At 39.1% G+C, this 59,888-nt stretch overlaps 1 protein-coding gene across 4 annotated transcripts; it reads right to left on the bottom strand.

Annotated features, from left to right (window-relative positions):
• Nucleotides 1-8,620: 8,620 nt before the first annotated feature.
• Nucleotides 8,621-48,988, bottom strand: pnisr (PNN-interacting serine/arginine-rich protein). Of its 4 annotated transcripts, none has more exons than XM_087981591.1 (12): nt 48,863-48,987; nt 37,661-37,779; nt 36,151-36,336; nt 33,001-33,233; nt 30,214-30,355; nt 25,392-25,582; nt 22,268-22,402; nt 19,838-19,937; nt 17,030-17,083; nt 14,005-14,181; nt 9,151-10,279; nt 8,621-8,948 (listed from the first exon to the last, which is right to left on the bottom strand). In XM_087981591.1, exons 2-12 carry the CDS (start codon nt 37,749-37,751, stop codon nt 8,918-8,920), a joined length of 2,469 nt encoding a protein of 822 aa, XP_087837717.1. In that variant the 5' UTR covers nt 37,752-37,779; nt 48,863-48,987; the 3' UTR covers nt 8,621-8,917. The 4 variants fall into 4 exon arrangements, with proteins under 4 accessions (XP_087837717.1, XP_087837721.1, XP_087837726.1 ...); XM_087981595.1 differs by lacking the exon at nt 48,863-48,987 and adding an exon at nt 48,729-48,839; XM_087981600.1 differs by lacking the exon at nt 17,030-17,083 and having other exon boundaries at nt 48,863-48,988.
• Between the last annotated feature and the right edge of the window lie 10,900 nt (nt 48,989-59,888).

The raw sequence follows: 59,888 nt of genomic DNA on the forward strand, positions 1-59,888 counted from the left end.
ATCAAAATGTAAAAGTGATTAGAAGCGCTTGGCATCGAGGTAATGGAAGATTTGAGGGTTTAGCCATGGATGTGACAGGAGATAATCAGGTTAAAATTAATAAAATTTAGAAAAATAGATTATTTCATAAGTGTAGTTTGCTTCAAACTTGAGCTAAATGCCTTGGAAAGTGAATCTGATGTCGGTAGGTAATTGATCATTTATCCCTACATCTCTGCTTTTGAAACTTCAATGTGTTTCAATTAATAAATCCCAGCAATGTATGTTGTTTCTTTCATGCGCATCACTTTTATGTTACAATATTTTGGGATTTCAACATCTAAAAGTAGAAGTTCTAAATTGGGGAAGGCCAATTTTGACATTATTTGGCCAAACTTTCAAAAGCTGACTGGGGGCAGATGTTCGCAGGTAAAGCGATGGCTGGAAAACAGGAAGCCTTCAGAAATGGTGTAACAAGAGTACAGACAGTATATTCCTGTTGTGGTGAAAGGAAAGGCTGGTGGTGTAGGGAATGCTGGATGACTCGAGAAATTGAGGGGTGGTTAAGAAAAAGAAGGAAGCATATGTCAGGTATAGACAAAATAGATCAAGCGAATCGTTAGAAGGGTATAAAGGCAGTAGGAGTATACTTGAGGGAAATCAAGAGGGCAAAAATGGGACACGAGATAGCTTTGGCAAATAGAGTTAAGGAGAATCCAAAGGGTTTTTTACAAATACATTAAGGACAAAAGGGTAAGTAGGGAGAGAATAGGACCATCAAAGATCAGCAAGACAGCTTTTGTGCAGAGCCACAGGAGATTGGGGATATACTAAACGAGTATTTTGCATCAGTGTTTACTGTAGAAAAGGACATGGAAGATATAGAATGTGGGGAAATAGATGGTGACATCTTAAAATAAACATCCATATTACAGAGGAGGAAGTGCTGGATGTCTTGAAACAAAAGTGGATAAATCCCCAAGACCTGATCAGGTGTACCCTAGAACTGGGAAGCAAGGAAAGTGATTTCTGGGCCCCTTGCTGAGATATTTGTTATCATCGATAGTCACAGTTGAGGTGCCGGAAGACTGGAGGTTAGCTAACGTGGTGCCACTGTTTAAGAAGGTTGGTGGGGGATCCAAGATGGCGGCGACCCAGCAAGTCTGAGTCTATAGTGCTCCTCCCAAGACTTGGGCAAAGTGGGCCACCCACCCCCACCACACTCACCAAATCATTTAAAATAGCTGTTTAATTTAATTAGTTGTTTAGTATTAAATTTAAACAATCTAATCTTTAGTAAAAATGACTAAAGGGAAGCCATGGATCTATAAAGGATCCAAGATCATGTTATTCCAGGACTTTTCCCCAGCTCTGGTCCGAAAGAGGAAGGCATTCGATGAGGCGAAGAAGTGTTTAAGGGACTTAAATATTCAGTACTCCTTACGCTACCCAGCGACACTACACTTTAACCATGAAGGATCCATGTATAACTTCGGATCGCCAGAAAAGGCTAAGGAATTTTTGGACTCTTAGATAAATTGTAAGAGACAATGGATGTTGTTTTGCCTTTTCCCCACTCCGGTTTATATCCCCCCCACCCCCTTTTTCTTTTTTCTTACCTTACTGTTTAATATTATCTTGGGGGGTGGGGAGAGGGATTTATTTATTTGTTCTTTATTTAACGATTTTCTCCCCCCCTTGGAGTTGTTTTTTATTATTCTATGTATGTGTGTGTGTATGTATATATATGTGTATGTATATATATGTATATATATAAGCTGGGGGATTTAGTTAATGTTGGTGGGGGGAGGTGGTTACCTTATTCTATTTTACCTCTGTCTCTAGGAGCGGGGTTGTTTTCCCTTGCTATTTTGTATTACATTTAATTATTATTTGTTGAGGTTGTAATTTTATAGTTATATATGTTTATACATGGTATTAACATTACCAAATATATCCAGGTGTGTGGGGGGTGGGGTAGGGTGCTCACTGTTAACTCTAGCTTTCTATTATATCTGAATTCTCCTCATCCAATTGAGGAGCGCCTGGGTCAAGGGTGGGGCATTGGTTGGGAGAGGATACGATGGACCTTTGGAAAGGAAGTGACACCCCCGGGAACAAGGGGGAAAATCTCCATTTAAATAAGTTTTATTTTTTTTATTATTTAGAAATAGTTTTTTATTATATTGTTGAGAGTGTATTAGTCTTTATTTTTGTGAATTTTATATGCTCTATACTCGGAATGTTTTGGATAGGGTTTCCCCTCCCGAGGGATCTCGGATTTGCCCGGATGATTATGGTTGATCAGTCGGTTAAGTGGTGCACCTGGAATGTCAAGGGTGGTAATTCGCCAGTCAAAAGGAAGAAAATATTATCAAATCTTAAGAAAGAAAGAGTTGATATAGCTCTCCTACAGGAGACACACCTGTTGGATAAAGAACACTTGAAATTACGGCAGGGTGGATTTGATCAGGCCTTTTTTTCTTCTTTTAGCTCAAAAAGTAGGGGAGTTGTGATTCTTGTTCAGAAGAATTTCCCTTTCAAAATCCTAAAGCAGATAAATGACGAATCTGGACGATATATTCTGATTAAAGCCCTTATAAATGGAGAGGAATATGGGATTTTAAATTTGTACTGCCCCCCGGCACACCCCTTTAAATTTATAATGGAAGCCTTCTCAAAATTGATGGCTCTTGGTGCCCGTCATACAATTATAGGGGGAGACTTTAATTGTATTATGGATCCGGAAATAGATAGGATTCCCAAGAGTACTGCAGGAGTATCTCCCAGATCTAGACAATTGGTGGATCTGAACGAAGAATTAGGATTAGTAGATGTATGGAGATGTCTTCATCCACAGGGCAGAGATTTTTCTTTTTACTCTAATCCACATAAATGCCATACCAGAATTGATATGTTTTTTGCCCCTCGATTTTTTAAAATTCCATATCATCCTGTAAAATAGGTAGTATAGCAATTTCCGATCATGCTGCTGTATATATGGAAACCAAGGCGAGGAACAATGGGACATCCCCTCGGCATTGGCGTATGGACCCCTTCCTAATGAAAGACAGTAAATTTGTAAAGTACTTCTCTCAAGAATTTAAAACTTTTTTAGAAATTAATTTAGCAATCCATCAATGATGTGGGAGACCATCAAAGCTTACGCGCGAGGTTTGATCATCTCCTACTCAGCGACCCAGAAAAAATTAAAGGGAGAACAACAGCATCTGCTCGAAGCTCGCTTAAAAGCAGCTGAAACTGCATACGCTGATAGACCTTCTATTATTAAATTGCAAAGGATTACGGCCCTGAGGACAGCTCTAAACACTACGCTTACCCAAACGGCTAAGAGGGAAATATTATTTGCAAAACAAAGGTTATATGAATTTGGCGACAAACCGGGTAGATACTTAGCATTTCTTGCAAAGAAAAAAAGGCCCCTCAAACTATCATGTCTATCAAGGAAAGTACAAGTATTTTGACTCATGATCATAAAAAGATTAATGCAATCTTTGGAAAATTTTATTCTGATTTATATAAATTACAGGATTGTGAAGACAGGACTAGGAGGATGCAATCATTTTTAAAAAATTTGACCTTTCCGGGCCTAACTCCGGAACAGGTATCGGTCTTAAATGCTCCCCTAACAGTCCAAGAAATACTTGACGCAATCAGGCAACTTCAGAGCGGTAAGGCACCTGGCCCAGATGGTTTTCAAGCTGAATTCTATAAAGAATTTACAGAAATATTGGCTGGTCCACTTATGGACATGTATAACTATGCATATAGTCAGGGCTGTCACTCGCCTTCGCTGAAAGAGGCAAATATCTCTCTTATCCTTAAAAAAGGAAAGGATCCAGAAGATTGTACGTCATACAGACCAATATCCTTGCTAATTGTAGATTTTAAAATCCTTTCTAAAACGTTAGCATTGAGACCAGAAAGGGTACTGAAACATATCATAAAGGAGGATCAGGCGGGGTTTATTAAGGGCCGTAGATCATCCAATAATATAGAAGGGTTTTGAATATGATTCAAGCCTGTCATCAGGGAAAGATACCAGGAGTAGTAGTTTCATTAGACGCGGAAAAGGCATTTGATAGGGTTGAATGGTCATATTTGTTGGACACATTGGAAAGGTTTGGTATTGGAAAGGTGTTTACCAAATGGGTCTCAACATTGTATAGTGATCCCAAAGCAATTGTGGTTACCAATGGATTAGGTTCGGATAGCTTCAGTGTGGGTTGGGGCTGCCGTCAGGGATGTCCTCTCTCGCCATTGTTATTTACGCTAATGATTGAACCACTAGCAGAAGCTATACGGGCTGAACCTAATATAACAGCCCCGAGGATTGGTACAGGTAAACATAAAATTACCCTGTATGCAGATGATGTTCTTCTATTCCTCAGTAATCCTCTGATGTCCGTACCTCACCTAATCCAAGTTATTAATACATTTAGCGCATTCTCAGGCTATAAAATTAATTTTTCAAAATCGGAGGCTATGCCAATGGGTGGCCTTGCTATGACACCCCACTTAGTGGATGGATTCCATTTTCCCTTTCGTTGGTCCCTGGAGGGTTTCTTATATTTAGGCATTTTTATTACCCCAGTGTTTGGTCAGTTATACAAGGCTAACTTTGTGCATTTACTGGAAAGGATAAGGCAGGACCTCCAGCGATGGGGAGACCTTCCAATTTCCTGGCTGGGTAGAATAGCATTAATTAAAATGAATGTCCTGCCCCATCTCCTATACCCTATGAGAATGCTTCCGGTGATGCTGCCGAGGCTGGCACTACGTAAATTATATGGCTAGTTGGGTTCCTTTATCTGGAATCATATACGGTCCCTCATTAAGCTGAAGAAGTTACAGCTTCCACAGGCAAGGGGAGGATTGGACTTCCCAGATTTTAGGAAATATCAGTTAAGTTCCTTATTAAGTTACATAGCTGATTGGGTCTTGTTTGATCCACAATCAATCTGGTTGGACATCGAGACTTCTCAAGTGAAATGCCCACTTATTAACCTTTTATTCTCAGACAAGAGGAAAATCATTACAGATCACTGTAAAAACCCTATAATACTAAGTACAATTAAAGCTTGGAATATAATGCGGCAAAATGAGGGCAACTCACATAAAACATCCACCTATGCGCTGATAGTGGGAGCATGGGGATTCCAACCGGGGTTTACAGATGCCACTTTTAAACTTTGGAGATCCAGGGGTATCTCATGTCTAGTGGACCTATTTAAAGATGGGGTCCTGATGTCTTTTGAACAGCTGCGTCAGAAATTCGGATTACCTAGTGGAGACCTCTGTCGATACTTCCAAATTCAAGACTATATACAGAAGAAGACTACGTTATTAGATAGTCTTTATAAATCAGATAGAGAATGTAGAGCACTACGACCAATGGGGGTATCCTCCATCAGTACTATTTATCATTTACTACATGATGAAGTATAGGGAGATATGGACAATCTGCTTAAAACATGGGATCCGGAATTGGGACTAGAAATCTCTATAGAAACGTGGAATGATATTTGGGAAAACGCCAGAAGAATCACCATCTGTAACAGAACTCAGGCTATCCAGCTGAAGATACTTCATAGGGCCCATATAGCTCCGGATCGATTGGCAAAGTTTAAGGCAGGGGCATCTCCAATGTGTCCCAAATGTAAAATAGAAGTGGGCACTCTTGTACATTGTCTATGGACCTGTCATAAGATCCGTAGATACTGGACTAAAGTAGCAAGTGCCCTGACAGAAATTTTAGGAATGGAAATTAAAGTGGACCCCGTATCTCTCCTTTTGGGCTTTTCGAACTTATCCTCCCTGGACATGCATGGGAAGAGACTATTTTCTATTCTCTCTTTCTGTGCAACTGGGTGGCTGAGGGCCCCCCTGGACTTTCAAATTGGCACAGATTAATTATGGAATGTATTCCCCTTGACTTCCTTACAAATATGATGCACCAAAAGACAGAATTATTTTATAAAATATGGTAGCCCTTCTTGAATTATATGAATACAGATATTTCGGCTATCCTAACAAGGGCTTTTATTTAATTGAGATTACGAACCTGGCTGGTCGGGGGCCCCTTGGGAGAGGAATCCTGCACGAATACGGGTTTTGTTACATTTGATGTTAACACATTCCGAGCATGTATCTCACTATCCAATTTCTATGTTATCCGCTGTTTTTTTTTCTCTCTTATTTGAATAATGTAAGAGACTAAAATATACACTCTGGTTAGTTGTAGGTTAGATTAGTAGTTAGTTGAGTTTTGTTTTTTTTTCCTCGGTATTTTTCTTTTGTTAAATTTTGGTTATTATATATTTAAGATTTAATTGTATATCAATGTTTGTACTTGAGAGTTTTGTTTATTTTTGTAAACTTGTAAAAATGTTAAATTTCTAATAAAAATATCTATATAAAAAAAAAGGGTGGTAAGGACAAGCCAGGGAACGACAGACCAGTGAGCCTGACGTTGGTGGTGGGCAGGTTGTTGGTGGGAATCCTGAGGGACAGGATGTCCATATATTTGGAAAGGCAAGGACTGAGTAGGGATAGTCAACATGGATTTGTGCGTGGGAAAATCATGTCTCACAAACTTGATTGAGTTTTTTTTTTAAGTAACAAAGAGAATTGATGAAGGCAGGTCGGTGGATGTGATCTATGTGATTCAATAAGGTGTTCCAAACAGTTCCCCATGGGAGATTAGTTAGCAAGGTTAAAGCTCACGGAATACAGGGAGTACTAGCATTTGGATACAGAACTGGCTCAAAGGGAGAAGACAGAAGGTGGTGGTGGAGGGTTGTTTATCAGAATGGAGCCCTGTGGTCAGTGGAGTGCCACAAGGATTGGTGCTAAATCCACTACTTTTCTTCATTTATATAAATGATTTGGATACGAACATAGGAGGCACAGTTAGTATGCTTTGCAGATGACACCAAAGTTGGAGGTGTAGTGGACAGTGTAGGTGGTTACCTCAGATTATAACAGGATCTTGATCAGATTGGCCAATGGGCTGAGAAGTGGCAGATAGAGTTTAATTTAGATAAATGCGAGGCCTTGCACTTTGGGAAAGCAAATCTTAGCAGGACATATACACTTAATGGTAAGGTCCTCGGGAGTGTTGCTGAACAAAGAGACCTTGTAGTGCAGGTTCATGGCTCCTTGAAAGTAGAGTCATAGGTAGATAAGATAGTGAAGACGACGTTTGGTATGCTTTCCTTTATTGGTCAGAGTACTGAGTGCAGGCGTTGGTTAGTCATGTTGCGGCTGTCCAGGACATTGGTTAGGCCACGTTTGGAATATTGCATGCAATTGTGGTCTCCTTCCTATTGGAAAGATGTTGTGAAACCTGAAAGGGTTCAGAAAAGATTTACAAGGACGTTGCCAGGATTGGAGGTTTTGAGCTATAAGGAGAGGTTGAATAGGCTGGGGCTGTCTTCCCTGGAGCGTTAGAAGCTGAGGGTGACCGTATAGAGGTTTATAAAATCATGAGGGGCATAGATAGGATAAAAAGGCAAAGTCTTTTCCCTGGGGTGGGGCAGTTCAGAACTGGAGGGCATAGGTTTAGGGTGTGAGGGGAAAGATAGAAGAACGACCTATGGGACAACTTTTTCATGCAGAGGATGATACGTTTATGGAATGAGCTGCCAGAAGAAGTGGTGGTGGCTAATACAGTTGCAACATTTAAAAAGACATTTGGATGAGTATATGAAAAGGAAGGGTTTGGAGGGATATGGACTATGTGCTGGCAGGTGAGACTAGATTGGGTTGGGATATCTGGTCAGCATGGACGAGTTGGACCGAAGGGTCTGTTTCCGTGCTGTACATCTCTATGACTATGACTCTATAACTACTGATTTTAACCAGTCTACAGCCTGTTCCAATGGCGTGACTCCACCAGAGTCCTCTACATGTTTAAAATGTAAAGGATAGCAGGGCAGATGTCTGAACATTTAAATGACATACATGTAGGTAAGTCCTTCAGAAACCCAACAGACTATCTTTTCTGAATAAAATTTGACAGTATTTGGAAGTTGTACTCCATGCCATACAAGTCTAAAGTTCAAGACTTTGCCTTTGTGTGGTTTCACACTGCACTGTCCAGTTATAATGGAAATTGTTTGCCATAAAGCTGAACGTAGCGGTAGCAAGAATCTTAATTTCCTTCTGTTAAAAAGGACACCATTAATCAATCACCAAGTAAAATTGAGAAAAATCAGACTCCAAACATATACTTCATGTGACTACTGTATTATTGTGGTGCACAAACATCGGTGATGAAAACATGCACTTAAGATTTTGAATATTTCCTCAGCAAAATGTAGCCTCATAGTTATTCCCTCAAATTATCTTTCATTAAAAGGAGTTCCAAATTAAATTATACCAGGGAAAACTTGTAAAAACTAAATATACATAATTGCTTGCAAATAGCAGAGTACTAGAGGCAACCGTTCAAAAGTTTAGATGACTAATTTTAAAAATCTGTTTATGGTTTATGCAAACCAGATATTGTCACTTTTTAGTCAACTGCTCTTCATTCTCTGTTCTTCACTTTGATCTTTTCATAATGTCTGTGCCCATTTTTTAAAAAAGTCATAAATATCAGCAGTAAACAACGGGAAATGTTTAACAAAACCAATCTGAAAAGTTTATTGACAGCAAACTACAGTTAGTGTAAGTTTTATGTTAAAATGGTACAACTGAAAGCAAATTGTTTTTACAGTGTGAATAATCTCCGAAGAATGCAATACAAATAAAACCTGAAGTACTGAACTATAGACAGCACTTGGAAAAAATTTACACCTATATACATATATAAACACCTACACAGTTGTCACGTATGCCTCTATAATGAGACAAGCCTCCAAAACTCATGGAATTTCTGATCATGGCAAGGCTGCCACATTTTTTTTTCCCCTTAATGCTTACGATTATTGGGTGTCCTCGACCTGCAGTAGAAAGGAGAAAAAGAAGCAAATTAATAACGTGCAAGACTCCACAATAAACGCTAGCTGAATAATGTGAAATGCTGTTTTTCAAACAAAGAGCTTAATCATACAGATGAAACAAAATGTTGAAGAGACCGATATGTTGGCGCCATTTTAACAAAACTTTACATAATGAAGAAAAATTGTATAAAATGTATACTACCTTGATCGTGACTTAGACTTGTGTTTGCGGCTTGCCTTCTTACCAGACCTTTGAGATTTTTCCACTGATCTTGAGCGACTGCGTTTCGATTTCTTTGCCTTCTTCTCTCTGCTGCTAACTGGAGAATGTGAGCTGCTCCTTGCACTAGATTCGGTGTCAGAATACTTTTTACCATCCTTTGTAGATCCTTTCTTGCTGGACTTGCTATCCTGCCTGGAATATTGTTGTGGCAGTTTACTGGAGCTACTGTGTGCATAAGTCCGCTCTGACTCCCTCTTCCGCTTCAACTTACTCTCATCTTGACTGCTGGACTTACAGCTGTCTTTATCCTCCTTTTGCTTATCCTTTCTCTGTTTGTCTTTCTTTTTGTCCTGATCCTTCTCTTTTTCCCTTTTCTTCTCCTCTCTCTTTTTAACCCGCTCTGAACTTCCATTCCTATTCTTTTTCCTATCCCTGTCTTTACTACTTCCCCTTTGTCTTATCCTCCCTCTGCTATGACTCCTACGCCTTTCAGGACTCCTACGTCTTTCCTTGCTCCTACTGCGACTTACACGCTTGACATCACTCTTGCTTCTACTTCTATGCCTATCTCCACTTCTTCTGTTTCGGGACCCACTACGATGCCTGTGTCTTTCCCAACTCCCATTTCTACTGTTTCTTCTGAGTCGATCACGGCTTCTGCTCCTTTCCCTTCTGTGCCTGCGAGTGTAACTTTGGCTTCTGCTTGTCCGTCTAGTTTTACGGGAGGGGGATCTGCTACGGCTCCACTTTTTCTTTCTCTTGGGAGAAAAGGAATAGGAAGAGCTACTACTGCTTTCTGTACTGCTGCTGGAAGTCGAACTCCTGGATCTACTACTGCTGCTAGTGGTGCCACTGGTGCTGCTACTCCCACTACTGCTGCTGGAGGAGCTTCTGTTTCTTGAAGGTTTTTCCTTCAAATTTTTCTCACTCAAACTTTTACTCATTTCTAAGTTGGGGTCAGTTTCGCTCTGAGTTCTTTTCTTTTCAGTGACAGTTTCACACTCTTTTTCTTTCCCATCCTGCTTTACTGTACTGCCACTATGTTCTTTATTCTGTTCTTTAATATCCACCTCCCTGAAAAATTTGCCTTCTTGTTGATGTTTTGCATCTGGAAAACAAAAATAAAACTGAACTGAAAATGACCGTAAACAGGTACTCTTAAGATATGTGAAATCAAAATATTTGATTAAGAATAAACATGGAAATCCTTTTATTCGCATATTAAATAAAGCATTTAAAAATGCCATGAATCATGTCAGATTATCAAAGTATGAGGCAAACCTTGAAAGGGAGGTTCTAGGGTATACATTTCAAATTGACTTTGGATTGTTGAATCGTGGGAACTGTAAGATTTGTATATGAGTTTGACTTTATCAGTTTGTTATTTTAATATATTAATGAAACATCAATTAATACGTGAAATAGGTCAAAAACCCACAACATAATAAAGACTTGCTACATTACTGCAAATTGACTGGAGCTAGACCTGTTGAGAGAATGCACAGAATTTTTGTTAAAAATGAGGTTTAAAGTGCTTCCTAAATATACAAGTTAATGAGGTGCTTAGTTGCTGCAATAAACAGAAAATTCTGAAAATACTCCAGATGATAGCTTTGTAAAGAACTGAAGAAAGGTTAATATCTTGAAATTATTCATATGAGGGGCTATTTGATCTCAAGTAATCATCCAATGCAATTTTGTGTGTTTATTTACTTAAAGGATTTATCGGACAATCTCAAATATGTAGTTGGTCAAGCCGAGGTGTGAATTTGTTAGGCAGTGACTCACTGACAGCTGCTGTAGCTTCGTGGTGGATTGATTTCTTCATGGCAGATAGGTGTACTTATTATTTTGTATCTCTGACACCAGGAACATTACTTTTTTATTTTAAAATGCGCATATTGTTTCATAATTAAGGTCAGCATTATCAGGTTTGAGTTTTGCTTCACTGAACAGCTCAAGACAGATATTTTTATTAAACAATAGTGGTTTTAATTCATTAAGACCTTAGTTGGCAGAGCTAGTGGCAAATATATTTTTAAACTGTTGATGAATACACAGATACTTGTGGGAAAGCAAGCTTTTGTTTAAGAAGCATACGGTCACTTGCAACCAGAAGATGACTTGTAATCGGGAAGGTACAAAAAAAAAACAATTCTTTACACTTGTAGAACAAACACAGTGCTCGAGATGATTTTGCATTTATCAGTACAATGACGAAACTCCAGCATAAAGGAGGTTGGATTTAATGACTAAATAGTATTGTAAATCAAGCTGGTAATGAGATTCATCCAGAGGAAAACAAAGCATATTAAAGGGAAGATGAGGCAACCATGACCGACGAGGAAAATTGGGGAAAGCATAAAAACAATAGAGAAAACAAATATTGTGGTGAAGGGTAGTGGGAATCCAGAGGATTGGCAAGCTTACAAAGACCAGAGAACAAGAAAGAAAGAAATAAGGAGGGAGAAGATTAAATATGAGAGTAAGCAAGCCGATAATATTAAAGATTATATATCTAAAGAAACTCTTACAAAGGGCAAAAGAGAGGCAAATGTGGACAATGGGCCACTGGAAAATTATGCTGGAGAAGTAGTAATGGGGAACAAAGAAATGGCTGAGGAACTGAATAAGTACTTAATGTCAGTCTTCACGGTGAAAGACATGAGGAATATCCAAAAAATCCAACCGAGTCAGCGGGGACAGGCATGAGTACGATGGCCATCACGAAGAAGAAGGTGCTAGAAAAACAGAGGTCTGACAGTGGATAAATCACCTGAACCAAATAGGCTACACCCTGGAGTTCTGAAGGAGATAGTGGAGGCTTTGGTAGTGATCTTTCAGGTATCACTGGAGTCAGGGAGGGTCCCAGAGAATTGGAAAATTGCTAATGTAACCCCCTGTCTAAGACTGGATCAAGGCAAAAGGTAAAAATTTGGTAAAATAGGGCAAAATCAGCATTCTTTCATCAGGGGGAGGTCATGCCTGTCAAATCTGTTAGAACTGTTTGTAGTGGTAATGAGCAGGTTACACTAAGGAGAGCCAATAGATGTTATCTACCTGGACTTCCAGAAGGCCTTTGATAAGGTGTTGCATAGGAGGCGGCTGAGTAAGATAAGGGCCCATGGCGTTAGAGGCCAGGTATTAGCATGGATACTAAATTGGCCGCCTGGCAGAAGGCAGAGAAGGGATAAACAGGTCCTTCTCAGGATGGAAGCTGGTGACTAGTGGTGTCCCACAAGGATTGGTGTGGGGACCACAACGTTTCATTTATACATCTGGATGAAGTAACTGAGGGCATTCTGGCTAAGTTTGCACTTGATACAAAGCTAGGTGGAGGGGCACGTAGCATTGAGGAAGCTGCAGAAAGATTTAGACAGGTTAGTAGAGTGGGCAAAGAAGTGGCAGGTGAAATATATGGCCAAATGTGAGGTCATGCACCTTGGAAGGAAGAACAGAGACATGGACTATTTTCTAAATGGAGAGAAATTTCAGAAATCTGAAGTACAGAGGGACTTGGGAGACCTAGTCCAGGTTTCTCAAGGTAAACATGCAGATTAGTCAGTAGTTAGGAAGGCAAATACAATGTTGTCATTCATCTCGAGAAGACTAGAATATGAAAGCAGGAATGTATTTCTGAGGCTTTAAAAGGCTCTGGTCATACCACATTTAGAGTATTGTGAGCAATTTTGGGTTCCATACCTCAAAAGTAGTACTGCCCTGGAGCGGATCCAGAGGAGGTTCACGAGAATAATCCCAGGAATGAAAGGCATAACATATGAGGAATGTTTGAGGACTCTGGGACTATACTCAATGGAATTTAGAAGAATGAGGGGGAATCTCATGAAACTTACAAAATACTGAAAGGCCTAAATAGAGTGGATGCTGGGAAGATGTTTCCATTGGCAGGAGAGATGAGGAGCCGAGGGCATACCTTAGAGTAAAGGGAAGACCTTTTAGAAAGTAAGGAGAAGCTTCTTTCACTGGAGTGGTGAATCTGTGGAATTCATTGCGACAGAAGGCAGTGGAGGCCAGGTCATTGAATATCTCTGAAACAGAGGTTGGTAAGTTCTTGATTGCCAAGGAGATCAAAGGTTACGGGGAGAAAGCAGGAAAATAGGTTTTACAATCCTATCAGCCATGACTGAATGGAGGAGCAGACTTGATGGGCCAGATGACCTAATTTCTGTTCCAATGTCTTACGGTCTTATTATTCAATCTGACATCAATGACTTGAGATTTAATCAGCCCTAATTCAGAGTTCATAATATTCATAATAACAGGAACATGCCCTTTCTGGGAGAGGTTCTAAAACTATTGTGTTGAGATACTAGGCTTGCAAGGAATTCAGAGATTAGTAATCTACAAATTAATCTAATAATTTAAATAGCCAATAAAGGTAGAGGATAAAATATAAAGGGTATTGCTTCAGAGATTCCACTAAATCTGCTACTCAGACATATGGTAAATATATTCTAGAAGCTCTCCAATGGCTCGAGTAGAAGATCCATTAAAGTCTTTGGAGAGATAAGATGACAATTTTGGTTCTATGAATGGTTCAGTGAAGCACAAAGAACAGGAAAAGTCTGGAGTTGAATTCCTGAGCTAGCTGGAACTCAACCAAGCGAGCAGTGATAGACTGCCTTCAATGTCCAAAGTTAAAGGGTGGAGAACGACACAAGCAAGGTTGTGGTCAACGTTATCAAATGTGGACCAATACTGATAAACATCCTCAAAAGAAAATTAAAAGCTAGGGAATGGATAAGGGTAAATATTAGAAGACTCCACTGAAAATTGGTCTAGAAAATATAACCTATTCAACAACAATTATACCTTCCATTTGTTTCTCCTGTTGCTGTTGTAGAAGCTGTAATTCCCTTTCTTTACGTCGAAAGGCATCCTGCTTTTGTCTGATTCTACGATGTAGTTCTTCATCATCTGTGTCAGAGGATTCAGAGGCTCTCTCACTCCTTTCATCTTCACTGTCAGAGCCATACCCGCCCAGTCCACCTGCACATAAAAACCCCAGTTTCTTTCACAGTGGAAAGAACTTGCTTTCTAGCAGATTTTCAAAATAGTTCATTATGCATTTAATTTACTTTCAGAACAAATTCTTTGAAGTACTGAAACTATTTCCATTTTTGAAATATTCAATACCAATTTTATCAATATGATTCAAAATGATAAATTTTCAGTATTAAGCTACTGACAGCTGTTTAAACCTGAGCTAGCAAAGCTTAAATTGAAAACAAGTTCACACAAGATTTCTCACATCAACTCAAATGACTGATGGCAAAGTAAGCTGCATGACATTGGTGAGAATGCTACTAATTCGAAGGATGAGAAAATCTTTTAATGACTTAATTGATAACAATTAAAACATGCCAATGTGGAACACTGCCTATAGTTTGATTGGGAAGTTCACCAACATCTGCTAGTGTGTCTCACAGATCAAGATGATTATAACTTGAATCCTCAGGGGGCCTCCTGTGGTACAGTGGTAGTGTCCTTATCCCTGGAATAGGAGGCCCTGGCTCAAGTCCCAACTGCTTCAGAGGTGCATAATAACATCTCTGAACAGGCTGATTAAAAGACTAGGTTAAATAAAGAAATTATAAGTTGAAACCTTAGTCTACATACAGTGTGCTAACCTCAGCTGCATCAGTGGTGCCTGGGAAATAAAAATTGTGTGGTAGGAAGTGGGAAGGAATAAAAACACTCCTTAGATTTTGATTCTTCACTATTACCCGAAACTCTTCCGAAAGAATGCACATGGTCTTGGATTCAGTCTAATGGATCTATCTTAGATTGCTAAGAGGGGCATAATGCTTCGGCTTTTCATCTTGCACTCATCAGGACAAATGTAAAAATGACAAATTTCAGATGAGTGCAACAAGTTATACAAGAGAAATTGGTAGAGACTGATTGGCAATCAAGTCAACTTTGATTACTTTCTCCAAAGCAATGGGCATCACAGGGCTTCCCAAACAATTAAAAAAAAACTGAAAGGCTCAAGCATGTAAAAAGCACTTATGCTAATAACCATCTTAACTATTGATTTAGATAATCCATCAAGCATGTAATGTGGCTCATTTACACATGATAGAAGAAATGTAGGCTCATACGCAGAGGCCAATTCTCTACAAACAAAAATAATATGTTCAGGTTTCTGCCTTTCCTAATCACCCAGAAGTTTGGGGAGTTTATAAATCCTCAATTCCATGGCAGTGCCTTGGCAATCAGAGTGGACATCCAATCCACTGACACTGAAATATAAATTGTTTTGATCATCTAATATTTGGCATTCTTGTTTTCATCTTGAGGAGTGTAAGGTGAAAAGCTTCATAACATGCCTGTCCTTTCAGCAATTTTCAAATTACAAAGTGATTTTTAAAAATCTATTTTATTAACTCAGGCAATGTACAAAAGGGAGTTCCATTCCTTGCTGGAATTGTAAAGAAGTGCTAACCAATGGCCTGAAGGTGGGCAACTGAAAAAAAATTTGCATCACCAGCAAAGCAAAATTCTTATTTTTAAAAATCACATTTTACATCAACTTGTTTAAACTCATTGCAATGCTTTTTCCTCATTGCTGAGTTGAACCTCTGTGGATTCTTTAAGCTCAACATATGTGGTAATATTTTTGCAAGAAATAATTTCAGCAAGAAATGGCTTGTGAACTAAGTTATCTTTACATATAAAGTATGTAGATAAGGCTTTGGACTTCAATGTTGAGGAATAAGATCAAAAACTACTGTTATTCTAGTATTTATTAACTTTCTGAAATGAAACCTGATTTTTTATTGGAACTAATTTCTCTCATTTGAAGAGTTGACCACTAAGCTGCTAATTTTTGAGGGGTAAAATCAATATAATTCAATCATGCAATAAGACAAAAATTATTACATTTTGGAATACTGCACAATTACTGAATCTGTCTTGTCAACTATACTGAGGAGGATTACAAAATGCGGAAAAGAATCACAATGACCGTAGATTTTTTAAAAATTATATTTGTAGGTGGTGACAAATGGTTTACAAACAAAATGAAACATCAGAAAAATAACCAATATAAAGTAAACTGTGTATGCTGCTATTCATTATTTCCAGTTATGGAGCAGGCAACGCTTATTGCAGAAATAGATCCCACTAACTTTTTGGGGCCTAAAACAGTTTGGTTATTTAAAACAGGTTCTCAGTTTTAACAAATAATTAAAATAATATGCACAAACCAGAAACGGAGTACTCTCAAGAACTTTATTCTATGAAAGTAGTGAAAAGTGGTATTGATACCACTACATTTATGATTCAAGTGGCACTACTACTGAAAAAGAATAAATAAAATTTACCAATTAGTTTCTAACTAAGGTGAAGTTTATTAGCTCCTAACTACAATCAGTTTATTTCTTTAAATCTGATTTAGCAATGACAAGACCAAACTATTGGGTTCTCACAATGTAATTTTCTTCCACCAGTTTCCAGCTGGAAACAGAAGATTTCGACTCAATTGGGCAATATTATATCACTGTAACAAACACTGAGGATTGAAGAGAGGACAGGTTGCACTGTGCAGAGAGATAAAAGTTCAGGCTAGAATAGATGAAGCTCTGCAATATCAGCAAGATGGCTTGGCCACTAGTACTATACAAGGAATGCTTTCCATAAGTTTATGCAGTAATCTATAAGTGGATGAGAAAACAAAGTATGAGCTGAAAGTACATAATTATCACCTGTTGATGGTTGAAAAGTACATGGTGACAATTAAAAAGTACAAAGGTACAGCACATGTACAAGCTTAAATTCTGGACAAATCCCCTTTCTCCCATTACCCATTTTTTTCTTAAAGGATGCTACTTACCAAGTCCAGTTAGAGAAGCCAGTGCACTGGACTGTGCCAGCTGCTTTGCAGGAGCTTTGTATCACATCAACAACAGGAACAACATGTTAACACTTTTTCAAAGTCATGAGTTGCTATGGCATTGCAAAACTGTACTACTACAGCTGCTTTGCAAGGGAGAGAAGAAACATTATAAACAAAAAGATCCATTCAAGAGCACAGTGCTTCACATAACAGGCATATTTGTTTACAACTTTTATATCACCTAAAGCAAAACAGTTAGCATGTATAATAATGAACTATAAAAAAGGAACAAAGGTCTTTTTCTAAAATATAGGAGAGAGATGTGGTCAGATTTTAAAAAAAAAGAAATCTTAATTTCCCTATATTTATAGAAACAAAATTCGAAGATGGTGAAATGCTGATACATATATTTTTTAAAAATCGGTGATATATCTCAGTATGCATTCAACAAGAAATATGAATATGAGTTTGGCAGCAAATGCAAACTCTAAAGGTAAGCTAACTATATCATTGATTTTACAATTTGTGTTAAACCAAAATTTTCCCAATTTCTTAAATTTAACTTAAATTAACTTTAATGTACATAAAGTACACCATTCCTTGGATTATAAATACAGAGTTCAGAGTCTGCTGCAGATAGAAGGCTACAGATTGAATTCTTGTTTTAGATCACAATAAATGTATTACACTATTGAAGACGATTGCTAGCACATACCGACGTTAATGACAGTGACTGAAACCAACTAATTACTAATGGATATCAAAGCTGAATTCCCTAATGTGTGAATTTCAGTAGGATATGGAACTCTCAACTGCTGTTAAGATAATGAGAACAATGGTATAATTAAAGAAATTGCATTAATTCCTGAGCTAGCTGCCCAGCTACCTGCATTAATGTATTAGAATAAAACTCCTGCTGTCTTTATTGGTCATTCGCTAAAGGATTCTTTTTTTAAAACATACCCATGTTTATTTTTATAATGGCTAAACCTATTAACTGTCATAAATATCAAAGATGTAATTTTTTTCTCGTGTCTATATTTGCAAGAATATAAACCACCTTGTGAAATTCTGATGGAGGTCAGTAATGTTTTGATAAGGTATAGTGGATTTTTAGCAATTTCAAATATTATGGGGAGAAAATAATAAAACAAAACTTCTAAAACTGAAATATGCCTCATTTAGTTTTGCATACAGTAAAATCACATTCAACCAAATCCCTCACAAATTTCCAATTGAACAAAAGGGAAACAGAAGGTCATCAACAAGTGCTGGTTCAACTAATGCAGGTTCTGAAAGTTGGATTGTCTTTTATGCCAATTAAGAGCAGATCATTGGTTAATTTCAGGTAACTATACACCCAGATTTAAACAAAACATTATAGCAAATTGACATGTGTGTAACTGTCAAACTGCAATACTTGATTTTCTTGTCAACAAAGCACTTTCAATTTGAGACAACCAGGCTGAGAATAGAATAGTACAACCAGATGTAAGGTTCTCTACTTTGCCGTAATCTTATAGCAGCACACATTACTCCTGCACTGTTAACATTTTCACATTTCTCAGAGCAACCAACTCAGGGGGTCTGTGCTAAATTACCAATTAGCACTAAATTAGTAACATTTGGCTTTGTGGCCACATATGAACCAGGAACTCAAATGAAACCAATCACGTTTTACACAAGACTGTTAGTCAGAAAACCGATAACAGTTTTCACCAAACTAGTCTAAGCTACTATTTGAACCCACCACCCACCAGTTCCCATATGCAGTTCTTTGTTACAGAATTAATCATTTATCAGCCATATAGATCACCTCAAAAGATAACTGAAGAGCTACCATTAAACTGTTGCAAAAGTATTCTCCTAATGTTACTTGATGAATTTCACGTCATTTCAGTTATTAAGCTAGATGAATTATGTACCTTTGTCAACAACAAAATTATTTAAGACTAGCCATTAGTTCTAGGAGAGCTAGATAAATACACAATAATGAAAGGATATATGAAGAAATAATGTGTGAGGAGGGTTGTGTGAAGTTGTCATAGAACTGCTGGGATGAAAGCCTCATTTCTCTGTGGGTAGACAATTATCTCTTAAGATTGCACATTTTAGTAAAGAAACAAGAAGCCATGCACGTGGCTGCAAACTCTTTCTCCAGACTTCAGGAATTAAGCCGATTTACTGACTGATCCACTGGTTTACATCTCGACTGAACATCACACCTGACACATTCTGTAGTTCTCTTATTTTCATCCAGGAGAAGCTGTAATTATGTTGTTCTCTGTAAGTAATAGCTTGTCACTGTTACTACATAGTAAACTTGTTTCTGTACCCCAAAAAAATTTGATTTAATGAGGTTTTACTGTACTGTCTGCTCAAAATTATCTTTTTTCCAAGAGATGTGCAATTCTTTACCACAGAAGGCTGCGACGGCCAAGTCTCTGAATATATTCAGGAAAGAGATAAAAAAGAACTAAAAATTTATCTAAGGTATCAAGGGGCATGGGGAGAAAATGGGGGAGCAGGCTCGAAAGGCCTACTCCTGCTCCTAGTTTCTATGTGGAATCATTTCCCGTAATATGTACAAATACAGGGAAACTTTAAATGTAACAGTAGCTTACTTATCCATTTCCTCTTAGGAATAAATGCAATTTTCTTTATGGCATTTTAATTTACTGTTAAGTAATTAATTATCAGTAATTCCAAAGTATATTCCAAGTCTGAAGGATTTAAAAGGTTAGGGCACATTTATGCTTCTTCAATTTTAATTACATTCTATCAATTATTACAACGATTTTGTACCTTTAGTAGCTTTACGATGAACATCTCTGGCAACATAATAGATTTCTTCATTTGTTACTTCTAAAAGAACTTCTGTAAGCAAAGTCTTCATCATTATCATCTGTGATCAAGAATAAAACAGCAAGAATTTTAATATCTGCTTTAATTGGAAAAGGAGATTTTAATTGGAATTAAGTGCATAAATTAGATGTCAACATCCATTTTTACAGACCTGATAAGTCATTGCAATATAGTTTTTTTTAAACAAGCCTGAAATTGGTTTCTAGTCAACTGTTCTTCAGACCATATAAAGAGTCGTAAAAATTTGTATACTTAATGCTTTGTTCTTTAGACTTTCTTGCTTTGATTTGGTAAACAATTTAATTTTGCAAAACCTACAAAATCCTTCAAGCTCATACAATGTTTCTTGCCATTATTCTATTGTCTTGGGATAATTTTTTTTTGTTAATTAAATGAGTATTCAATGCAGAGAAATTGAACATCCTAGCATCCATATTTAGCTTTAGATATTTTCATTTTAAATATAACAAAACCATTAAAATTTTCTCCAATCTACCCAACAATTTCCATCAACTCTCTCTGCAGGTATGCTTTCCTTACTGCAGAGGATATCCTCATTCTTTGAGGTTTATACACAAATTAGAAAGGGTTGCAATCATAATTATACTGAAGTTTTATTTATGCAAGATCTATTAAGTTCAAGTCAGGACTGTGATGGAATAATTTCCATGTGACTGGATGAGTGGAGCTTCAAGAACACTCGAGGCGTTCAATGCCAGTAAAGACAAAGCAAACTCTTTAATTGCCACCCCATTCATGTTAAACATTTACTCCATCCAGAACTCCAGAGTGGTAGCAATGTGCATCTTCTCAGAAACGTGTATCGTCTTTACTGTAGCAACTCACCAAGGCTCCTCTGACAGCCCTGACACCCAGAAGGAAAACGGAACAGATGCATCACCATTTGCAAGCTCCCCTCCAAGCCACACAACATAATGACTTGCAACTATAATCGCTTTCCTCTTGTTCAAAATTATGGAAATCTTTTCCTAGTAGTACTGTGGAAATACCAACAGCACATACTCATCACCATCCTCTCAAAGCAATTAGGGATGAGAAATAAATGCTCACCTAGCCAGTGATGCTCCATCTTATGAATGAATTAAAAACAAAACAGTTCTATTCTTAATCAATATGTTGACTGAAATAATAAATCATGCATAAATTGACTTAGTTGTGTCCGCAGAAGTAGAGCAATCAGATGACATAAAAGCAAACATGTTGGGAGACAGTGACCAAACATAAAGAGATACTAACAAAAAAGGAAGAGGAGGGAAGAGCAGGATATGTCACTAAGAAGCAAAGCAAATTGGTGGGACATCATAATTAGTATACTGAGAAGTATATATGTAAGAGGTTGTAAAGGTACAAGTATGTTTACTTTGGGAAAATAAATTCAGAGTTCCTTGTGCAAAATATTTGTTAGATCAGTTGAGATTTAGGTATATAACTTTGGGCGTTCCACTCAAGAAACTGACTGAATTCATAGATAGTACAGTTTGGGTTCACAATAAGGTTGCCAAAGATGCAAGATACAGAGATTATTTTACTCCAGCAGCAATTTAATATTTTTTGACTTCATAAACGCATTGGAACAAAAGGCTTCATTTTGTACTGTATTATTAATGTGCAACGGTGCACAGGAAGTAATATATACATTTAGATTAAATAGTGGAACAATGAATATGAAATCCTGAACCTATATAATTAAAGACTACCAGAAAAAAAAGCATAGAAATGCTTAAAGAATCAGCCAAGGTATTGCAAATTATGCCCAAGAAGCACTGCATTGGAAGAAAGATATAAAATTAACAGAAAAGATACAGCATAACTTCATTAGCCACACCAATGATGAGAAATAACAGTTAAGGAAAAAAGATTTGAGGTATCAAGACTGGTTGCTCACACTACTACCTATATTGTAGAGTGACCAAGAAGATATCAAAGGTAAATATATAATGTCACCAACTGCGAGCATTTTATCAGACACAAGTAAAATCAAAAGAAATGTAAAAGAAATGAAAAAGCACAACAATGATATAGGAATTCAAATGGTTGTAATCGGTGCAGGTACATGTGTGAAATATCAGCAGCATTTAAAGAATTTACTATTCATGTTTTTACAGTTACTGCATGGGAATACGCCAATTCATTAAATATGTAGAAACTATTGCCTCAGTCCATAAAATAAAATTTAAAACATTTGTGTAAGCATTAAATTCAAATTTTAGTGTTCTCTGTACTTGGTGTTCCTTAAAGCTTATGCAAAATTTTGTACACACATAATTCATTTATTTCCAATTAATTATGTTTCTGATTGTAAGCTTTTGCTCAAAACAAAAGTGCAATAGTGTGAACAAATTATCATACCATCTGAAATTCTTTTTCTTCTTCAGTCATTTCTGGTTCGCTTTGTTCTTCCTGAGCAACTGGCGAGGGACTCCTACTTGGTTTGTCGCTAATTTTGGTTTCAGTGGTTTCAAACTCATCTTCTTCATCACTGTCCTGAAGCAACAAAATCAGAATATCTACCTTCAAATTTCAAAACCAATTTTAACAAAACTTCAACGTACAATTACTTATTGTTTTTTTCTTTAAAAAGTCATGATCCCAAAGTTTGGGAGAAGATTTGTAGCTCGGGTGCTCGTTGTTGTGGTTCTGTTCGCCGAGCTGGAAATTTTTGTTGAATCGAATCCTTCCACCATGTGTCAGATACAGACTGCCAGTCAGCAATCCACAAGCCAGAGAGACAGCCAGACAGAACGGATTCAGGATGATCCAGGTAATGATTACAGACGCGCACAACAGACTTCACAAATACAGACAAGAAATTGCGCGCCAAAAGTCGTTAATTTCAAAAACCACCAATCAGGAATGGACCCGGACCATAGAACGGGCTGTCACCATAGGACAGAACAGGACCATACACCGCAAAAAAAACGGCACTAAAAGAAAAAATGGCCAAACTAACACACAACAAAGAGGACACCACAACACACACCTGGGTTAAAAACCTCTCCCACAGACAGCTCACAGACACGGAAAGAACAATATTGGCCAAGGGACTCAACTACAACCACAGGGACGCCAAGACAGCAGACTTCCTAGCACTAGAATGCACACTCAGGAACCATGGACTGACAGAAGAGACACAACAAACAGTGAGGCAAAGTATCATACCCCTGACAACAAGGAAAAGACAAACACATAACCTCAACACCAAGGAGAGGGAAGCACTAAATTCACCAAGAAACGATAAGAACATAATCATACCACCAGCAGACAAAGGCAGAATGACGGTCATCGTGGACAAAGCAGAGTACATCCAAAAAGCACAACAACTACTTGCAGATACCAACACCTACCAAAAGCGGGAGTTTGACCCCACCCCACAGCTCACCAATAGGATAAATAACACACAGAGAAATCTACAAAAAAAACGGACAGATAACCAGGTCGGACCTAAAAAGAATGAAACCTGAAAGCAACAACACCCCCAGATTCTATGGACTACCTAAAGTGCACAAACCAGACATCCCACTCAGACCCATAGTCTCACTACCAGGAACACCATCACACAAACTAGCTAAAGAACTACAGCAGAAACTGAAACACCTGATCAGCGGATCCAGACAACTCTATACAATCAACACAGGAATTCTTGGACATCATCAGAAATATACACATAGACAAAGAAGAAACCATGATATCATTCGACGTGACGGCACTGTTCACTTCGATTGACAAAACCCTAGCCAAAGAAACAATAGCCAACCTACTGGACATACAGAACAGAAAACAGGACGGTGAACCTATCAACAAAGACGGCATACTTAAACTACTGGACTTGTACCTCACAACACACTTCACATTCAACAACCAGATATACGAACAAATCAACGGAACACCCATGGGCTCACCGATCTCTCGACTCATAGCTGAAGCAGTAATGCAAAGGTTGGAACAAACAGTCTTACCACAAATTCAACCCAAACTCTGGGTCAGATATGTTGATGACACCTTTGTAATCATTAAAAATACAGAAATAGAGAAAACACACCGGATCATCAACGCCACACTCACAGGAATCCGATTCACGAGAGAAAAAGAAAAGGATAACCAACTCCCATTCCTAGTCGTGATGGTACAGAGAACACCGAACGGAGAATTCACCACAAAGGTATACAGGAAAGCCACACACACAGATCAAGTCCTGAACTATGAAAGCAACCACCCCAACACACACAAACGAAGTTGCATCAAGACACTATTCAAAAGGGCCACAACACACTGCAGCACACCATAACTGCAAAAAGAGGAAGAGGAACACCTATACAAGGTATTCGCCAAAAACGGATACCCGCGCAATTTCATCAACAGATGCCTAAGAGAAAGACAACGGAACGAGGACATGCCGCAACCCAAAGGACTAGCCACACTACCATAAATCAGGAGCATTTCAGAAATGACAGCCAGACTACTGCGACCACTAGGATTTATAACAGCACACAAACCAACAGCCACCCTCAGACAACAACTCACCAGAACGAAGGACCCGATACCCAGCATGAGCAAAACTAATGTAGTGTACAAAATCCCATGCAAGGACTGCACAAAACACTATATAGGACAAACAGGAAACAGCTAATGATCCGCATCCATGAACATCAACTAGCCACGAAACGACACGACCAGCTATCCTTAGTAGCCACACACGCAGACGACAAGCAACATGAATTCGACTGGGACAACACTACCATTATAGGGCAAGCCAAACTAAGAACAGCCAAGGAATTCCTAGAAGCATGGCACTCATCCACAAACTCCATCAACAAACACATCGACCTGGACCCAATATACCGGCCAGCTGACAGCTGAAACTGACAACCGGAAGCGGCAGGGACAGGCCACTATAAATGCCGGAGGAAACACCACAGAAGCGCTTCACAGGAGGCTCCCAAGCACTGAGGATGTCACCTAGACAGGGGACAAAACATTTGCAACAAAGATTTCCAGCTCGGCGAACAGAACCACAACAAGTCATGATCCCTTTCAAAACTATATTGTGCACTCACCAAACCATGCAGCTGAACATGAAAGCCAACGGGCTCAAAACAATAACACAGTTTGTGCTTAGCAGTGTAATAATTATCTGTACAAACACAAGTACACACATCTCAAATGTCACTACCAAGTTACATTAATAGCTGAATACTCAGTAAAATGTAATCAGTATTTCTTCAAACACCAGTATCTAGTTCAAATTCTTTTTCTGGAAAGGGGAGAAATGTCAAGTTGCAAAAGGTACACTAGCTGCCCAACCATGATCCTTTTTACATGTAAAATACAGATTTTATACACAGCTGCTGTGAATCACTGACAGACTTGTTCGTAGAAGTCAATCTTTTCCAACTGATTTTTCCAAAGATCTGTAAACATTGCTAAGAGCACATTAGTTACTGCACCTTGAAATATGACATCTGCATGCACTTACAAATTTACTTTTGTGAGGCAATCGTGGCCCATCAGTTTCTTCAGGAACCTCTTCTGGATCTTTTTTGTGTTTTGACGATTGAGCACGCTCTTTTTCTAACCTTTCTTTTTCAAGTTTTTTCTGCTTTTCTCGTTCCATCTTCTCCAGTCCCTCACGAATCCAAGCTGGCAGTGTTCTCCGTTTCACAGCATCTGCAACATCAAGATATCGTATATATGGACTGGAATATTTAATTTGTGCAATCCTGGTCCAAGGCTCAAAAGACAAGCCCAAGTTCTTTTAATAGTTTTCATTTCAAAAACTATGAACAAATTAATTAGAATCTTATTTTCTCTACGTAATAAATCACAACATAATTTTATAAGAATTCCAAACACAATTTGTGATAGTCTTAATAGTCCTAATAGTACTTTAAAATAATACTTTCATTAAAATAGCAATGGACCGCAGTAACAACATCTGCAGCATTCAACTGCAAACATTGACTAAAAAGTCAATCATATTAAACAGATTTTATTCATAATATCATGAACAATAATTTATAGACTATTGACACTGCAGACAGGCAAAGTATATCCTATATAGTTTAGTTATTTTCCCACAGTAATGAGGAAAACTGAAGGTCTACCCATACAAAAAACATGACTTGACATGCCACAGCTACAAACTAAAGAGCAAAAGGGACTGAAACCTGGTAAGTGGATGACTATTTCCCATGTTGGAAGCTAAATAAACTGTGGACAAAACAGCTGTATTGCTGATACCTTGAAATTTAAGGTATTTGCAGCAGAGTTTATTCCAGATGCAAAATCACAGTTTAAAATTACATTAAATACTGCATGAATGCTAGGTTCACCCAGAGGCCAAAAGAATGTCTTATTTAGTTTGTGTAATTGTCACAAATTAAGTAATTGGGTCTCTTACAAGACTGTGCGCGTTTGGGGAAAGTAGAAAAGAATGAAAAATCAGTGGTCAATACGTTTAACATGGACTATAAATCGGACTTCATTTCAAACTAAAATATGGAAAAACACCGCAACAGTAGATAATTAGAGTCACAGATGTACAGCATGGAAACAGACCCTTCGGTCCAACTCATCCACGCAAACCAGATATCCCAACCCAAATCTAATCCCACCTGCCAGCACCCAGCCCATATTCCTCTAAAACCTTCCTAATTCACTTACCCATCCAGACGCCTTTTAAATGTCACAAATGTACTAGCCTCCACCACTTCCTCTGGTCTCTTCTATAGCTTTCCCCTCTCACACTAAACCTTACGCCTTCTAGTTCTGGTCTCCCTCACCCCAGGGAAAAGATTTTGTCTATTTATCTTATACATACCCCTCATGATTTTATAATTGTGAACAAAAAAATGCATGAAGAGTTTTAAGAGAATTATTAGATAGAGATATATAGGTAAATCAGAAGTGATAGGATATCTTCATGAATGTAGCAATTTGGGCCATTTTTCACTGTAAAGGAAAAGTAAAAGTGACCTGATAAATGCATTTAACATTAGGAAGGTCTTAGATTGGGCAAAAAAGAAACAGTTTTTACTTGCCATTCAGATAGGATTGTAATTTAGAACACTTAAATAAACGATAGCCATCATGAGTTCAAATAAATTAAACTATGAGAAACTGCTTTGTGCAAGCAGTGAATCACAAGAATATGGAACTTGTTGCAACAAGAACTAATTGAAACATACCAACATTGAGGACGTATTTGAGATTGGATACACACGAGTAGGGAAGAGAGGGGACTTAAGAGTAGAACAAAGCATTTTGAGGAGGAGGCGAAGTGCATCATGGACAGACAAAGCCATGTTTGATCAATCTGTTTCTGTGCTACATATTCTGTGTGGAACAAGTTGGACATGTTTATGGACAGTATCTCCCAATAACTTTTGCTTCCAATCAACCTGATCAGTCCAACGGCATCCCACACCATCCCAATTCTATTATTTTCATAGCCTTGTGACACAAGTTACCTTCCTTTATTTTTGAAGATGTGATTTTTAAAACTTTCACTTGATTTGAACCGTTGCAAATTTGACAAAGACAAGGCAAAATGCTTATAAAAAAGGGAAACTACATCAAGGCTGGGTTGAGAACACAAATAAATAGTCTTTGATTGAAAAGGAAGGCTCCTTACAGTCCAAACTCAGAAAACGTTTACCCAAGTAATAGACATTGACACTACTGCTGTCATAGACAGACCCAACTCTAAGAACCTCTTGGATTTATAAACTGGAACCAATATTTCAAAGAGGCTGTGAAAGCTTTCAGAAGATAACCAAAATAAAAAATGCTGTCTTCACATGATTGTCCCTCAAACTGCATCCAGTTCTGACAGAAACAATCACTAAGTAGCAGCAGCATCCAGGAAACTAAATAAACAAGGGTCAGTAGGCTGTAATAATGCAACATTCACTCATGCTGACTGATCAAAGACATTAGCTAGGCAACCATGGTAACTTCAAAATACTGTAGATGCTTGAGATTTGAAGTACAAAATGCTAGAGAAGCTCATTATGTCTGGCAATATCTGTGGAGAGAGAAAAACATTTAACTTTGAATCCAATGGCTCCTCTTCAGATCCAGAGAAGATTCACAAAATGCAAAAATTAACTGTTTCTCGCTACACAGATGCTGCCAAACTTGCTGAGTTACTCTAGCATGCTCTGCTAAGTTATCATGGTCTCAAGTTAGATCTACACACCAAGAGCAAACACAGGACTAGAAACTTATATCGTTTTATCATGCTTTGTACTGAATGCAATCCCCTTTTAACTTTGTACCTGTGTGAGAAAGAGTGGGGCCCAAGTCACACCGCACAGAAACAAGACTTTCTGGTCCAACCTGATCAAGCTTTCCTATTCAAGTGCACATCCAAAAGTCTTTTAAGTATTGTAACTATATCTGCATCTACCACTTCTTCTGGCAGTTCACTCCACATATGAACCACCCACTGCCTCTCAGGTTCCTTTTAAATCTTCCTTCTCTCACCTTAAAAAATAGGTCCACTGTTTTTGAATTCACCCAACCCAGACAAAAGACTTTTGCTATTCAACTTATCTATGCCCCTCATTGTTTTATAAATCTCTATTAACGTCACCCCTCAATCTCCTATGCTCCAGAAAAAAAAAGTCCCAGCCTATCCTTATAACCCAAACCCTCCATCTCCTTTGATATTTATTTTGTCTTGCGTTTTGGAAGCAAATTTTAATCCATAATAAAAGTGACCAATATCTGAGCTAGAGTCAATAGGAAAGACTGAGGGAAAAAAAGGGAATGAGTGTGAAAGAAAAACAACAGTGCACAGAACTGGACTCAAGAATTTTACTTACATATAACAAAAACTCTACAGGTTTCTAGAATTCAACGAGAATGAAATAAATGCTCTGGAAGACCATTCATTTTTTTTAAAAAAATGACAAAGGCTTCTGACAAAATGGTAAAAAACTTCAGAAATATAATTATCTCAAGCAATACCATGCCAGTCGATCACTGACTTGTACAATGCAAGCAAACGTCACAACCTCTTAACTTCATTCTGGATCTATCCTATTCCACCATCAGGCCATGATATATGCTTCAGGTCCACTGCATGAAAGCCAAATGCTTGACAGATCTATATTTTTCTCTAGTTTAGCTCATAATACATTTGCTCTTTCTTTAACTCAAAAAAAAATTAGTTCCTTATGGCTTACAGTAATAATTAACTACATTTTGAATTGGATAGAGCTATAGTTTTGTGCTAAAAATAAAACTTAAACCTTTGTTGTGGCCAAGGGATTTACTCCAAGTGAAGCCAGCTCACTCCTTCTCACTTGGTCCTAACACTAATCAACTAAAATGTTCAAAGTAAATGAAAATGGTTATGTTTATTTCCCTTCAGAAGACTGAAAATATTTGGATAATTCTGGAAGGCAAATGCATTTTGGCTACTGCACCCTTTTTAAGCAAAGCATGCGTTAGACTTGGACCTTTCAGTTCAAATCTTCCACTTCTGAAGAAGTCAAGGATATGTATTACACATAGTGTCCAGTTGTGAACAGGTTGTATTCTGGAATCCGTTTGCAAGCAGGAACATAATGCAGAAAAATGGAAACCAACTGCTTTAAAATCATGTACAGGACAATGCTTGTGTGTATGAATGAGTATTTATAAATCAAGGACTCCCCATGCCAACAGTGAAATGGCAAAGCTACTGAAGGTAAGGAATGAGAACACAGCTATCAATAGCAAGGAACAATGGAGTTTTTAAAATTACTATGTTAGTTTTTCATGACACTGTCCAATTTAATACTATTAGGTGAGATTTATAACATAATAAACACAAAAAAAATCTTAAAAATACCAAAGCAGTAAGTAATTTTTATGGTTGCAATATCCCCAACAAATGTCTTGTGTTGGAAGCCTTTGTCTCATAAAAGCCTTAAGCTTGATTCAAGAACTTTTCAGAACTGTACTCTGCCTGTTAAACGATCCAAAAGCTGCCAGCCTAAATTGCCCAGAATCAAGTCTCACATTGCATAAATCAGAGACAGAAGGAGGCCAGACAACACCATTACTATAACCTACAAATAACCAATTCCACAATTCTTATTTTCCTGTAGCAAGTTTTCTTTTATTAATGTATAAATAATGTGTAACAAAACTGCATCATAAGCAAATGAAGCTTTGTAAAAATTGAATATGATTAGTTATCTAATTTCAATAGTCACCACAAGATTTAGTTACTAGATTAGTCCTAAGGTTAAAAAAAGACAAATGCATCACATAAAAGATATATATGGGCAGAAAATACAACTCACCAAGTGCAGGAGGTTCTTGTTTTACTGTTATGGGTGAACGTGGGCGATCTCTATAAGAGGGTCTGTCTCTACGATTGGGTGGTGGCCCAGGTTGCCAATAAGGTGGATGAAATCCTCCAGGAGGACCAAAGGCGGCTCCATGCTGTAAGTATAAAACATCACATTTGTCTCATATGTTTCTTAACACATCTTACTTTCCCTCTGAATGTACTCACTGTCTTACATAGCTAAGTCTTGCAAAGTGTGCTAAACTGAGAATGTCTCAACGAGAAAAAAAACAATGCTCGATTTTTTTTGAGTCCTGTGATAGGGTTAGGGTTAGCCCAGATGGACCATATCAGCAACAATGTTTCAGCAATACTGGTCTTAGCTAATTGTGAAGGCTCAGCTATGGAAATGTTGATTGGTTATTCAAATCCTGCCTTTAAAAATGTCCCAGCTGGAAGTTGGCTGCAAGAATTTGACTTAGCACAATAACTGGCAGACACCTGTTGAAATTATCTCAGAAGTCCACGAGAACACCTGTGGAAATTCAGTCCGTAGTTTTAAAAAATGCACGACTTCTAAGTTGGTTCATAAAAGACAAATGTGAATTCCAGAAACTGAACTTAAAACTAAAGATTGTTTTAAAAATGCATCTTGGATGAGAGACACTCACTAGTAGAGCGCTGCTAGTCAATAAAGCTCAACAATACACATCAGGCTCCTTCCTCATGTATGCTGATAACACAGAGTTCTAACTTCATCACCATTTCTCTCAACTCTCCTACCCACTCTTGCCGCAGTATTTGTCTGGTATCCAGTTCTTAAATGAGCAGAAATTTCTTCCAACTAAATACATGAAAGCATGAAAGAATGACCTTGGGTCCCAGATTTAAATTTTCTGCCTAGCCACCAACAACTTCATTCTGCCTGAGGCAAAACATGCCACTAATATGGTGTTGTATTTGTCTGCAATGTGAAATTCCAACTCACATTCATACTTGTATTAAGTCTAACGACTTCCAATTTGGCAGTATTTCCCAATTCAACTGCTTAACTGCATTTGTTATTGAAACCTTCACTAATACCTTTCACAACACTGCAATTTACTACTCTAAATCTTCATTGGCGGGCCTCCCATCCTCCACCCTACATAAACTCAAGATCAACCAAAGTTCCACGCCCTAGCTCATGCTAATTCACCTGTTACTTTTGAGCTAACTGACTTAGATTGGCCCTTGGAGCTCTAACTATATTTTAAAATTTGTATTCTTGTTTTCAAATCCCTCCATGACTTTGCCCCTCACCATCTTTGTGACTCCCTTCACTCCTAGAACCCCACTGGATCTCTGCTCCGCCAACTCTTGCATATCTTGATTTTAAATGCTCCACCATTGCCAGCTATGCCTTTGGTTATTTTCTGGAATTCTCTTCTGAAACAGGTATGCCTTCTGTTCTTTTGAGACTCTCTTTAAAACCTACCCATCTGGTCAGGTTTTGGTTCATGTGATACTAGCTTGGGGCTCAGTGCTAGATTTTGATGGTGCTCCTGCAAAGCTGAATGGGAGGGGGGAGGTTATCATATTTAGAATCATACAGTCAATTCAACCAATCAACGTCGACTCTTTGAATAAATATAAATGCAGTCCCATTTAACTTCCTCCTCTTAACGCATATGTGCAACTCAGTCATTACTGGATCTACTTCAACCATCCTTTCAGACAATGTATTCCAGATAATGTTTTTTTAGAAAATCATGCTATTTCTTCTCTTGCTTTGTTACCAAACATCTTAAATCTACGTTGCAAATAAAGGTTTGCATTTCTTCGCATGAACAAGTCAGCTGTTCCTCACTACAAATATTTTAAATACATGTTTGGAATACTTCCTTTAAAAAAAGGCCAGTTTCATGATTTGGCCACTTACCATCTAATCAATTTGCACATGTTGATATTTGCCATGAATTGAAATCAAATTGATTCCAACAGCATAGCTTAGAATCTGTAAACAAATTATTTATTGCTCCTCAAAGGACCAAAAACTAAAAAGGTACATCTTGATTAATACCCAGATCAAAGAACTCAAACTTGCAGACAGCTAGGCTTCCATCTTTACTTTGTAAAGCTACTCATCAATACTAAAGCACAAACATCCCTCAAGTCAAAACGTACCCTCCCCATTTCTTCTTGGATCAATAGAGTTAATACAAGTCTCCAAGCAAAATCACCACATTAGTCAAGATGCATTGTGGGGCATTGCCTCTGAAGAATTTTCTGCAAATCGCTTTCGATATTTGGGAGTTATCTGCTAGAAACTAAAAGACAACAATAAAAACAAATCCAAACAACGCCCCAAATCCCAAACAAGCTGATTAAAAAATATGGTCGAGGGGGATGTCATTGTCTATCCTGCCCCAGGAAATCCTTTCTGCTCTTCAAGTGTCACAATGAAATACAGGGTTTTCTAAGCATCTTAATAAACAATGTAGAAGAATTAGTAATTTTAGTGTAATAGTTAATGTAATAAATGTTTCACAGTCAACTTCTACTGGGAAAAGAAAATGCAAGATAAACCTCAAAGTACATAGCAAGCTAGTAGGTAAATAAGCCATGCAACGGATGAGGGTCTTAGTTATCTTTGAGAGACATGCCTATTTTTCAAGCCAATTATCAGAAAGCACTCATCAAAAAATTCAATTTCCTGCGATTGTTAATGCCCCCTAAAGATAATGCAGCATTCTTGTAGCTGCAAAAGCAGCGCTTACAAAGTAGACACCAAAAGCAAAACTGCAGTGAACAAATTTACCTGATAATCAAATTGGCTGACCGGCACAGATCCCATTCCAAAGTTTTCTGGTGCTCCTCCAAAATTGTTGTTATTGACTTGATTGAACATACGTCTAGAGTCTGGTGCAAACTCACCACTGTCCTGGCTACTGTCCTCCGATGGAGGGACTATGTCCATGGGGGCTGGGGCTGGTATCCACTGCTGCTGGTCTGGTGGTGGGGGAGGTGGTCTGTGGTGTTGCATTCCCCAATCTAGTAAGTTAATAAACTAAACTTCAGTATAAATAATATTGAAAATCTTCTCAAAATGGATCTAAAAAGTTGACGCTGTGTCACATTTTTGTTACTTTGAATTCCTACCTGGATGCTGTTTACTGTTCACCAGTACACTACTCCGTACTGAGCACTTTCTGGATATTATAACCCGAAATTCACATTTAGACAGTGTCTTTTCCTTTAAAAAAGATCATTTTTTTCTCTTGTTTCTTTAAAAAAAACCTGAGGAAGGGTGAACTTATAAGAGGCAAAAAACGTTTGCTCATTGCTCGTTTGAACAAAGTAACTTTTAAACCTCTGCCATAGGAAGTGCTAGGAAAGGTCATTTTGATGGTCAACGATAAAATATGAGAGAGTGTATTGTTTCTGCCTTTAGGCTGGTTACCCAGTGGAGACAGATCTTAACATTTAAAAATCCAAACCTTTTACAACTGGAAACTGTTTAGGATGGCTGGACAATGGCAGCAGGCCAATATTTAGAACACTCATGAAGACAGAACTCCAAACCACAAAGGAAAAAAGACCATTTGATAAGAGTGAGCTAGCTGCCAATATATCAGAAGTACAAAACATTATGCATTAGGCTAACAACTAATTATGGCAAAACGATATGCTGGTGAAAAGTTTTGTAACCTTGGGCACAGTATTCACAGTAGGTCTTATGGAGGGTTGGGGTTCAAGTGTAAAATAACTTAGCAATTAACCTCCAATAAAACAACATAGCTAAAAGAGAGTATCTATGTATTGCCCATGATAATTGGCCTATTTCTTCACAAGAAGAAACATAGTTTTTTGCCACTATTTCTTATCATTTCCCGGCAGCCCCAGGATATAACAATATCCTTCACAGAGGCTCAGGGCTTTAAATTTTTCTTTGATAAAAGTCTGGATAAATATCTAACTAGGAACTAGACTGACTTTTGTAAGTATTTATAACATTTGCTTATAACACATGATGGCTCCAGACCTGCTGGAACCAGAGCATCAGAGAATCTACCACAAAAGGTATATACCCAGGATAAATAAATGGGAAAAGACAGATCTAGGTGCACTTTGGAAATTTCTCCCAAACTCTCACTGAGGGAAAAAGTACAAAAGAAATCTGTAGAATCTTCCAGTATTGGATGTAGGTTTGCTCGTTGAGCTGGAATGTTCACTTTCAGATGTTTCGTCACCATACTAGGTAACATCTTCAGTGAGCCTCCAGACGAAGCACTGCTGATGATTTCTGCTTTCTATTTATACATTTGGGTTTCTTTGGGTTGGTGGTGTCATTTCCTGTGGCGATGTCATCTTCTGTTCTTTTTCTCTGGGGGTGGTAAATCAGGTGCAAGTCAACATGTTTATTGATAAGAGTTCCTGTTGAAATGCCAAGCTTTCAGGAATTCTCGTGCGGGTCTTTGTTTGGCTTGTCCTAGGATGGATGTGTTGTCCCAGTAGAAGTGGTGTCCTTCCTCATCTATACGTAAGGGTACTAGTGAGAAAGGGTCATGTCTTTTTCTGGCCAGCTGATGTTCATGTATCTTGGTGGCTAGTTTTTTGCCTGTTTGTCCAATGTAGTGTTCGTCACAGTTCTTGCACGGTATTTTGTAAATGACATTAGTTTTGCTTGTTGTCTGTATAGGTCTTTCAAGTTCATAAGCTGTTGTTTTAGTGTGTTGGTGGATTTGTGGGTTACCATGATGCCAAGGGGTCTGAGTAGTCTGGCAGTCATTTCCGATATGTCTTTGATGTAGAGGAAAGTGTCTTGGGTTTCTGGATGTGTTTTGTCTGCTTGTTTAGGTTTGTTGCTGAGAAATCTGCGGACTGTGGTCATTGGGCACCCGTTCTTTTTGAATACACTGTATAGGTGATTTGCCTCTGCTCTGCGTAGTTCCTCTGTGCTGCAGTGTGTGGTGGCTCATTGGAATAATGTTCTGATGTAGTTTCGTTTGTGGGTGTTGAGGTGATTGCTTCTGTAGTTCAATATGTGGTCCGTATGTGTTGTTTTGCTGTAGACGCTGGTTTGAAGCACCCCATTGGCTGTTCGCATTACTGTGACATCTAAGAATGGCAGTTTGTTGTTGTTTTCCTCCTCTTGGGACGGCATGGTGGCACAGTGGTTAGCACTGTTGCCTCACAGCGCCAGAGACCCGGGTTCAATTCCCACCTCAGACAACTGTGTGGAGTCTGCACATTCTCCCCGTGTCTGTGTGGGTTTCCTCTGGGTGCTCCGGTTTCCTCCCATAGTCCAAAAATGTGCAGGTTAGGTGAATTGGCCGTGCTAAATTGCCCGTAGTGCTAGATGAAGGGGTAAATGTAGGGGAATGGGTCTGGGTGGGTTGCTCATCGGGGGTCAGTGTGGACTCATTGAGCTGAAGGGCCTGTTTCCACACTAAGTAATCTAATCTAATCTTTTAGCGAATTTTATGCCAGTAAGGGTATTAGTAACACAAAGCAAGAATCATCAGCAGTGCTTCATCCGGAGCCTCACTGAAGATGTTACTTTGTATGGTGATGAAACGTCTGAAAATGAACTTTCCAGCTCAGCGAGCAAACCTACATCCAGAACCTCAACCTGAGCTACAAATCTTCTCAAAACTCACTATTCTTTCAGTACAATAAATGTGTTAAAATCCATGAAAGTACAGACAATGAATGGTCTGTGAAAATGGCTGAAGTGCAACCTGCTTATTCTCATTACACATTTTTTCTGACTATTTACAGGAGCAAATGTAATTTGATTCATTAATAAATAAAATACCATTTTACTGGTGGCAAATTATATCAACAGTTAAACTGAGAAAAATGGAAAAAGCTACATTTATTTATATAAACATCAAGGAACAGCATTCTTCAATTGCCCCCATTTGCAATTACATACCCAACTGACTCTTAAGTGATAAATACAAACCCTGTTCCCACATTCTGTTGAAATTAGGATCTCCTGGAAAATTTCCATGATTGTCTTGATTATTTTCGATGTTATGTACTGCCTGTCCATTGGGTATTATAACTGGCTGTTGTGCTGCTACGGATTCCTCCGAGGCTTCTCTTTGTGCAATCCATGCCTGTGCTAATGCCGCCCAATCAATTTGACCTGTAAAAAAGTTTTAAATCCAAAGACAATTCAAGACATCCATTACATTTTGAATGTTGCACTGGTATGCAGAATATTCGGCTTTTTGTTTAATGTGCAAGATCATAATCCATGATTATAATGGCATTGTGGTTGTATTAAATGTTTAGAAATCCCAGGGTCTAGGCTGATGAACTGGAGACATGAGTTCAAAGCCCACTATGGCAGCTGGGGAAATTAATTAGATAAATCCGAATTAAAAAGCTAGTATTCAAATGGCATCTGTAAAATTAGTGCCTGAAGTGTTATTAAAAATAACCCATCTGGTTCGTCAGAGTCCATTTGAGATCAACATATTATCCCAGATCCACAGCCATCTGGGCATCTCTTTACCTACCATATGAAATGGCCAAACAAAGTAATCTTAAATGTTTTCTGCCAGTGGATCACTTATTCAAGGTAAAAGATCCTGCAGACCACCTACTGGTTCTATCCCAGTTGCTTTAGCTTGCTGCTGTATAGAACTCATTGGAATTAATGACAATTTTTGGAAACAACAAATATTTTATTTTTTCCTTACTAAACATCAAATTCTTGCCTTTTATTAGGTATACATAATTTATTAATTCATACAATGACAAAAGGGAAGACATTTCCATATTAGAAACATTACAAAGGAACATAATTATTTGAAAAAGCGGTAAAATATTGTTAGAGAAATCTTGAGAAACTCATACGTTCTGTTTGATTAATATAGATGTAAGATATAACAGTAACTTCAATCCCGCTTAAGAAACATTATTTCTGCTTGAGCTTATGACGACTTATGATAAATATGCAGAAGCCTGTCTGGTTATGTGTCGACAGTGGGTGGTGATGGTGATGTTTCTTACATGGCCTTGCCTGCAACATCATTGTGTTACTGATTTGCATTGTAGACCAGTACATAGATCACCACTGGTCAACAATTCACAGTTATATTTAAGCTGGTAGCTCAATGCTACCTTCTCAAGGGCAAGCTGGCATCTCTACAAATACCCACATCCAATGGATGATCTTTTAAAAAAGAAATAATTCAATATTTATCATGTGGTAAACAATATATATTTCCAATTCATAAGAAATTGTTAAGATTTAGATCAATAGCAATGTTTAAGGTGTACTGTATTGTTGTTGTGAAAATGTCATGAAAGAACCTTGAACCACTGCCTTACAACAGGTAACAAATTATGTCACTGGCTGATTTATTTGATTTTGATTCTGGCAATGCTGCAAATACATCAGTTAATATCTGTAGACTTTTCTAATTACAAAAATTCTATTCATTTCATTTATGGAAACGTACTTGGATCTTGTTGCTGCTGAAACGACTGCATCCACTGTTGCTGGCTTAAAGGCCACTGCTGCCAAGGCTGACCACCTTGGTCCCACATCATTGACTTTTGAGCTGCAAATGTTCAAAATCTATAAACAGAAAAATGGGATTGTAATTTCTTCCAAAAAAACTCAACAAACATGCATTACAGAGGTTAGTTTATAAAGTGCAATGTAAATAAGTCAGTTAGTACTTTGTGTCATTTTCACCTAAACTGTCAAAGGGTGTTTTCAAATACATTGGCAAAAGGCACCAGTTAAGAATAACAAATGAAGTATTGTGCAGCAGTAACAAACTTTTATTTTAAAGTAAGCCTTTAATCTTGAAAATATCAGAAAACTTTAAGATGTACAGGTCAAAACAATGCATTTTGAATCAAAGGAGGACATATTTGAAGGGACAGTCAAAAGTCTGATCAGAGGAGCTTCAGGTTGTCTTAAAGGAGAATGGGGAAGTTGATCAATGGAATGGGTTAAGGAAGGAATACTTTTAAAGGCGCAGCCTCTGACACAAGAGACACTGCTACATCTTAGGGTGAGGGAATGCAAAAAATTCTTAAACCTGAGGACATGAGAACTGAGAGTGTGGCAGTCTTGGAAAAGATTAGATTAGATTCCCTACAGTGTGGAAACAGGCCCTTCGGCCCAACCAGTCCACACCGACCCAAACCCATTTCCCTCTGACTAGTGCACCTAGCACTATGGACAATTTAGCATGGCCAATTCACCTTGCCTGCATATCTTTGCACTGTGGGAGGAAACCCACGCAGACACGGGTAGAATGTGCAAACTCCACACAGACAATCACCCGAGGCTGGAATCGAACCTAGGACCCTGGTGCTGAGACAGCAGTGCTAAGCACTGAGCCACTGTGACAAGAACTTGAATTGTTTACACTAAAGAGGAAGTTGAAGAGCAACCTGACAGAAATATCACAAATTATGAGAGACATAGTCAGAGTTTTCTTCCCTCGTCAAATACTAGGGAACAAGCATTTAAGGTGAGGGAGGAGAAGCTTAAATGTCGATATAAGAGATAATTTTTTGCAAAAAACAGTGGGTGGTAGGTGTCTAGAAGATGCCAGGGGAGGTGGCAGCAGATACAATAACAACATTTAAGTTGCATTTAGACAAATGCATGAAAAGGCAAGGAACAGAGGGATATAGACCATTGCGGGCAGAGGGCATTAGTTTAGAATAGCATCGTGATTGGCATAAACATGGTGGGCTGAAAGACCTGTACTGTTCTAGGCTTACAATAGGGATTGCAAGTCATGGGGGGATTTAAATAAAGGTGAGAATTTTGAATTATGTCTGTGGAGAACAGAAGACCAATAATAGCTAATGCCTACAAGGGATTATTGTGCAGACTGGAAATGGGCAAGGGTAACCATGAACCATATTTTGGATTCCAGAGTGGAAGTTGAAGCTATGCCATGAGTCAAGTTGGAGTTGATAAAGGCATAAAAATTTGATTTAGTATGGTCACATGTACCAAGATATAGTAGAAAGTATGGTTTTGCATTGCATCCAGGCAAATCATACCGTACCTAAGTACATCAGGATAATAGAACAGAATGCAGAGTATAGTGTTACAGCTACAGAGAAGGTCAGAGAAAGATCAATTCCAATATATGAAAGGTCCATTCAAAATTCTGATAACAGCAGGGAAGAAGCTTTTATTGAATCTGGTGGTATCTGTTTTCAAAATTTTGTCTCTTCTGCTGATGGAAGATGGTGGAAGACAGTATAACCAGGGTGGGAAGGGTCTTTGATTATGTTGGCTGTTTTTGTGAGGCAGCGGAAGTATAGAACAAGTCAATGGATTTGCGTGATGGACTGGGCTAAATTCACAAATCAAATGTTCTTCAGCGTTTGGCAGAACAGTTGCTATACTAAGCTATGATCCATCCAAATAGGATGTTTTCTATGGTGCATGTATAAAAATTGGGTACGGTCAATGGGGACATGCCAAATTTTCACAGTCTTATGAATAAGCAGAGTTGGTGTGCTTTCTTAACCGTAATGTTGGTATGGATGGACCAGAACAGATTTGTTTGTGAATTTTCCTCCGAGGAACTTGAAGCTCTCAACCTTCTCCACCTCAGCACCATTGACCATTGACACAGACAGGGACGTGTCCTCCACTCTGCTTCCTGAAGTCAATGACCAGCTCTTTTGTTTTGCTGACATTGAGGGCAAGATTGTTGTTTTCACACAATGCTCACGCTCTCTTTCCTGTACCCGGTCTCATCATTATTTAAGATCTGACCCACCACAGTGGTGCCATCAGCAAACTTGTAAATGGAGTCAGAGCAGAATTTAGCCACACAGTCATGGGTGTATAAGGAATATAGTAAGGAGCTGACTATGCAATCTCTGCAGAGAACCCGTGTTGAGGACAAAGGAGGTTGGGATAAATTTCCTAAGTGCAATTAGACGGTCTCTGTATGAAGAAGTGCCAAGGGACTGTTCAGTGTCTCATCAGGCAGTAAGTCTGTAAACAGTCTGGCTCAGCATATGATATTTACTGAGACAGACTTAATGGCATGGATATACATTCTGAGTTAGGATTAAAGGCAACGTTCCAAACATTTAACTAAAGAAATTTGAGATTAATGTAAGATTGGACATTCAACAAGCCGTAAAGAGATCAAGACGTTGTGGAGAGATATAGCTAAATTTCAACAGCACATATATGCATAATGTTATTGATTATTTCCACAAAAGATAGAAGGAGTAGATAAATTCTTGGAAAGCTCAAGAAATGCAAATGTGGCTGAGAGAGAACGAATTTCTTGGATTATCTGGCTACAACAATTAGTCAGACTGAAAGTGAAGGCAGTTGCACTTAGTTGAGAAGACTGAAAGATGGTGTAATCATCATGTCAAAGAGTAAAGAGATCAAGGACAAGGATCAATTCCAATATATTCAGCCGGGCCACAGACAATGCTGTGACTTCGGTTCGGTTCATATTACTGTTATGGAAACATTCCAATGATTAACGAAACAATTCCAGCAAGGAGTTTGGTGGAGATAAACTAAACAGAGTTCTGGATTTTAAGGCTTCAAAGATTAACTTACGAGTCAACATCTTACAATAGTTTGGTTATAGAGAGAAGGGTTGATATGGATCCATTGTTGCATATAGCCAGACCAGGTGAGGATGGAAGATTCCTTCCCTTAAGGTAATTTTTTTGACATATGGGCTGTTTGCAACAATCTACCATAGTTATGGCCACACCGAGACTTGTTTTATATTCCAGCTTTATTGTTTGAATTTAAATTCCATCAGCTATTGTGGTGGGATTTAAATTCCCATGTCTCCACAACATACTAGCCAAACAATGTTGTTATAATTGGATCCATATTAACCCTTCTCTCTATAAGAAATGTGATGTCAATGAAAAAGAATTTCATTGTAATATTCTAAATATGACTATATTGTTGTTCAATCAAACGTTGGCATCCTACCTGTATTAAGGTTGATGTCGGGATTGAAAAAGTGTGACAAGATGTTTGCTGGGTATTGTTTTCTGAATTATAATGCCATAACAGAAGAGACAGTGGGAGGAATGATACTATTCAGGACACTAATTTACTCATAAAAGGAATAAATTATGTAGATTTAAGGCAGCTACATTAACTCGTGAATTCAGTTCAGGGGATGTATATTTAAAATGGGAAAATTGCAAGGAAAGCTAACAATTAGAAACTTTTTTGGCCAAGTAGTGGACATTGATTCCAAGCATATCTATGATGCTGCAACAATTAACCCTTTGGAAAGGAAATATGTATAAACTTAGCTGAGTAGGGAGTTGCAGACTTTTTAGGTTAGGTGGTAAGATCATAAAGTGGAGAAAAAGCCACTATTATTTCAGAAAAATGAGACAATCTGCCATCTTCCTGGTATTCAGCACAGCATATGGGCATTCATAGCTGAATTGTGCCATTTTTATTACATGCATTGGATTTTTGATAGCAGCTTGAGGACTGCACTTAGTGATTTTATCAAGTCTTCATAAGTATGCAAAAAATCAACACCATTTGTATAACTGAAAGATGTGTGATGGAGTTTGTACAGACTGGGGGCAGCACGGTGGCTCAGTGTTAGCACTGCTGCCTCACATAATGGATCCGATTACAACAACATTGCTTGAGTAATATGTTGTGGAGGCATGGGAATTTAAATCCCACCACATAATTCTAAAGCAACAGTCCCTGAATTTCAAAAATAAATCATTGGCTGCAATGTACTTGAGGACATTCTCAGAACAGATGCAGTAAATGCAAGAGATTAATTAGGGTTTACAAACAAACAATCCCAGATTAATATTTACACTAATTACTATTTTAGAGGTCTGCTTCACAAGAACTTAAAAAAGAACAGCAGTAGCCCTATACAGCCTCTTGAGCCTGTTCTTCCATTCCTTACAATCATATTGTTCTACAGCACAGAAAAAGGCCCTTCAGCCATTCACGTTTGCACCAGTGAAAAACAACCACCTAACAATTCTAATCCCATTTTTATAACACTTAGTCCATAGCCTTGTATGCCTTAGCACCTTAAGTGTACACTTACATATTTTTAAAAAAAATGTTCTGAGGGTTTCTGCCTCTACCACTTTTTCAGACAGAGTTCCAAACTTCCACCACCCTGAGTGAAAAAGGGGTTCCTCTCATCCCCTCTACACCTGATCTTAAATCTATGTCCCCCCCAATCATTGATCTTTCTACCTAGGAGAAAAGTTTCTTCCAATGCATTTGATGAATGAATACATTTCAAGTCTGAATTTCTAAGGCAGACTTTCAGTTTTGGTGCCAAAATTTATGTGCCAGCTAGCAAATTTCAACCCCTCCCTGGCAACAGTCTGAAAATAAACCAGTCTGTTTGTAACCCCCAGGTCATATCTGAGCCAGAGATGGGCCTCGATCACAAGGTTACATCATGAACACTGCTTATTTTAGCCTATTCCACGTCTAGTTGTGAATGAGGGGGACGATTAAACAACTCAATCATCAGATCCCCATCTTCGATGACGGAAGAGCCCAGCACATCAGTGCAAAAGTAAGTAATCGCAGCAATCATCAGCGAGAAGTGGCTTCCACCAATGGTGCCCAGCATCACAGATAACGATTTTTAACTAACTTAGTTCTCTCCACCTGATATCAACAAATGGTTGGAGGCACTGGATGCTGTAAAGGTTCTGCATGTTGACAACATTCCATCAATAGATGGAAGACTTGTGCTCCAGAACATGCCACACCCCCAACCAAGCTCTTCCAGTACATTTACAACACTGGTATCCACCTGCGGAAAATTGTCCCGACATGTCCTGTACACAAAAAGGACAAATCCAACGCCAGTAACCATCCAGCCCACTTCCAATCATCAGTAAAGTGGTGGAAATTGCCATCAATAGTGCTATCAAGTAGCATAAGCTCAGCAATAACCTTATCACTTACATTTAGTTTAGGTTTTGCCAGGGCCACAGATAGGGGAGTAGGTTTGCTTGGGATACTGTTCGGACAGTCAGTCTTGATGGACTGGATGGACTGAATGGCCTACTTCCACAGTACGATTCTAAGATCAGAAGTGGGCATGTTTGACACTGAATGCACAATGATCAGTTCATTTGCAAATCCTCAGATACTGAAGCAGTCCATGATCAAATGCAACAAGATCTGGATAACAACCAGCTCAGGCTGACAAAGAGCAAGCAACATTCTCATCACACAAAAGCTAGACAATGCCCATCTCCAATAAGAGATGACCAAACCATGGGTTAATTTGAGCTGTGTTTATCCATTTTAGAATTTTAGAATTAGACAAGATAATGCTTTCCAGTCATGTAAATTTAGAGATACCATCATTTGGTCCATTTAATAACACTGCTTCTGCACTTCAGTTACCCATAAATGATAATTAAAATCAAGGAACATTCCTCAGTGGCAACTGCAATCTCTAGAGTTTAGAACTTAGAACAATACAGCGCTGTACGGCCCTCGAAGTTGAGCCAACATGTGAGGCCGATCTAACCTACACTATTCCATTATCATCCATATATTTATCCAATGACCATTTAAATACCCTTAAAATTGGCAAGTTTACTGCTGTGGCAGGTAGGGCATTCCAAGCCCATACTACTGAGTAAAGAACCTATCTCTGACATCTGTCCTGTATCAATCACCCCTCAATTTAAAGCTACATTCCCTCGTGCTAACCATCAGCATGTGAGGAAAAAGGCTCTCACTCTCCATTCTATCTAATCCTCTGAGCATCCTATATGTCTCTATTAAGTCACCGCTTAACCATCATCTCGCTAATGAAAACAGCCTCACGTAGCTCAGCCTTTTCTCATAAGACTTTCTCATCATACTAGGCAACATTCTGGTAAATTTCCTCTACACCCTTTCCAATGCTTCCACGTCCTTCCTGATGAGGCGGCCAGAACCATATGCAATGTACAGCTGCAACATTACCTCATAGCTCCAAAACTCAATTCCTCTACCAATAAAAGCTAACACATTGTATGCTTCTTAACAACCCTACTAACATGGTAGGGTTCTTAACAACCCTACTAACATGCCCACTTCTGATCTTAGAATCGTACTGTGGAAGTAGGCCATTCAGTCCATCATGCACATGGAGACTGAGATCTCTCTGCTCATCCACACTACCAAGAATCTTCCCATTAGCCCAATATTCTGTATTTCTGTTACTCTTTCCAAAGTGAATCACCACACACCTTTCTGCATTAAACTCCATTTGCCACCTCTCAGCCCAGCTCTGCAGCTTATGTCCCCCTAACCTGCAACATCCTTCCGCACTGTCCACAACTCCACTGACTTTCGTGTCATCTGCAAATTTATTCACCCATCCTTCTACTCCATCGTCCAAGTCATTTTTAAAAATGACAAACAATAGTGGCCCCAAAACAGACCCTTGCAGTAGACCACTAGTAACTGAAGTACAGGATGAACATTTCCCATCAACCACCACCCTCTGTCTTTTTTCAGGTAGCCAATTTCTGATCCAAACTGCTAAATCACCCTCAATCCCATACCTCCGTATTTTGTGCAATAGCCTAGCGTGGGGAACCTTGTCAAACGTTTTACTGAAATCCACATACACCACATCAACTGCTCATCCACATATTTGGTCACCTTCTCAAAAGAACTCAATAAGGTTTGAGAGGCCTATAAGGTTTGAGAGGCACAATCTACCCTTCACAAAACCTTGTTGACTATCTCTAATCAAATTCTTCCTTCTAGAATATTATAAATCCTATCTCTTATAACCTTTCCAAACACTTTACCCACAATTGAAGGAAGGCACACTGGATTATAAATACCAGGGTTGTCTCTACTCACCTTCTTGAACAAGGGGAACATTTGTTATCCTCCAGTCTTCTGTCACTATTCCTGTAGACAATGACGACCTAAAGATCAAAGCCAAAGGCTCTGCAATCTCCTCCCTAACTTCCCAGAGAATCGTAGGATAAATTCCATTGGCCCAGAGGACTTAGCTATTTTCAGGCTTTCCAGAATTGCTCATACCTCCTCGTTATGAATCACAATCCCATCTAGTCTATTAGCCTGTATCTCAGTATTCTCCTGGGCAACATTGTCTTTTTCCAGTGTGAATACTGATAACAAATATTCATTTAGCACCTCTTCTATCCCTTCAGACTCCAACACAACATCTAATTACTGTCCTTGACAGGATCCCATCTTCCTCTAGTCGGTCTTTTATTTCTGACATACCTACAGAAAACTTTCGGGTTTTTCTTGTTCCTACATGCCAAAGACTTCTCATGTCCCCTCCTGGCTCTTCTTAGCTCTCTCTAGGTCACAGAGTCATAGAGATTACAGCACGAAAACAGACACTTCGGTCCAACTCGTTCATGCCGAACAGATATCCCAACCCAATCTAGTCCTACCTGTCAGTACCTGGCCCATATCTGTCCAAACTTATTCATATGCCCATCCAGATGCCTTTTAAATGTTGCAATTGTACTAGCCTCCACCACTTCCTCTGGCAGCTCATTCCAAACATGTAGCACAATCTGTATGAAAAGTTGGCCCCGGTGGTCTCTGTTCTATCTTTCCCTTCACACCCTAAAAACATGCCCTCTAGTTCTGGATTCCCCACTCCAGGGAAGAGACTTTATCTATTTATCCTATCCATGTCCCTCATGATTTTATAAGCCTCTATAAGGTCACCTCTCAGCCTCCGACACTCCAGGGAAATCAGTCCCAGCCTGTTCAACCTCTCCCTTTAGCTCAAATTCTCCAACCCTGACAACATCCTTGTAAATCTTTTCTGAACCCTTTCAGGTTTCACATTTTTCCGATAGGAAGGAGACCAGAATTACACGCAATATTCCAACTCCTGTACTCAATATTCTGACCAATAAAGGAAAGCATACCAAACATCATTTTCACTATCCTATCTACATGCGACTCCACTTTCAAGGAACTATGAACCTGCACTCCAAGGTCTCTTTGTTCAGCAACACTCCCTCGGACCTGACCATTAAGTGTATAAGCCCTGCTAAGATTTGCTTTCCCAAAATGCAGCACCTCGCATTTATCTAAATTAAACTCCATCTGCCACTTCTCAGCCCAATGTGCCATCTGATCAAGATCCTGTTGTAATCTCCTTCCTGGTTAACTCAAAAGCCCCAACTGAACATTCATAAGCCTAATTCTTCCTCTTGACAAAGAGATTCCTTATTAAATCACGGTTCTCTCACTCAGCCACTTCCTCCCTGCCTTACAGGTACATACATATCAAGAACATACATTAGCTGTTCCTTGAACAAGCTCCACATTTCAACTGCGCCCATCCCCTGCAGTTTCCTTGCTCGTCCTACACATCCTAAATCTTGCCTAATCATCTCAATGATGTCTGGTTTAGAATCATTGAAGTGCATTTTTATTTTTAAATTTCAATATATTTAATTTAGTGCAAGCAGTTGTCCAAAGAGAGGACAAAAGTAAACAAATTTATTAGGTGGTGTTCTGGAATTCAAGTACTTCTCTTCTTGTTAACAGCGTAACCCTTCAAGTAACAACATGCCAGAATCAAAAACATGTATTTCTGAGAAGAAATGAAAAATCATGCTCAAATGTGTAGACAGTAATGCAACCTAATCAAAGACAATACAAAGTTGATGGAAATTGGTTTCCTGTTTGAGGTTCAAATTAATGAGTAGATTATGACATAGTCATAATGTCACTGGAATAGAAATCCAGAGGCCAAGACTAATGCTCTATGGAGATAGATTCAAATACATCAAAAGTTGGTGGAATTTAAATTCAAACAGTAAAATCTTCAATGGAAAGCCACTCTCAGCATCACTATAAAAAGGTCATCAATTACTGTAAAAACCAAACTGGTTCACTAACATCCTTTCAGAAAGGAAATGTGCAGCATGTTCCTGATCTGGCCTACAAGTGACTCTTGGCCCAGTGTAATGTGGATGATTCTTATCTGCCGTTGGAATCACCAAGCAAGTTACACTGACTTCTTGTACCACTGTGATGATAGGAGATACCCTGCACTAAATTTGAATATAAAATTGGATTCCATAAAGGGTATTGAATAGCTCAAGAATGGATTTCAAAGTGTACTGATGGGGATGTACAAGTGATATATTAGAATCGCTGATTCGCAATAGCTACTGGAAATCCTAGTAGGTGCCACAGAATCAAAAAGGCCAGGCACACTGGAAGAGGAGAAACTTTTCGCAATATTTTTTCCTTCAAGAACAAAGCTCCAATGGGGTATATATTGTACAAGGATTTTCTCTGCCCCACGTGAAAAACCAAGCATCCGGTGAGGGGGGGGGGGGGCGGAGAGACGGATACTGGGAATTTATGGAGAATGGCAATAAGAGTAAAGCCGGCCCTTGCAGATTAGGATGATACCAAAATTACGCAGAATGTTGTCTTATGAAGTGCAAGATGATAACAGAATAACATATACCTGCCAAGTTGTTAATGAAACTAGTAACCGGAGCCTTGAATTCTTTCCAGACAGCTCTCAATAACTCTAAGTCAACATCTTTAGAGACAGGGTAATTTTAAATAGAAAAATAAGTTGTGCTGGTAAACTGTTCCTTAATATGCAGCAGGCTGCCTTAAACTTGATGGTACCTAAACCTGAAATCATACTCAACCTATATTTAAAAGTACATTTGGCAGTAGATTTCACAAAACTGAGGTTGTAGAGGTGCATACCTAATGGCTGAGAGTCTCTGCTTAAAAAATATTATGTGAATTAACCTACTTCAGTCACAGCATGAAAACAAACACCATGTACATGGATTGTTAAGAAACTAGATTCAGTGACATCCAAGATGATCATTTACTAACCTCAGACACTTGAACCGACAAAAAACGCCATTCACTGTTAATGTTCAATAGTGAGTGTATATGAATATGGCAATATATCTGTAGGCAGCAACAGTTTACTTTTTTTTAAACCGAGATGTATCCAAAAATAGGTCAATTTGTTTCAACTATCAATAATGCCCAAGTGTTAAAATGGTCATTTTCTCGTCAAATATGGTGTATCCCTGAAATAAATGTTATGTTTAGATATTAATAAAGTAACGGAACTGCATTTGATAATAAACTTTCCAATTTCAGAAACACATCTGATTATATTTCGAACGAGTTTAGCACAAAGTCTTGGAAATGAGGGCGCAGGGTTTTTTTTCTGCCCGAAAGGACATTTTTCGAGCAGAGGTGAATGTTTTCGATAGGAGCCGCAACAGCCTGAGAGAAGGCCCAGGCCGAGCTCAGATCCTCCCGGCGGCCGCCTGCTCCAACTCGACAGCGGGGACCCCCCACCGAATCAAAAATAAGATCTGGCTCCTCCACCCCACGGGATCGAAAGGGGTTGATTATCGGCTCAAGTCCAGCCAGGCAGCCTCCCGGCGGCCGGGGAGCCGAGCCGAGCCGAGCGGAGCGGAGCAGGCCCTCCCACCATCCCCCCGGCCGCCACCGCCGCCGCCATATTCAACAACCTGCGGGGTGAAGGCGGCGGCCGCCGCAGTCCGGGCTCAGCATCCCTGTGTATCCCCGGGGAAGGGGGGGCAGGTCTTGGGGATCAAGCGACCAGCTCTCCCCAGCCGAGCTCCACCGGATTCCGCTCACTCACCTCCCGATCCCAGCCGCTCGCTCGCTCCGAGCCCGACAATATGGCGCCGTCACCCCTGACCCGGAAACAAACCCGAAACCCGGGACCCGGGCTCGTAGTTAGCGCGAGCAATGTGGAGACCCCCGAGAGGGATTGTCGTTGGCTGGGGGGGGTCGCTGCACGGCTCGGAGGGCTCAGCAGTTGCGTGGGTGGGAGATTCTGAAACGTCTGGGGAGTCTGTTTCGGACCACGTGACGGAGATGGGTCTAGAGGGTTCTGCACCAAATCAGGTTGGCGGAGTAGGGGGTGTACCCCAATGAAGGTTTCCGGGATGTTTGCACCGCGGGGATGGTATACCTTCTGTCCAGGCTGCTTGAGTATCACTCCCCTCCCTTCAACAAGAGGACTGGATTCCAACTATAAATACAACCTCCCCACCCTCAAAACACAGTACCTATACCTTGACAAGGTACAATATCTTTACAAGTAAAATTTCATACACCTTGCATAACCTCAACCTAAAGAGAGGTATATTTTTGTTTGTACTTCTTTCAACCTGTTGTACTGCATCCACTACTGGCAAAGTTGTGGCGCAGCCAGTGTTGGACTGAGGTAGACAAACTTAAAAATCACACCACTTTCTAGCATTTAGCTCATAGCCTTTCAAGACTTCTCAGATACCAGAACATTGTGTGTCCATAAGTAACAAGACCTGGACAATGTCCGTGCTGATAAATGGTATGTAATATTGGCACCATACAAATGCCAAACAATGACCATGGTGTTTCATTAAATACTTTCAATGACTTGAGGGATCGTGCCTTAACCAGCCTTTTAGGCAGTGAATGCAGGCTGGGTGATTGTTTCGCTGGTTCACTTCACTCAGTCTACAACAGTGACTTTAATGTCTTCGTCCCTATCATTTGTCAGAGGCACGCTGGTGTGTTCTAATGATGCCCGTTGTAGGCTGGAGAAATAGTACTTCATATTATGTTTAGGAATTGTATAGCCTTCTAGACTCAACACTGAGTTCAGCACATTCAGATCATGAGCTCTGCTGTCCATTTTGTTATTTTGTTTCCCCACAGTGTATCTTGTTTTCACGTTTTCAGTCAGAGCTGATCTTTATTCTGCTAATAACACTCAACTTGGACCAATTGTTTGTTCACTACGACCATTACTACTCAGTTCGTAATAAGAAAAAAAAAGTGCTAGTAAAACTCAGCAGTACCAAAGAAGAATCACATTGGATTTGAAATGTTAAGTTTACTTCTTACTTCACAGATGTTGCAAGACTTACTGCTCGAATTCCCCACTTTCTGTTTTCATTTCCCCACCTCATTAATATATTCTCATTCATCATGAAGTGGTGGTCAACAGTGATATTAAGCAGCACTGATTCCACAATAACTTATAACAGATGTTCATTTTGGCCTCCTCCTAGGCCACTCAGTTTCTAATCCCAGCCTATATCCAACATGGACGAAGGAGTTAAACCCGTAGGTGAGGAAGCAATTGAGCAAGTGTGGCAACAAGGAGCCAGTGCAAAATGCAAAGCAATGTAAATCAGGAGGAAAATTCTCCACTTATTGGAATCATACCTAGCATAAAGGAAGAGGGCTATTGTTGTTGGAAGGCAGTCATCTCAGTCCCAGGATATCACAGTAGAGTACTTCAAATGCTTTGAGGACTTGACAAGTAGATGTAACAAGGTTACTTCCACTTGTGGGAGAGTCTAGTAGCAGAGGGCATAATCTCAATTACTGGAGCGACAAGGAGGAATTTCTTTTATTAGAGGTCAGTGTGGATCAGTGGAATTCTTTATGGTTGTTAAGTATACTCAAGTCTGAGATAGACAGATTTTTGATCAGTAAGGGCATCAAGTGTACTGGGGAAAAGGCAGGAAAGTGAAGCTGAGAGTCAGCAGATTTGCAATGATCTCATTGAAAGGCAAAGCAGACTAGATGGTCCACGTCTGCTCTTAGCTTTTATGGTCTGACATCTAACCATCTTCAACTGCTTCAACAATGACCTTCCTTCCACTATGAGATCAGAAGTGCTGACGTTTACAGATGATTGCACAATGTTCAACAACTTTCAAGATTTCTCAGATACCAAAGCATTCTGTGTCCATATGCAACAAAGCCAGGATAATATCCATGCTTGGACTGATAAATGGCATGGAATATTGGCATAATAGAAGTGCCAAATAACGACCACCTCCATGAAGAGGGAATTTAACCATTGCTCAATGAAGTTCGATGACATTACTATTACAGCAAGTTCCATAAGTAACATCCTAGTTGTTATAATTTAAGCAGAGTAGAACAAGAGAAGAGGTCTAAAGTTATGGTGAGTGCAGTATCTTGACAACTGAGTCATTAGAAAAGTTAGAAGGTTGAAATAAGTTTATGACAACGCAGATGAACTCAGCTAAGTTGAATGTGTAACTTGTCAATGTGAGAAGTCATGAACTCTACTAGTATCTTAGGCAAATTTCATCAAGTTAGCTGGTGGTAGGAGACAGAGGATGGGAGGAGAAGGCTGTTTGTGTGACTGGAGGCTAGTGTCCTGTGGCATCCCACAGGGACCAGTGCTGCGTCCATTATTGTGATATATATAAATAATCTAGATGGAATGAGTAGGAGGGAATGATAAGTAAGTTTGCAGATGACACAAAGATTGGCTGAATAGTTAACAGTGAGGAAGAGGGCCTTAGGTTACAGGAAGACATAGATAGTCAGGAAGACATAGATGGTCAGCTTAGTGGCAGATGGAATTTAACACTGTGTGATCTGATGTACTTTGGAAGAACTAACAAGTCAAGGGAGTACTCAATGAGTGGCAGAACACTAGCAAGCTCAGAAGAACAGAAAAACCTTGGGGTACTTGTCCACAGATCTCCAGGCAGCAGATTATGTTAATAAGGTAGTTAAAAAGGTATATGGGCCATTTGCCCTTATCTGTCAAAGCATAGAGTATAAGAGCATGATGTTACATTGGAGCATGATGTTACATTGGGGCGGCACGGTGGCACAGTGGTTAGCACTGCTGCCTCACAGCGCCAGAGACCCGGGTTCAATTCCCGCCTCAGGCGACTGACTGTGTGGAGTTTGCACGTTCTCCCCGTGTCTGCGTGGGTTTCCTCCGGGTGCTCCGGTTTCCTCCCACAGTCCAAAGATGTGCAGATGAGGTGAATTGGCCATGCTAAATTGCCTGTAGTGTTAGGTAAGGGGTAAATGTAGGGGTATGGGTGGGTTGCGCTTCGGCGGGGCGGTGTGGACTTGTTGGGCCGAAGGGCCTGTTTCCACACTGTAAGTAATCTAATCTAATCAGTGCAAAACGTTGGTTCGGCCATATTGGGAGTATTGTGCATGATTCTGTTGCCTTGCTATAGGAAAGGTGTGATTGCACTGAAGGGAATTCACCATGTTTTAGCCTAGAATGGAGCATTTCTTCTATGAAGAGAGGCTAGAGTCTCAGGTTGTTTTCTTTACAGCAGTGAAGTCAGAGGGGGGAACCAGAGTGAGGTGTATAAGATTAAGAGGGGCATGGACAGTGTGAACAGAAAGCAGTCATTCCCCTTAGTAGTAAGGAGGCATATGTTTAGGTGAAGAGCAGGGAACTTAAGGAAAACCTTCCACTGGATGTTGGGAATCTGGAATGCACAGCCTGGGAGGGTAATAGAGGAAGGAAATCTCAACCTTTAAAAACATATGTGGATGAGATCTTGAAATGTTATAATATTCAAGACTAGGAACCAAGTGCTGGACTTGATGGGCCAAAAGTTGTCTTCTGTGCTGTATGACTCTACTGCACAGAAAATACACTGGACCAGCCATATAAACTCTATAGCTGGACCCGTAAATCAATGGCTAGGAATCTGAGAGTTACTCACCTCTTAACTTGCTAAATCTGTCCACCATCTACAAGGAAAAAGGCAGATGATCATTTTACACTTGCCTGGATGAGTACAGCTCCAACGTTCATGAAGGTTGGCACCATGCAGGACTCTTGATTGGAACTCCATTCACTACCTTAAGCATTCACTCCTTCAGTACTGACGTACAGTGATGTCGTACAGTATACCATCTATATGATGCATTGCAACAACTCAGCAAGGCTCATTCAACAGTACCCTCCCAAACTTGTGACTATCTAGAAGTACAGTATAACAAATGCATGGTAACATCACCACATGCAAGCTCTCTTTAAAGCTACATATTATCCTTACTTGGAAATATATCACCCTTTCTTCACAGTTGGTGGATTACCCTTCATGACAGCACTGAGAGTTTACCTAAAACCCATAGATAACAGCAGCTCAAGATGATGGTTGAGTATCACCTTAGGGGCATTTAGGGATGGGCAATGAATCCTGCTCTAGCCAGTGTTGTCCACAACTTCTTTATGAATAGGAAAAAAAATCTTTACCTTTGGTGGAATTACCTAGTTGCACTTTCAGCTATTGGCTTGTGCTCCCTTTCCCAGGTATCCAGATATGGGTCATCAACTCCAACTCTTTCTGGAGATTGGATTGCATGATGGATTTAAACAGGTGGCCTCCATCATTTAATAGGGTCCCAGTTGGTTCAATCAGACTGGAGGAAATGAATGCATTGTGGTCCTCATTGCCACATTGTATAGTGATGAGGAATTTTTATCCCAATAAATTCTAACTTGGGATAGTTGTCAGGATTTCTCTGTCTTTTTATTTTGAGCTCAGATGACACTTGAATATCAGTGTGCAGACTCATGAGATGTCTTATGTTAATGTTATCATTTGGACCTGTTAATTATTTTCTGTTGGTTAGATTCAAGTGGTGTCTCTTTTTGAAAGGAAGTAGTTCTGATGGAGTTTTGTTTTGCCAACCAGTTGGAAATTACAACTCTTATCCATTGATGTAAAGCAAAATAGAATCTGTGCACCACACATTTGTTCAGAGTCTCCAAAAAATAGACGTCGGCTTAGTATTAGATTTTTACTTATATGTCCACAATTAGCACTCTCATATTTGCACACTAGTTTCTTCCTTCTGTGTGCTTAGTATTCTAATACATATTAATGTTTATTTATAAACACTAAACTCTCCAAGAAGGTTTTACAAATTGAAGTGCCTCACATACTTAAAGCACCTTTTTTTCATATTCAATTAGACATTCATTGTATCTTGAATGAATGCCACCTACTTAATTCGGAGTGCAAAATAGATTTTATTGTTAGTTGGAGGTGTAGGAAGCCATAAATTTCTAATCCAAAGACCATTTTAAATAATAAGTGAAACATTGTGATGCAATATCAAATTTATGCTCAATATATATTTGGGAGGCAATGGTTGCCTAGCAGTAATCTCAGTGGACTAGTAAATCAAAGGTAAAGGTTCTATGGAAATGGGTTCATATTCCAATATGGCAGCATGAATTTAATTAGTATATTAGGAATTTACATTTTTTTAAAATGTCTCAGTGATGATGACCATGAAACTATCCTTAATTGTCATAGTAAAAGCATCTAATTCACTAATGTCACTTTTTTAAAAAAAAAATCACCATACTTTTATTTGGGAGCACTAACATCAGTTTGTAGCAATCTCTGGCCAGCTGACTGGGCTACAAGATCAGATACACTGTGGTGCCATTTGGAAAAAAAATCTAAGGATATTCGTGTGTGATGTGAAGTCTATTACTTTGGTGATAATTAATTTAATTGAGATCCAAGTGTTAGACTTGAGTGGTGAGGTCTGGTTTCTTGAACCCCCTTTACTGCTTCGTCATTAGCTAGATGCCAACTGAATTCGTTGGATTCAGAACGATGATCAGTATATCTAAGCATCATATCCGTGTTGTATTTCCATTCCCAGATCACATTTACCACTTTCAGATTCTCACATACCTCACAATTGTCTGTCATCAGAGAGAGACAGCCATCTGTAATTCCAATCTAGGGATAATAGTTTCTCTTGCCATTGGGGAGATCAATGTTGTTGGCAGCAGGGCGGATATCTTATTTCTTTGAAGTGAATGGATCAATATCAACCATATGAATCTTGACAGTTCTGTGCTTGCCAGTTTTGGATGTAGACATTGCAACAATCCTTTCAGAACTACAAGTCCATTCTTGTTCAAAAAGGAACAGTGTGTTGGAATGGTGGCAGAGGCCCCAGCATCTCTAGTGGTGAAATTTAGGTTGACATCCATAATCCTTGAGTTTTAGTGGAGACACCTCCAACCATCTGCAGCTTGACCTTGTCTGGCCTACATGTGACTCAAGACCCATAGTAGCAATGTGGTTGAGTCTGAAGTGGTCACGAAAATCACTCAGTTCAAGGGCAGTTAGTGGGCTACACCCAAATCCCATAAAATAACAAAATGAAAATATGAGGATATGTTTCCAGGAAGAAAATAACTAATTATAGAGGATTTTCCAAATATTTCCAAATCAACATTAGAAAGCAAAAGTGTACTATAAACAACTTCATTACCATTAACTCCATTACACATTTTGACTGCTTCTCAGACTGACTCAGACTACATGCAACCACTAAACCATTCTCCATATTGTCTCCAATCCAAAAACTGCATGTTAATTTCAAACATCAGTCCTCTAGCCTTCTCTATCTGACCTCCTATTATCCATAAACTTCGTTGTGCTAAACCTCTGTTGCAAATATGCTATCCCACACTAAGTCCTGCTGACACTCATTCATGTTACCCATTGCGTTGAATTTAAAATCTTAATTCTCATTTGGCCCAAATGGTCTATCCCAGTGTTTATACAAATGTACCAATCTTTAAACATGTTACTGTAGATGCCTTTTGCACAGTATGACATAACAATTACTTTTTGCTCACTTTAAACAAAGGAAATGTATTAAAGAAAATAAAAAGCTCGCTTTATAAACACAAATTTTAGATATATTTTCTGAATTACAGGTGTACACCTCCCTAATCTGGCATTATCTAGGGTAGCAATACATTAATTCCAGTTTTGTCTGTAATGTCATCTAGTGACTCTTCATTGATGTTCATTCATGTAACACCTTGTTCAGTTTGTACACCTTAAATCCTGTCTGTGATGCTCAAAATCATTAATTCATTAAGCATGTGATTGATACAAGTTAAAATGAGGTCTTTACTCAATTATGAAATAAAATGGTTTAAAAAGCTGGTTGAAAAAGTTTCATAAATACTTTGGTTACTTACAGTGGCCTTGAAGTAACTTATATTAGCTTTACAATTTTTTTTAACTGTGATACGTGACTTCCTGACATCTGATAAATTCTTTGGTCTGGTAAAGGCTTAGTCCTGATTAGGGAGGAGCCTGTGTCCTCATCTTACTCAAACCTCTCCAGTTAAACACTTACTACTTAATAAAAATGGTAAACAGGAAAATGCAATGATAGTATTGCAACAAACAATGTTATTTATAGCAGTTGAAATACAAAATATCATAAAACATGACAGCTACATTACAAGAGCTCACAATGTAACATATTATTTCCAGCATAACCAGGAGTGATGCAGCTGGTCAAACCACTTGGTTTTAAACAAAACAGAATTTATTTACAACATTACCAAATGAAACACAAACAAAATAGAACAGAACACAGAATAACTTAACCTGTTTGAAAACCCAACAGATTATACTAACTTAATGATGCTGTTATAAATACTTGCAACAATCCCCATAAACACCCCTTGGCACAAAAAGGAAAAATCAGAAGAGATGTCAGAGAAAGAGGAGTATCAGCATAGACTGGCTTCTTTGTAAAAGCAGCTTTTACAACTGCCTGGCTGCTTTCAGTGAATAGCAAGACCAAACTAAACCAGAAAAAAGATTAGGGTGGTGTGCTGGAAAAGCACAGCAGATCAGGCAGCATCTGGGAAGCAGGAAAATCGACGTTTCGGGCAAAAGCCCTTCATCAGGAATGAAGCAGGAAGCCTTTGGAGTGGAGAGATAAATGGGAAGGGGTGTGGGATTGGGAGAAGGTAACTAAGAGTGCAGTAGGTGGATGGAGGTGGGGATGATGGCGATAGGTTGAATAGGAGGGTGGAGTGGATAGGTGGGTAGGAAGATTGGCAGGTAGGACAGGTCATAAGGATGGTGCTGAGCTGGCGGGTTGGAACTGGGTAAGATGGGGGGGGGGGTAGGGGAAATGAGGAAATGGTGAAGTCCACATTGATGCCCTGGGGTTGATATTCCGATGCGCTGATCTCCAGCACCTGCAGTCCTCACTTTCGCTAAACCAGAGAAAAGCTGAGCTTGGAGAACTGGCCACTCTTCTTTCACTGTACAAGTGTTTTAGTTTAACTTGAAAGCCTTTTTTTCCTGAGGCAATATCTGTTAGCTATAATCAAACTGGCCCTAAAACCTTTCAAACCCAGACTTTTCGGAGTCTGTGTCTTTATGACCTCCTGAAGAAAAAAACCAAGGCCAACCTTGTTAAAGGAGCAGCATCATCACAAAACCTTGCTGATATCATAATAAATGTAGCTGTTTCATGCGTGTAGGAATTCAAGAGGGAAAACTGGACACTCGCCATGATACTGGATGTTAAGTTTGCTCGTTGATCTGGAACTCTCCATGATAACAAGTGACCTCACATTACTCTAATAAAAGAGCGTGAACTCTTTAACAGATAAAGAATTAAACATTCACACATAAAAGGTATCATACAGGTCTCTTACCCTTGATCACAATTTCAAGACCCCCTACTTGAAACTGCCTGTGGATGTTAGGCGAGGATAGAACAAAGTCAATGAATGCATCTTACTGAAGTGTTCATTGTTCATGTGTATAATACATAAAGCAGATCAAGGTGGGAGAGGAGATAGAGGAAAGACAGCTTGCAAGGGAGGGGACAGAGGTGATGATGATTGGGATGGAAAACAAGGTAGGAAAAGGTCAAGGAACAGGAGACACCAATGGAGCAGGATAAGGAAACAAAATCAAAGTAGGAGGAATTGGGGGTAGTGGAGGCATTGAAAGCTGAGGGTCAAAATGATAACAAATGAAAGGTCAGGAATGTAGGGGAGAAGCCAGGCATGGAAGGAACTGCATTCTAAAGGAAGTAATTGGAACTTACTAAAAATGGCACAGTTACCAGTACAAATATTGGTAGCAAAAACAGAAATTGCTGGAAAAGCTCAGCAGGTCTGGCAGCATCTGTGGAGAGAAATCAGAGTTAATATTTCAGGTCCAGTGACCATTCTTCAGAACTGATGGAAAAATATGTTTTTTATGCAGAAAGTAGGATTGGGGGGTTATGAGTAAATTATATTGGAGATAGAGACCAAAGAGAGACATGAACAATTGGACAGACAAAGGAATGGACAACAATCAGTCTAGCTACTGATGGGCATAATTAGTGGCTCACAATGGATCATGTGTAATAGCAGACTTTGTGAGATAACCTTGTCATAAAATAGTCTTGCAATTATTCTGAAATCCAACATTAGGTAACTTTTCCTTAAAAAGTTCAGATAAGAGTGGGAAGTACTTCCTTCTTCACTTGACTGACAATAATTGTTTTCCTGGATTAGTGGTGCTGGAAGAGCACAGCAGTTCAGGCAGCATCCAAGGAGCTTCGAAATCGACGTTTCGGGCAAAAGCCCTTCATCAGGAATAAAGGCAGTGAGCCTGGAGAGATAAGCTAGAGGAGGGTGGGGGTGGGGAGAAAGTAGCAGAGAGTACAGTGGGGGAGGGGATGAAGGTGATAGGTGAGGGAGGAGTGGATAGGTGGAAAAGGAGATAGGCAGGTAGAACAAGTCCGGACAAGTCATGGGGACAGTGCTGAGCTGGAAGTTTAGAACTAGGGTGAGGTGGGGGAAGGGGAAATGAGGAAACTGTTGAAGTCCACATTGATGACCTGGGGTTGAAGTGTTCCGAGGCAGAAGATGAGGCGTTCTTCCTCCAGGCGTCTGGTGGTGAGGGAATGGCGGTGAAGGAGGCCCAGGACGTCCATGTCCTCGGCAGAGTGGGAGGGGGATTTTTACCTCAATAATTGTTTTCCTCCAATAAGCCGGACATGTGACCTATTAGCTCTACTTTTGCTTTCAATTAGAAAATTATTCGATTCTCTTGTTTTTAGTGGTCATGGGAGTGCATGTGAATAAGTGCTGCATGACTGTTGTAGCATTTAGACTTTGCGTGTGTCTGCAAATAAATCATCTTTATTTTTAAACTCCAAATTCTGCTGCTTGTTATTTAAATTGACCACAAGCTAGTTGAAAATTAAAAATGCACATCTACCTTCCCAACATAGACTATGGGATGAATTGGGGTTTCAGCTTCGCTCTCCCCACGTCTCTAATATTTATAATCCTGTAATCTACTGATTGTAATTCTATAACCACAGCCACAGTCCCACTTCACTAGGCAAGGTGCAATCAAGTTTTCAAATCAATGCTACTTTTCATAGACCCTGTATTTCATCCATAATTTTATTATGGAAATCTCGTCAGAAATCATGGCTTAAACATGTTTGCTTTAGTCGGTTCTGCTATAAGATGGTAATTCTGTTCTCTTGTAATCCCATGTTATAAGAAAATCAAGTAATAGCAGCACCATTTAAACGAATGGGGCGGAATTGCGTTATAACCAATACATGGTTTGAAAGTCTACACAGAAACTGTATCCCCGATTTGTCAACTTTACTTACTTTGAATTTTACAATTGCTTGGGCACATTTACACAGCTCTGCACTTGGTCCTGAGAATGGGCCAGATCTCTTCCCCATCAGTACCTTGGGCCGTGGCCTACCCTCTTCATTCAACTTTTAAACTAAAAATCCTGTACCTCTCCACTTTTCTCAGTCTCTCTTTCTATCTTTTTCTTCTTTCCTCCATTTCTTTTCTTTTCTCTTTCACTTGCCTCCTTTTCTCTTTGGAATTCTAGTTCTGGCCTCTTCTGTCCTAAATGATTCTTTGTCATGGCTTCCTTGTCTGATTCCAGTACTATATTTCCCTCTGGTTCTCCTAAATTAATGGCAAGACTCTTGGCCAACAGTTTTAAAATTACTTGTTTCATAGCATTTTATTTTAACTT

The sequence above is a fragment of the Chiloscyllium plagiosum genome, unplaced genomic scaffold (assembly GCF_037043375.1).
Source record: "Chiloscyllium plagiosum isolate Xiang-an unplaced genomic scaffold, Cpla_swu_hap1 HiC_scaffold_3, whole genome shotgun sequence".
Taxonomy (NCBI): domain Eukaryota; kingdom Metazoa; phylum Chordata; class Chondrichthyes; order Orectolobiformes; family Hemiscylliidae; genus Chiloscyllium; species Chiloscyllium plagiosum.

Bases quoted from the DNA above. Each gene is read 5' to 3' on its own strand.
- pnisr (XM_087981591.1), bottom strand. From the start codon at position 37,751: ATGATGTGGGACCAAGGTGGTCAGCCTTGGCAGCAGTGGCCTTTAAGC. The intron at 36,337-37,660 runs GTACGTTTCCAT...ACTTTTTTACAG, and splicing joins TCAGCAGCAACAAGATCCAA to GTCAAATTGATTGGGCGGCA. The intron at 14,182-17,029 runs GTAAGTAGCATC...TTTTATGTGCAG, and splicing joins GGCTTCTCTAACTGGACTTG to GTGGACTGGGCGGGTATGGC.